Genomic DNA, 66,882 nt, shown 5'->3' with positions numbered 1-66,882 from the left:
ATTGAGATGTGCTGAGCAAGCAAGAAATATCTACTATAGGTCAAATGATGAACAAAAGCAAGACGGGTTTAGAAGCATGAGGAGGCAAGGACCTAGTGCAATAAGGGATGCTTAGAAATGTGATTTTTGTAATAAGCCATCTCATCCCAAAGATAGATGCCCAGCAAGAAATTCAACTTGTTATATGTGCAAAGAATAAGGACATTGGGCCAAAAGCAAAGTAGTTAAGGCAAGAAATAGATCAAAAACTGATGAGGTGGCTCCGGAAGAAGACCTTGAAGGTTTGCTTCTAGGCTCCTCAGAGTCAGATTGACTAGATGGAGTGGCTGAATCGATCACTGAAACATCAAAAGCATGGATGGTCAACTTGGAAGTCAATTTACGCACTATGATATTTAAAGTAGACACCGGAGCTGCAGTCACAGCAATTCCGTCTAGATTAATGAAGATTGTGGACAAAGCTCAACACTCACAGAAAAATTACGGGGAGCTGGCAGGCAATCATGAGCTGAAAGCAGCGAGCCAGGTAGTGGTAAAATTATTTTTTTGAACAAGACATCTATGAAAGACTGTATATTTTGTGGATAACTTAATATCAACTTGGTTGGGCAAGCCAGCAATTTCAAAATTAGGTTTGATACAGTTTGTAGGAACTGCGGAGGTGCAGAGGAAGCACGACTGAAGAGAGCGATGATCAAAGTTGTTTCAAGGACTAGGATCAATGAACTCTCACCTCACTATTTCTATAGACAAAGAAGTGAGTCCATTTGTTCAAAGTACTCCCAAAAGAATAGTGGCTGCTAAAAAACAGCCGTTGAAGAAGGAGTTACGGCGAATGGAGGAACTTGGGGTTATCGGAAAAATTGAGGAGCCAACGCAGTGGTGCTTTCCATGCATAATGGTCCCAAAAAAGAATGGGAGGCGTAGAGTTTGCATTAATTTCACAAACTTTAATAAAACTGAATGAAGAGAATAACATCTGTTGCCAACATCCGATGAAACCTTAACTGAATTAGGAAATTTAAGAGTATTTACTAAGTTGGACAGAAACTGCGGATATTGGCAGATGAGGTTACACCCGGAATTGCAGAGATTAACAACGCTCATAACCCCATTTGAGAGGTACTTCTGTAAGAGGCTACTATTTGGTATTAGTTCAGCGCCTAACATTTTTTGGAAGAAAATTAAAAAAGTTTTGGTAGATCTTGAAGGAGTAACTTGTCAGATGGATGATATTTTAGTTCATGAAGTTTCAAAGGAAGAACATGAAAAAAGGTTGGAAACAGTTTTAAATCGGCTAGAGCAAGCTGGAATCACTCTAAATGCAGAGAAGTGTGAGTTTGAGGTGACAGAAACTATGTTCATAGGACATATAATTGATGGTAATGGAATTAGGGCAGGTCCGGAAGAAACTCGAACTATTATAGTGTTTCCAGTTTCCACCAATAAAAAAGAACTTGAACATTTTTTTTGGAATTGTAAATTATCTAGGTAAATTTACACCTTTGCTGGCTGACAGAACACATCATTTAAGACAACTGCTTAGAAAATATAGTGATTGGGTGTGGAATGAACAGCACAATTGTCAGTTTAGGCTGGTAAAAAGAATCTTGTCAGATACACCTGTATTGTCACCCTAACTGTAGATACTATAATCAGTGCTGATTCATCATCTTACGGTTTAGGAGCAGTCATACTACAGAAATTACATGATGAATGGAAGGAAGCCTGTGGCATATGCGTCACAATCTTTACATCTGCAGAGAAACATTGTGCTCAGATAGAGAAGGAAGCGTCGGCGATAGCATGGGCTTGTGATAAATTCAACTACTATATAGCTGGCAGGCACTTCACAGTGGAGACAGATCATCAGCCACTATTAGCTGTGTTGGATACTAAGGAGCTAGCTAAATTGCCTATCAGGGTACAATGATTTAGACTTAAAATGATGGAGCATACAGCTATTCTATTGTTTACACTCCCAGAATGAATTTGGTGCTGGCAGATGCTCTGTCGCGAGCTCCTGTAAGAGGCAAGTTGGTAACCGTTACCGAGTTGAAGGACTCAAAGATGATATTTGAGATGGTAGCATCATTACCAATTGTCACTAATAGACTGACCAGAATTAGAGCAGCACTCCAGGAGAATGAACTAGGGCTGCTGCTGTACAAGTTCATTACACAGGGTTGACCGGAAATAAAGGATGTACTAAATATAGCAAACTCATGTTATTCGTTCAGAGGCTATCTAACTTAGGTTGATGGAATTTTTTGGTATCACAGTAAAGTCTTTATTCCGTTGTTAGAAAGGGGAATAGTATTGCAAGACATTCATCAAGGTCATCAAGGAGAAACCAAGTGTATTCGTCAAGCTATGGAAATAGTATGGTGGCCTGGGATGACAGCAGATATACGGAACATGGTAAAGCAGTGTGATCAATGTGAACAATTCTGAAGTAAACCAAGGGAGCCTTTGGTTGTAACACCAATACCAGAAATACCTTAGTGGAGAGTGACTATGGATATGTTCGAAAAGGATCAGAGGACTTATCTGATTGTTGTTGATTATTTCAGCCGCTTCATTACGATGCATGAGTTGCAGGGCTCATTTGATACTCTGGCTGTAATAAAAATATTAGAAGAATTGTATTGTACTCTGAGAGTTCCTAATACTGTGATTAGTGATAATGGACCTCACTTTGCATCAGAAGAAATAAAAATTTTTTTTAGAAAATGGGATATAAAGCAAATAATAAGTACACCTCGCTTTCCTAGTAGCAACGGTGAAGCTGAAAGAGGGGTTAGGACAGTCAAAGGACTTATGAATAAAAATGTCAACCTACGGTTAGCGTTATGTATGTATAGGGATACCCCGTTGGCAAATGGATATTCTCCGGCTGAGCTATTGTTTGAAAGATCCATGAACTCAATGGGAATTATGCCAGAAGGAAGAATTGACTTGAATAAAGTTAAAGCTAAAGAAGAGATGGTTAAAGAAACAAAAAACATGGTATAACCGACGATATGTGAAGAAGAATAGAAAGGAATTGACAGTCAACCAACTAATAGTTATAAATAACTTGTATGGTCACCAGATTCCTGACACAGTGGTAGCTACTAGTGGCCGTGACGTAGTAGCAAGAAGTGAAAGTGATAGGCTGCTCAGAAGAAACAGAGCTCAAGTGCGGGGCAGGAGAAATATCAGTACAGAGTCAAAAGAAGTGCAGGCTTTTTCAGGTGATAAAAGTGCAGAGTCGGAAAAAATGCAAACATCTCCGAGAGGGTTAGAAAACCAGGGTACAGGACATCTTTCACCACAAATAATAACAACCAGAGAGAAGGAAGAATCAACAACTGAGACAGAAAGCTAGGTTGGAAACCGAAGACAAGAAATGGACACTAGAAGTCCGGTAGTTAGACAGAGCAGGAAATCACCTCAGATGATCTCTACACAGCTTTCAGTACCTAAACCAATATATGTTACAAGGACGAGGAGACAATTGAAACCCCCTAAGAAATTTGATTTTTGATATTTATATATGTATTGTAGTACTATTGAGTTGCTGTTGTAGGATTAAGGACAATGATCTATAGTACAAGTAAATCATAATTATTGCATTATTGTAGTATGAACGCGTTTCTACTGGACAATTCAATTGTGAGAGAGTTGCATGACTCCTCGTTAACTAAAATATCGGTGCCTGGGTTGACACAGATTGCGGCCTTAAAATTAATAGCATCTGATCTCAACAGGTTTAGTAACTCTATAATATATATACATATTGAACCTGCGAGGTTTAGCCGCTTAAATCAACCTAGGTCTCACAGGCGTTTTAGCCTCAATATGACAGATAATAGCAATCCTAGTAATATAATTAAACCATACAGTCAAAGGTTACAGGATAATAACATCAATCTAGTCTTGTGCACAATCTACCTGATGGATTTCCCAATATATAATGACTAATTGTCATCTATGGGTGGAATTAGCAATAATAATGCTGAATACGATAGAGGAGGGGAAACCAGAAAGATTTGGAGTATGGTGGTAGTAGAAAATAGGCATATTGTGGATTATAATATGGCTAATGACATGGCTACACCATATATGCACAGATGTATATACACCAGAAGAAACCATACTTATTGGTTTATGGTTCAGCAGTTAAGAGATTGACTCCACCCAACTAGAGCCATTGTACGAGATTGGGCTCGTGAGATTGATTACAAATTTCAAAAAAATAAATATATAAATTTAAAAAAAATTTTTGTTATATTATTGCTACCAACATTTTTATCGAGATACGTTTGATACATCAGGATTATTTGTATTGTCATATTAACACATTAGATAGAGCCGCGTTAAGGAAATGGATTGTGCTGGCTGTTTTATTGTGTGTTGTAGAGAGGGTGTGATGGCACCCAGGGAAATATGGTCTTAAGGGGAGATGCAGGAGAGTGACTTTGACATTCGGGTGACCTCGACCTGCAAAGGATATGCTAAAAGCTACGGAAGATTCAAGGTCATTCTTGTACCGGATGCCGGCTGATCAAGAAGTTCTCCAGGATACTTCTAAGCTTATTAACATACAGGTATTACATCTACGTTGAGATTATACTACAATAAGCATGTGCGAAGAAGGTCTTATGGTCTCTCTCTTTTCTGGGTTCGGTGTAAATCCCTGTGTACACCCAGCCTTTCAATCTAGACTTTGTGCAAGGTAATATATTTGAGTAATGTACGCTGAGCATATAACAATCACACTAAAGACTGTAAAAGACTGATTCTCTCTAGTTAAAAATGTCTCTTTTATACAAAAACAAGCTATGGCAACAGGATCAATGTGAAAGCATAAACTTCGCCAAGCATAACTTGATATATGTAAAGCAAAACATTAGCAAAATATATTTTTTATGTTTTAGACACTGAGGGCGCACCTAAAGCTCACATAAAATGTGCCATTGCGTGAGGTGAGCTGTATGGAGAATAATCCTTGCAGGCTGATGCATGTTGACTTTGTTATTTTAAACATAGGTTTAAGCATTTAAGTGTTTAAACAATATTTAAAACATTTAAGTAACAAATGTCAGCAATCATTGCTAACATAAATAAAACAGTAAACATCGCATGACTTGTGTAAATTAAGGGCTTTCCTAGAGGTGTTACAGCAATGTTGTTAAAACAAGATCATGTCAAACAAATGTCTAGCCGGCAACAATCACTAAAGCCTGGTTCCCATATCGATTGCGAGACTTTGGCGGTAACTTGCGCAGCAAAACGCTTGCGATGCTAGGCTCGGCGGCATATGTTCACATAAAAGCTGCGTCGCTAAACATAATCGTGTAATCAAATAAAATGTTCGCTCACCATGCTGTTTCTATAATGGTGCCCTTCACCTGTAAAGTGCATTTCGGGAAGATTTTGCCTGCAGCCTTTTGCAAAATTTGAACAGCGCTAAACTGTTGCGTTGCCGTCGGCAACTACCAGCGGTCCTCGGCGGTACCCGCCGCGTAGGTTCCCATTTCATCGCTATAATGCGGTGCTGTCGCCGGGGCTTTGCAACGTATATGGGAACCAAGCTTAAGGCTGGCATATGCAGGTCAATACCAGTGTATCATATGGATACACTGGTATATGTTCTTCTTTGAAACATGTGGATATCTTACAAATGCATATTCATGTTTTGAGAGTATAATGCTTTACCGTGATATGAAGTTGTTTGTAACAACCTTTTGGCCAAATCTATAGGTTTTCAGTGAATTTTTAAAACTTTAGTAGGTTTTATCAAAAAATATTGGTATTTTCTATCATTTGTGATTATTTTTGATGTTTGAGGTCATCTGACTGGCAGGATTATTTCTTCTTCTTTTCTTCCTATACAAAGTTTATATGTATGTCTGTATGTTTGCATGTTTGTATGGTTGTCTGTTTGTTTGTGTATATGTATCCATTCTATATTATGTCTGCATGAATGCATGTTTGTAAGTCTGTATGAATGTATGTTTGTATGTTTGTATGAATGCATGTTTATATGTTTGTATGTTTTTGTTTATATTTATCCATTCCATATTATGTATGTATGAATGTATGTTGGTATTCCTGTATGTCTGTATGTCTGAATGTCTGAATGTCTGTATGAATGCATGTCTTTATGTCTGTATGAATGCATGTTGGTATGTCTGCCTGAATATATGTCTGTGTGAATGTGTGTATGTCTGTATTTTTGCATGTAGCTGATTGTCACAAACTGAATAATAGTCATAGAATAACAAAATTATAAATTACAAGCAAGGCCTGTTGTTAAAACTATCACCATATCTTGGTGACATATAAATTGGTTAAAAATAGATGAAGAAGTTGGGGTTGTTGTTATAATTATGACTATTAATTAAGATTTTAAAATGTTCACCGGATTAGCTTTACAAGTTATTATTTGCCTGTCAAAAATTTGCACCAAGTAATAGGAAAGTTCTTTGCTTCTAGCCTTATTAAACTGAGCATACAGGAAGTGCTAAACAGTGTCAATATACACAGAAGCTATGACAATCATTAATTAATGTTGCGCTATAAATATATACTTGGTTAGATTGTTATTATCAGAAAAATTTAAATAAACTTTAATGGGTTTCAAGTTACTATTGCTAAAGTATTGCTATGGACTAATAATATTGCTTATTAATGCGTATTAATAATAAATGACGCATACCAGCGCATGCAACCGACTTTAACAATGCATATCAAAATAGTTAAGCATATATAACACAAAAACCAATGTCATATTACTAATAGCTTTGGTTTTCCTAACAAGTTTTCTCAGCTCTCCCAGACAACAGGGAGTGACACAGTCATAATGATTTGCACAGAGCATTAAATGTGTTTATTGAGAAGATAAGTGGTTACATGAGCATAAAAACAAAACCTTGTGTTTATCATTGACGTGTACCTACTGTTTGTATGAGTGCTTGTTGATCAATTTTGAATTGCACCTCTAAAGAATTATTTACTACAATAAGAGCCAGAATTTATGTAAAGATAAAAGGTTGCTCTGAACAGAATTTGCACTCAGGATATTCAGGTGGGTAGACCAGTACACCAACACCTGTGATTTATCATCCATTATTTTAAAATAATTGTGTACATAGTTATTCTCTGCGCTTAAGCGGCACACCTGATGATCTCTTACGTCACACTAGACTGCCAAAGGGCTAGTTACTCATACTGCAAACTCCGGCATATAAGTCGGCACGAGGTATTAGTTGATGTCTGCAAGTTTAATTTTAAAAAACCCTTGTTTTGTCATGTACCTGCCATATAAGTCATGTACCTGCCATATAAGTCAACCCTCTTTTGCTGGCTCAAATCGCCTGGCTGGAATAGTTCAGTTGGCATCAGAGACGGGTGATGCATAGCTGAGGAAACATCATTCAAAAATATCATCATTAAAAACACCTATGTTTTCTGGGGTGTCTGCAATACTACAGCAAGAAACAAAAAAATGAAAGACGACAGTTATAGTGAAGACCACAGGGCACAAAAAACAATTCTTCACCGTCGTATTGGCCTGCCTCGTCAAGAGAACAAAACTGCTACCTTTGATAATCTGTATTAAACAGAAAAGTCATGCCGCAAGACAGATTTCTGCCAGGAATTGTGATTCATGTACAAAAAAGGTTGAATGGATGATAATGGATACCAAAGAGATTACCAAAGTGTGGGCTTCTAGGCAGATACTATGAAAAAACATTAAATTGGAAAAAACACATTCCAGAAGATAATCCTTGTGATGGCAATTTGAATGGGAAAGAATGAGACTGTGTTTGATACATCTCATGTTGAATAGGATAGTAGTATTTACTATTTTATAAGTAAATCCTTATATGTCAAATCATGTAATTTTGATTTGTGATGAGTTTAAATTTGATTTTCAATAGAATTAGCGTTATTAAAAACTTCACCACCATATAAGTCAAAAATGGATTTTTCAGCTTGAAATTTTAAATCAAATCTTTGATTTACCATATACACCAAATTGCGGTGATTATAGGAAAGCTTTCTACACCATAACTTTATTTTCAGACTGCTACTGTCATACCTTTATTACCATAAGCTGAATAGCAAGGAGGCTCTATTCACTATTTTCACATGACTAAAATAGTTTCATAAAAAGTCTTCTGGCCTTCAGTTAGGTAATTCTTCGTCAAAAGGTTACTAACTCAATTGTTAGCCGACCATTAAACTTTGTGATGCCTGACCTTTAGTTACACCTTGACCTTTAGTCAGACTAGCTTTAAACTTCATAAACAGAGCAAAAGTCTAGACTTTCTGTCTGGTTGCTATTTAAAGGTTAACTGACAGCACAAAGTGCTATTGCATTGGCAGTAGCAGATAGCAAATACGTATTGGGATTTGAATAATATTGTTTGGGTAATTTTGATCAAATACCAGGTTATATTACCAATAATACCCTAGCAGCTTTCAACCCTAAATTGTTGGGTCTTTCAGATGTAGACCATAACTTGGAGGCCCCATTTGCCATATTGACAACGTGGGTAAGTGACAAATTGGGCAAGTGAAATGGCTACTTGGCTCTGTCAAACTAGAAATATTGCAAATGCATCTCTTCAGGTTAATCTGACAGTTCCGGAAGTGGTAGATACTGAGAACTGGGTCACCTCTTCTCTACCATACTGCTCGACCCAAGCATGCATCGTTAAGATCCAAGTCATTGTCGATTTCCGACAGACAGCAAACCAGTACCCTGGCAGTCTAGTGTGCAGATAAAGCACAGATAATAACTAACTGCACAATTATTCTGAAAGGTTGATTGGTGCCAGTGGTAGCATGTCAGTCTGCCAATCTGAATGTCAAGAGTTCCCTCTATAATGTATAATCCTTTTATCACAGCGTGTCGGACAGACGGATTGACATGGCTCTTATCATAGTCAAGATTTTCAAATCATGAAAATAGACAGAAATATTCATAATCTTTGCAAAATATCGATTGTGTCCCTTGAAGATTGTCTGTTGCTTCAAACTTGTCAGGCTAGATTATCCCTGTGTTTATAACTTTACATTCCTTTACAGCGATGTTTGCATTGCTTCATTGCAGACTTCATGGTGTGATCATTTTAAACCAATCAAGGTTTCAAATTTCTATTGTATTTCAAATTCTGAAATGCCATTTACAGATCGTGTGTAACACCGAAGTCTATTCCAGGAAATGTAAGGTAATTCCAATTATATCTGCATGATTGCAACTGTTGCCCAATTGGTGGTCATTTACATTCTATCAAGCAGTAGCATTGCAAAAACTGTGCAATAAGCCATAACATGCGTTGTAAAGAGATGGCACAGTGATCCACAGGAGTGTTTGTAACTACGCCACCTGTTGAAATAGGTTATTACCTGTGCCACCTGTTATATGTTAACTGTTTATTAAATGGATGATGACTGCACATCCTTCTAAAAAGGATATACACACATGAATAGAATGCTAAGAATGTTTTACGCAAAAACATAAAATAGCAACTGATATTTGCTTTTTTATTCTAGTTTTGGTGTAACATGGTGTTAACTACACATTATGACAAAAAAATGCTTTCAAAACTATTTTTATGTTCATCAACAAAGTTGGCCAAATTTACATGGTCTGAACAATGTATAAATGTAGCCATATGAAATTAAATTTGTGGCCTTTTGGGTATTAGTAACATTTGATAATTAATTGACCAGTCCCTCATTCTGGATCACTGCTTTACAGTATTTTAGCATGCCAGCAACCAGGTTGGAAAGTAACTCTTGGGATACCGAACAAAATCATAACTGGATGATGAGCTCGATCGTCCTTCTCTTTGTTGTTAGTATTTGACAATCAACCAGCCAATTTCACACCATACATTCTCAATAATATATGATACATCCGATTTAGAGCCTGTGCAAGTCACCTGGAGAATCTCACATGGTGATCTTCTATTCATTTCTTTACTTTCTCAGTAGTATAGTCATTGTCCAGGTGTCTGGATGAAGAACAGCTGTGTATAACACGATTCCTTCAAAAGCATGGATAAAATAATTGTTGAATTTACTCTGTCATCTTAATCTATTTGAACTAAATTTAGTTAGTGTGTTTTTTCTTAGTTTGTGTGAACTAAATTGCTAGTTATTGGTTTAGAAACTAGTCAAGTGTTAAGCTGTAAGTAATACAAATACATGTACTTATGAGTAAAAGTACATTGTTACATATTTCTACAGCTACATCTTAACCCTTAACTTCATTTTTTTACGAATTAATTCCTCCGTGGTAGCCCATAATAGCTTCAAAAACTTACCTATAAAAATGTTAAACTAACAAAATTTTCAAACAATAATAATAGTTTAAACTGAAGGTTAAAAACAGCCAATGAATGTAACACCCTTACATTAACAACTGGACACACTTTTAAGCTCAGTCTATTGCGTCTATGTGACCACACAGACTAAAGAAAGCCATGACTGTTTAAAGAGAGAGAGATTATTTTAAAAATGTTAGCCTGTGAGACCGTATCTAGGAATTCTGGTTCTGTTCTTAATCTTGTAGGGAGTCAGTATCTGAGTGACATCCTTTCAACTACGTCATGGAAATGTACGAGTTGGAAAGAGCAGTAAGTTCTTGTTACGCTGTCATGTCTGATAATGTTGGCAGAGTTGTGTATGTGCAATAGCTTTTAATGTCTTAGGCAGTTGTCTTTTCCATCGGTTAATAAATAAGTTTTTTTGGATAATCTGGCTAAAAATTCTCTTAATCGAGGTAAAAGTTGATCGTTGTGCACTTGTCATTGCCTCTAATTTCTTTTGGCGGTTTTTTGGCCTGCCATGAACTTTGTTTGATTGATTTTTCCTTTTGGAATTTTCCTTATACCCTAGTTTATGAATCTTCTTTGATTGATTTTTCCTTTTGGCATTTTCCATATCCACTGATTAATGTATTTTTTAATTGATTTTTCTGAAGATCCTTTGGTACACCAAATTTTTTGATGATTGAAGTAACTTGGTACATTTTTTGTGACCTAGGAGGCTCTCCTCTTTAATGGTATCTGGTTTCACTGATATCTCCGTATAACATAATTACATTATTAAAGTCAGACAATTCTAAATTTTGTGACAGCAAATCAAAGAAAACACGAGAAAAGTGTTACTTTATAAAGTTTATAAAACTTGTTGTGTAACACTTGGTATCTCAGTTGTGGCTGCTAAACAAAATTTATTCAAAATTTATAGTGAAATATCTTGTATTGTATCCTTTACATGAAAAAAATGGCTAGATTGAAAAATATACATAGTTGTACTTGAGTGCAGCTACAGTCCCTCTGTTTGTGTACAGAAAAAATCCTGTTTTGACGTTTATAACTATTTAGAAACTTGTGTAAAGGAAGTCTACCAACTCCTTTACAGCACCACAACACTCTCAGAGTAACTCAGAATTGCAGTTAGTTTATATATATAAAGCTTGGTGTTTTTCATTTGTCTGTTTTCTGTTGTTCATTTGTCGTTTGTGTGTCCAGTTACCGCAATAAAATTTTTAAAACAAAAATGTGCATTCTACTACAATTAAACTCGGAACTTTCATGTTTGCTGGCAGACATTTTATCCTCTAGGCCAAGCAGCTGCACAGAGAAATAATTGTGGCAATACTCATTAAATCGATTGATATACACCTGCTTGAAGTCCTAGGGAAAATACTATTAGTCACTACTAGCACACCTGAAGATCATGATTGTGTGAAAGATGATTACGCATAACGCAAAACCGGCTTCAGACATGGCTCTTATTATAGTAGAGATTTAAACTAGCTTAAACTACTAGTTTAAGTTATTAAAATTCATTGGGTAATCATTTTACTACTCAACACCAGGCATTTAGCTAGTAACTGCATATTTGCAAACATAGAAATCACCATCAAATATAATTTGATTGGCCAATCAAATAAAATTTAATTTGATTAGTGCAGAGGGCCAATCAAATTATATTTGATTGGCCTTGTGCGCCAATCAAATGCAAATTGATCGACACAAAGGGGCTTCTGTCTTTTTTTCTTTGCTGGTCCTCCATTTATAGGTACTGTAACAAGTAGTCGAAGGAGTAGGCTCACCCTTTTAGCCGAGTTTATCCTTCATTGGTTCATCCTGGGAACTGGGTCACCCTTTGGCCTAGTAGCCTAGTAGAGCTGACCTGGCCACAGGCCAACTAATTTCCACCACACTTTTTTGCAATAATATTTTTATAGTTGTAAGCAGTTTTATAGTTGTCATAATGTTTCTTACTAAATGTATATTTTTCAGGGTGGCTGCCGAAGTCAGCTTTTGATATACTTGAGGGTTTAGTTACCATTTTCTTGACTGAAAAGCATTTTTTATGCTATTACCTTTTGTAACTATAGGAAATTACAAACAAAGGCTAATAATTGTGGGAAGTTGTTAAACTACTGACTTGTACAAGTGATATGGCCATGCAAAGTTGATTTTGTGACAACTCTTGCAGGTGGCCGAGGTAGATGATGCAAATGAATTGATGACGCTCAACGACAGCTGGAATGGTTTTGTGTTCATATGCAGGATCTTTAGCAACAATAGTTACGTTTGAAAAGAACATCGCTACAGACCACCATCGACTGGTTATATTACTTAAAATCAGTCTACTCAATATCCAGCAATTTGTGTCTCTGGCTGAGTTTGTATTTTATACCTCATGTCAAAGAATAGGATACAAACACATTAACTTTTCAGATCAGTATTTATCTATTTTTAACAACAAAATATCCTCCACCAAATATCAATTCTCTTAACAGGGAAAAATATTTTAAACGCTATATGTTTAACGATATATTTAATTTGACTGACAAACTATTGCCCTTTTTAGGGTTTTTGTATGGCATAATTTGGAAAATGGTATTGGGGGAAATTACAGCCATCAATGTATTAAAAATATGTCTTTCACTATGAATAACCAATAAAAAAATTTTCTGACAAAGGATTTAAGGAACTATAACTTTCCAGAGGTACAAAGTAGAGTCTTTGGACATAAAATTGGAGTGAGTCATTATGTTGTCACATGTTTATGAACATAGCTTGTTTTCACCAAATTGGAAATACCAGCAAAGCATTCTAAACAACATTGAGCTTTGCACAGACCTGCCAACCTCATCATCAGACCTGCCAACCCAAGAGTGGGGCAATGTGTGAGATTTGGTTCTGGGGCAATTGATGTATCAATGATAGTACATATAAAATTGTGGAAATTGGGGCAAAAATCTCCCGCATTTTCATTTTTTCTTTGGGGTGTTTGCGTGACTCTCACGCCCAATGCGTGAGAGTTGGCAGGTATGGCTTTGCATTCCAAAAGGATGGACTCTGTGCACCAGGAATTAGAAACTCTTCATTATGTTGATCGAAAGGTCAGGCCTGTATTCACTGGTTGCAAGTTGGAGCGGCTAATGTTAGGCGACTGTTATGAACACCTGGGGGTGTGGAGGGGGTGGGGGGCGGTGTAAGCCCCCAACAGGTTTCTCTTATGTAGGGCCTCAGCCGGGCCTCTTATGTGAAGTTTTAAAAAAAATTTATCGGAAAGTGTCAACATTTTTCTATTTTTTGAGATTTGTTTTGTTTTAGGTGATGTGACTGACGAGACGTTTTTAAATTAAAATAGGCAAAACTTGACTGCAGTTAAAACGCTCAGAAAAAGACATCTTTTTCTTTTGAGCGTTTTAACAACGATCAATTTTGCCGATTTTATTTTAAGTTGATACAGAAGTTTCCCCGCTTTCGATGGGACATGGCCAAGCGGATGTTTGGTAAAACTTAATATTTTGCAAACTTTTATAAAGGTCGTTAACAAGAATATTTTGCCACTGATGATAATAATAATGATGCCTAAGAACTACTAAAAGTTGATGTTTGTCTCTATGGCTTGGAATAAAGTGATATTCTACAACGATAAAACCGTCTCCATAGCCGTTGGACAAATAGCTTTTCGAATAAATGACGTTGAGGTCGAGTTATCTGAAGCAATTTATCAATGCGTGGGAACGGACCAAACAAATCCATTCGAGTTAACCTTGTGTTTGAGATGAAATGTTACATTTTATCCGTGGGCGAGTTATCCAGTTTGACTGTACATAACCGCGGAAAGTTCCTAAAAAGTTGGAGCGGCTCAGCCAGCCAGCCGCCCTAGGGAATACGGGCCTGCGGAAGGTTACTCATGGATGACGGCTAGTGCTTTCTCTGATGTATCATTATCTTCTGCTACTCATCAATCACACTGTACATCTCATGTTACTAATGTCTGTCAAAATGGAGTTATAAGCAAGCCTGTGACTTACACACATGTCATTATAGAAATATTTTGAGATAGCGGAGAGTAGCCAAATACCGACGTTTAGTAATAGCGTTACTCCAATATGGAAAGCTGGTTTGAGTTTTTGAGTTTAATCAGTTAGCTGATTGAGTTAAATTGAGTTGTTCATGCGATTTCCATAAAACCTCTATTTGAATGACATGGTGCTGTATTTTTAAATCTTCTCCTATAGTAGTGATTTATTAGAAGTTATGTTCAAATAAAGGGTGGAGCTGCACTTTTTGACTAGCTCATAAGAATTTTATGAAAACAAATTGAACTATTTTACATGAGTAATGATGCTAATGTCGCCATATTTTGCATTCTTCTCTAAACGAAGTGACATTAATGCTGTCGGCCTCAACAATTTTGCTACACTGCTTTTCATATTCATCAAAGTATCAAACCGAGTTGAAAAAGAACTATTTTGAGTTAAACATTAACTAGATACAGTTATTGATTCTATTAATTCAGAACTCTATTGGTCAGAATTTCTATGGAGTTGTTTTTAAAGTTTTAGCAAAAATACCATAAAGCTTTGGAGTTAGAAACAAACTTCAATCCGCCATAACAATGGCTATTATTGCATCGTCCAATGTTCCTGAAGAGTATTTTCATTGTTCATCAAAACGATTTAGTCTTCAGGTCAAAGTGTAAATCACATTATGGACGAGTTTGACAACACTGGATTGTATTCAGACCTTAGTGACTTTGAATCAGAATGTCGTTTTGATAATTGTGACGATCGGTTTTCTTAGGTACACTGCCACTAAAACCATGGTCGCCACTACAGCAACACAAAAGAATTAATTGTTATTGATGAAACCGAGTCACTATGAGTGCCACTTTGTGGACACGCTTTTTCTGCTGATCATCTCTTATCATCTTTAATATGTATACCTCTCAAAGTTCTTGTGTGGATATGTGGATATGTGTATAGTTGTAGCCGTAGCTATTAAAATCTTAGAATAAAGAATTTGTATCGGAGAAGATCCAACAGCTTACCAATTCAGCCACTAGCTTGATGGATTCATTGGGCGATATATGTCATTACAAAGGAGCAAATACGCTAACAGCTCTCCATCATAACTCAAAGTTGTGATGCTACGTCATGAGAAAGGTAGCTCTTATTAGTAAGTGTACTCAAATTATCCATTGGAAATGTGCCAGACTAATAGCAAGTGGCAAGCAACTCTCATTACCTCTCATTGTTTATAAGCTTATTTTTAATACCCGGACAAGGCTGGGTAGCACAGTTAGTGGGTTCATAAAGGTCAAAGAATGTCAAGGTGGTTGTCAAATAGACGTTTTATAGTATATAAGTAGCAATGCTTGTACACAGAGGAGCATCCAAAATATCCTTATTTGTATCAAATATGAATCATAAAAAAGTTCAGGGTGTCAGAGTAATAAACAGGAAGTCAAAGCAGACAGATAAGCAAATCCATGGTCTAAAGAGAGTTCAAGTAAAACAAACAAGGCCAAATATGTTGAAGTCATGAAAGAACATGCTTTAGGTTCTAGACAAACATATCTAGTATTTTTTATAATTTAATTTTTAAAAAGATTTTATATATAAAGCAAAAACTCTAATAACAATTACAACACAATTAGCTAATGAGGGTAGTGGGTCAGTATTTGAATAAGACAAGGAAACAGAGAGAGTCAAAAAATATAGGGAAAGGCTTCACAAAGCCGTACAAAGAATATGTCAACAAAGAAATCATGGATCTATCCAAAAAGTAGAAGAAGGCTAAAAAGGGTATATTGCTAGTAAGGAACATAAGCTATTAGTGTTAGAAATTACACATTTTTCGAATTGATGTCGGCATTTCAGTAGAGATTATGTTTTCGAAAGAGACACAGTTATGTAGATTATTCTAGCGACATCAGAAGTGTTGCCTAGAATTGTGTTATCTTTGTTTTGACTTGAAAAATCTTTGTGAAGTATTTTTGTAGATGTTGTTGGGAGATAGCTTGAATGAAACATCATGAACAACCTATTGACTGTGTGTGTGTCGTTGTTCTCTGCAACCCATATAGACCAAATATTTCCGGCATGATCCCCACCCTCTTCTAACAAACAGATACATAAGTTGATAAGTTTATAAGAGTTGTGGTCAAAATAGGCTCTAGTTTGGAAAGAGACTAATACATGTTGTAATAGAGTTTTGTTTTTTGCTAGGAGTTGTCTCCTCTCTAAAACTGGTTAAATGCATTGTGGCGGAGTTCGAAGTCTCATTCACTTGATTTCATTGTATAATGGCTTGCTTCATGGCAGCACTAAAAATAGTTTTCAACCACAGCTTTTCATAGAGGTACAGTAGCATAATTTCATGAATGATATAAAACTGTGGCCAGAGTGCCACTACAATAATAATAGCCTATAGCTAGCTAGCTGGCCAACTCTAGGCTATTATTATTATAGTGGGAGTAAGCCTACAATAAGCCTACAGGAATTACAGGCCTAGCCTATAAACTTATAATTGTTATGGGCTAGTAGCTATTATAAGCTTATAACAGTAAGCTTATTGTGATAAGCCTAATTTTTCATAGCTCACAGCTTGGGCAGAGAACCCTACGGTATTATTAATTAACTCTGTTACGCTAAAGATCAAGACCCATTAATGTCTTGTTCTTAGTCTGCCGCCAAAATTTTGTAGCATCGTCGTATTTCTTTAGTGTGCTGTCATGATTTACAGCATTTTCCTCACTATACTCTCGCTCTCTGCTGATACAGTCTACTGTATAGCAGAGCATGAGTGTACAAACTAGTACATGTGACTCTCTCTCTATGTCACATGTACTATATTTTCATCAGCACTCACTATTATCTTTATCTGCTCCATTAGCTTGAATGCTCTTCTACCACAGGGATTATTATTATTGTCCTTGTTGATTTCCTCAGATCTTCAGTCAGTGATACATTGGTATCAGGCCCCTAATCTGGGATATCCGACACTTTTCTCAGTATCCTCGCCATTATTATTATTATTACTGTTGGAGTTTTTCTTCACAGCCGTGTGGTGGTTGGTGACTGGTTTTAGTCCATGTTGAGTTCGGGCCTTAACAAAAGGCCAAAGGATCCAACATCTTCCTCAACTCCACTAAGAGAGGGCCTTCCTCAATATGTGAGCTGTTCCTAAGATGGCTGTCTTCTGTATAGTCTCAAAAGACATGTTCACTCCCACCTCCGCCAAGTATGCTATATGCCTCATTGATATTGTTCTGAGTGCACCAATTACTATTGGTATCACTTCAGTCGTCACTATCTACAGTCTGTTTATCTCGAACCCAAGCTCTTTGTATTAACCAATCTTCTCATCTTCCTTCTGTACTACCCTTGTGTCTCCAGATATTGCTATTTCTATGACCTGACATTGTTTGGTTTCTTTGTTTATTAGTATCAGGTCTGGTCTTCTAGCTTCAATAACCTTGTCTGTCTGCACATTAAAGTCCCATAGCAACTTCACTTTCTCATTCTCCAATACAGCCTCTGCACGGTGGTCGTACAATTTTTCTGTGTGGGGCAACTCATGTTTCTTGCATATGCTCCAGTGCACTGCACTCGCCACTTTATCATGCCCCTCTTTATATTCTGTCTGTGCGATCTTACTGCATTCGCTGACTATGTGGGACACTTTTTCATCTTTCTGCTTGCACAATCTGCATTTCAGATCGTTTGTTGGTTTGTCTATCTTGGCCTTCCTATAGTTGGTTCTTAATGCTTGATCCTGGGCAGCAATGATCAGGCTTTCAGTCTCTCATTTGAGACATCCCCTCCTCACCCATTGCCATGTCTCCTTTGATGCTTGATCCTCGGTCTGTCTTAGATGTTGTCCGTTCATTGGCTCATCATGCCAGTTTTGCTTTCGTTCAATTTTCTGACGGTTTCTATACTCTTGTCTTCCATTTTCACTGTTGGTATTTATGATCTTACCCGCTGTTCTTATGAATTCAACTCGGCTGCCTTCTGTGTACTTTTTCAGACTGTGACTTTCGTAATTTACAGTTTCCTCAACACTCATTAATCCTCTTCCTCCCTGGTCCCTTTCAACATATACTCTATCTACATCAGATCTTGGATGAAGACATTTATGCATTGTCATCGGGTTCCGCGTCCTTCTGCACAGTTGCTGTAACTCAGCCTTCGTCCACTGATTAATCCCTATCTTATCCTGAATAATCAGTATCATTATTATTATAAGTATTATTATTATTATTAGTTTATTATTATTACTATTCATTATTAGTATTATTATTATTATTGTCATTATTATTATCATTATTATTACTATTATTACTACTATTATTATTAGTTTATTATTATTACTATTCATTATTAGTATTATTATTATTATTGTCATTATTATTATCATTATTATTACTATTATTACTACTATTATTATTAGTTTATTATTATTACTATTCATTATTAGTATTATTATTATTATTGTCATTATTATTATCATTATTATTACTATTATTACTACTATTATTATTAGTTTATTATTATTACTATTCATTATTAGTATTATTATTATTATTGTCATTATTATTATCATTATTATTACTATTATTACTACTATTATTATTAGTTTATTATTATTACTATTCATTATTAGTATTATTATTATTATTGTCATTATTATTATCATTATTATTACTATTATTACTACTATTATTATTAGTTTATTATTATTACTATTCATTATTAGTATTATTATTATTATTGTCATTATTATTATCATTATTATTACTATTATTACTACTATTATTATTAGTTTATTATTATTACTATTCATTATTAGTATTATTATTATTATTGTCATTATTATTATCATTATTATTACTATTATTACTACTATTATTATTAGTTTATTATTATTACTATTCATTATTAGTATTATTATTATTATTATTGTCATTATTATTATCATTATTATTACTATTATTACTACTATTATTATTAGTTTATTATTATTACTATTCATTATTAGTATTATTATTATTATTGTCATTATTATTATCATTATTATTACTATTATTACTACTATTATTATTAGTTTATTATTATTACTATTCATTATTAGTATTATTATTATTATTGTCATTATTATTATCATTATTATTACTATTATTACTACTATTATTATTAGTTTATTATTATTACTATTCATTATTAGTATTATTATTATTATTGTCATTATTATTATCATTATTATTACTATTATTACTACTATTATTATTAGTTTATTATTATTACTATTCATTATTAGTATTATTATTATTATTGTCATTATTATTATCATTATTATTACTATTATTACTACTATTATTATTAGTTTATTATTATTACTATTCATTATTAGTATTATTATTATTGAAATTATTGTTGTTCACTATTGTTGTTATTATTGTTATTGCTTTGATTGGTCAGCCACATAGGTTGGTGGAGAAGCAATTTAATAGCTTTCACTTATTGGATTCCAAGAAGTTTGGCAAACATGTGATCAGAGTAAGGAGTTTTACCAGTATTAAGTTCTTTGTAGTATGTATTATATATGAGACAGGTGAGAGTTCAGGATGTGTATATGTGTATATTTGACTAATTTGACTGAGTTGACTATTTGACTAAACCACAACTGAACACAAAATAGTAACTGCTATGCAGGATAATGACAGGATTATAGACCATAGCTATACAGGATAATACAGGATAATGACTTTAGCAGTATTAGTCACACGAATATGTAAAATATAGTTCCCCCGGATTACAACAGGTGACGACTTTATAACAACTAGCAAAGCTTTGTGAGTCATGTAAATCTAAGGTCAGCAGCATAACAATGCAATCTCGTTAAATTGTTGTAAGATAACACACTTTACAATAGCATGAGTCACTATGATGTCAGAGCTTTGTGCATTATCTCTAGTAATCATTTGTTACGAGTTGTAGCTGAGTCAGGTTCACTTGACTTAGACACTGCACATTGAGCTGGTATTGTTACCCAGGGACTTGCGTTTAAACTTTGGTGTGTTTCTGTGTCTGCTATTAAAACAACGACTTTCTGGTTGCACACAAAATGTATAAAAGCGTTGTGACGGGTTTTGTTATTGGTTGATAAAGGAAACCTCCTTAGCATTCTTTTACACACATTTCAAGGGTTTTTCTAGAGAATAGACAGCTATTAACTGTATTTACACTGTTCAAGGCCATTCAGAGCAAATTAGACCATAAAATTAAAAAAATTATGACTTGCATTGATGTCCGTTGCGTTTTAGCCAGAATATCCCTGTAACGGTATTCTCCTTAATTGAGTTTACAGCTTGTTGGTGTCATACCTCATCCCTAACGTCTTAATGGTTACACAGGTTGATCATTATCATGATGTGTACTTTTTAATACTTTATACTCCCCTGTTGTCTGCTTTTAATAATACCCTCTCTTGCAGCTGAATAGCCAATGAACATGCATTCAAGACTTATTAGGAGTATTTGAGTTATTGAAAAATACTATTATATCAGCGAATCATGGTTTATGATGAAATGCCAAAAGCGGTTTCATTGTCAGCTGAATTACAAATTACCGACAAGTGCTGTCAAAAGTGCTGCCAAAATGAGAAGTTCTGTCAAAACTGTCCTCCAACCAATACTTTCAAAAAGTCACATGTCTTTAATTTTTTTTTCCAAAAACTGACAGGATGGCATGGTAGATCATGACTGACAGCAGCCTTGACTTATATAATACCAAGCTCACCTAAGCAGCCTCCTCCCATTGGCTACAAGAAACGAGCTGGTTTAAATTTGGCCAAATACAGTGAACATATATAGCGAACATATATAGCGAACATATATAGCGAACATATATAGCGAACATATATAGCGAACATATATAGCGAACATGTATAGCGAACATATATAGCGAACATATATAGCGAATATATATAGCGAACATATATAGCGAACATATACAGCGAACATATATAGTGAACATATACAGCGAACATATATAGCGAACATATATAACGAACATATATAGCGAACATTTATACCAAACATATATAGTGAGCATATATAGTGAACATATATAGTGAACATATATTATTAGTGAACATATGTAGTGAACATATATAGTGAACGTATATAGCGAACATATATCGTGAACATATATAGTGAGCATATATAGTGAACATATATAGTGAACATATATAGTGAACATATATAGCGAACATTTATACCAAACATATATAGTGAGCATATATAGTGAACATCTATAGTGAACATATATTATTAGTGAACATATGTAGTGAACATATATAGTGAACGTATATAGCGAACATATATCGTGAACATATATAGTGAGCATATATAGTGAACATATATAGTGAACATATATAGTGAACATATATAGCGAACATTTATACCAAACATATATAGTGAGCATATATAGTGAACATCTATAGTGAACATATATTATTAGTGAACATATGTAGTGAACATATATAGTGAACGTATATAGCGAACATATATCGTGAACATATATAGTTAACATACATAGTGAACATATATAGTGAACATATATAGTGAACATATATAGTGAACATATATAGTGAATATATATAGTGAACATATATAGTTAACATACATAGTGAACGTATATAGTGAACGTATATAGTGAACATATATAGTAAGCGTATATAGGGAATGTATATAGTGAACGTATATAGTGAACGTATATAGTGAACGTATATAGTGAACGTATATAGTGAACATATATAGTGAACGTATATAGTGAACATATATAGTGAACGTATATGGTGAAAACAAATAAACAACCCCATAGGTTTGTTAAAAGTCAAAGATATATGCATGTAATACCACGGTGATATATAACATAGCGAGAATCACTTTGTCCAATGAACAAATTTCTCCAACTTATTGAATATTTGTTGTTCCCGTTTTTGTTATGAGTAATGAATATAAACATAACTTGTCGAGATTGAGAATATTCCATCAAACAATGGGTTGATTTTGGCTGCACAAAAGTCAGACTAGATACAGCTTCTCAAATTACTGTAATAAAAATGATCACCAAATGTTATTGAATGATTTCTTGTTTCTAAAGTTTATACACACAAGCTCTATGTTTCCAGAATCTAATTTTAGAGGCAAATCTAGTCTTGAAATAAGCACATAAAAATGTATGCAGTGTGATCATATATGTAGAGATTGTTGTTTTCAACCGTCAAAAAGATAACGTGTTTAGAATTTAGCCTACATAATCATATTAGATATAATTTTACAGATGTTTGGTTTATGTATTTGAAATGAGGACAAAATGAGGGTTTATATGATATATAATTTAAGGCTATAGATTAAATCCACATTGAATAACAATGGCGTAAATAAGAGTCTTAGTTTTCCAGCAAAGAGGTCCAGTTTATTTCGCACACCACTTTATATGATTCGCAGACTTTCTCATGTGTCACTCCTCAAACAGATTCTTTCAGGAGAATATCATCAAATAAATATGCCAAGTTTTTCCTGTTGTACTATTTGGCACTAGTTGGTATGCGAGTGTTTCAACACAACCTGCATTTTTTCAGTTGTAGTGTTTTAACATCTTTGCCTGCGGTGTACAATCAACTAAACCTTCAACCAAAGTACATGTTTAGCTAACGCCAACAAGGAACTATGTTTTTTTAGTGTAATGTTGGGAAATCCTGTTCGTGACTGTTACTAATATGTGTACATATGTTTATAGTACTTGAAAGTCTTTCATTATCCGTGTTGTTGCAAATGTCCTACTCAGTGACTTGATCTTACCGTTCATCCGGGAAATGCACGCATTGAAACGGTTTCCTTTATATTCAATCGTTAAACCTTTATATTCATTACTCCGACTTGCTTCTTTAGTAAACACGGCTGTTTACAGGACTGATTTCCTACAGAGACCGTACATAGCCTATACAACTGTGATTGCTTTTCAACCTGTACAATCACACTGCAGTAACTATAAGGACAGTGCAGGTAAGGGTAAGGTCTCTGCAGGTAACGATAAGGTCACACTGCAGGTAAGGATAAGGACGCAGCATATAATGATAAGGGCACTGTATGCAGCATAAGGACACTGTAAGTAACATTAAATAATGATAAGGGTACTGAAGGTAGCGATAAGGGCACTATGGGTAACGATAAAAAAATTAAATTAGTGGTTCGCAATAAATTGTTTATCCTTCAGCACACAGCAGCGCATCAATGTGCTCATAGTCTTGAGTTTTTTTTGCTAATTAATCATTTTGGTACACCTGTTCATGGGAATATTTACTTTATGGGGAATGGAAGATAACTACTACCAAGAATAGTAATTAACAACTATCATGGATGCGAGGGGATACCTCTATAATAGTCTTTGTTAATATTATTATGTTATGGTTTATCTATTAAATTAAGCGTTTTGTGTCAGAGTGTGCCATTGATTGCCAAGTGTTCGTGAAATAAGTAATAAGATTATTACTCGTAACCTGGCAGTCAATTGTGGCATAAAAGATCATCAGGTGTAATAACTGTAAGTCCAATTATTCTGGAATGCTTCAAGATAGTTGATTTGTGCAGGGATGAGATTGTCCATCTACCAAGCTGAATGTCATGAAGTCAAATCCTGTGTGGTGTAGTCTCTTTCTTAAACTCAACCCGTGGCTATGGACAGACAGATGGACCGATGGACAGACGGACAGACTTGACTCTTATTATAGTAAAGATCGTAGTAAATATTATCATATAATAACTATTATCACTAGTACCTTGGCAGTCTGTGAGAGATAGTCAGGTAAAGTGCACATAAAGTGCAAAGACTAACTATGCGTATAATTCTTCAGAAGTATGGGAAGGTGATTTATTGGTGTAGGTGGTAGCACGCTAGGATACCAAGCTGAATGTCATGGGTTTGAATCCTGTACACTGCCATACTTTTTCCAACTTCTAACTGTGGCATGAGACAGACACAGGTCTCATTATAGTAAAGACTAGTGGGATGACTGGCGTTGCACGGTATTACAAACTAGCTTATATTGTAGTTATAAGCTTTTAATATCCTGGCACATTGTCAATAGCTATTTTAAGTAAGCTAGTTTTCTGCTGCTCTTACTATACATAAAATGATGTTGCACCATAACGGAGAGCGGTAGCGTATTTTCACTCAAGTAGTGACATATATCGCCCACAGGATTCACCAATCGTGCGTAGCTAAATTGGTGAGGCATTTGCCTGGTGAGTGAGAGGTTTTAAGATCAAACCAATTCTGTGATACAGATTCTTTTTCCAATATTTGAATAGCTATAGCTGGACAAACTAAATTACAGATTTCGAGATTTATTTATATAAATTATTGTAGTCACTCAGTTTGATTCCGTTTTTAGATAGCGTATATTTAGCCTTCACACAGTCTCAAGATCAATCTATGCTTGAATGAGGCTAAATTTAGTTAGAGTTTCTGTATATTTTTAGAACTCTTCTCTGCTCAGCAGATTCACCACTTTTAACAGACAATAGAGAGCTTTTAGCCATGGCTGCTGATACCATAGAGTACTGCGCAGTTCAGAAGCACCATCTCTTAACTGGCGATCAGGTATTCTCTAACTAACCCAACTTTTGTGTTGTAAAGTAATTTATCATGCTTTTCTACTTATTACGAAGTTGTTTTCATTTCCCAGAATATTGCATCATTTGGTAATCAGTAACAAGCATTTCATAAAGTACTTGCAAGCCATGTCAAGGCTTAGCTACTCAGGCTACACCAATGTGGACTCCCGATCATATTGGAATGAGGTTCAACATGTTGCACTATTTGCATTGCATACTTTTTGCATTTTGAAAAATTGTTAGAAATGTTGAAATGAATTAATGACTTGTCATTGCAGTATATTTCAGTGTGTTTTATGATAATAATAACAATAAAAAGATATAGTTGAAAATAACTTCGTCAACCACTGTACATTCATTAATGTTATTGAAGACTGATGAGTCATCTCTTACAGGTTTGTTAGAGTTTGATATAAAATTTGAGTGAAGGTTTATCTCAACAAATGAAGTTATTTTTATTCAATTATGACATGCTTTAAAGCTTGATAAACTGATATAAAACACTGACACTGGTAAAAGTTAAAAAAGAAACATGAAAATAATAAAAACATTTAAATCAAGTGTACGCAACTTATATCTGGTGTAAGTTACAGTAAATTGTGCGTAATGTATGTTAGAGTAAGTTATACTTGGTGTAAGTTAAAGTATACTGTACTTCAATCACTCTACATATGCATTGCCGAGTCTACATGTTCATTCTCATCCCTTTACGGTAAATAACAGTTAAAACGTTTTTTAATAATATTATCAATTTCATTTTATTGATTTTCGATATTGTTTATTTTGCAGGAAGTGCAACACGTTTCTTTAAAAATGGAAGAATATAATTATGAAGTAATCAAAGTAGGGTCTGCCTCTTACACAATCAACAGACACAAAGGTTAGTGTATCACTTTTGATTACTTCTCTGCTGCCGCTTTGTTAAAACCTTGATTACAGATTTGTAAGTATAACACAAGATCTAATTGTACAATCAAGCTGAACTTCAGGGTGTGAGTGCAAACACTAAACTGATGAGTGTTTGCATTGGCAGACAACTCCAATTGAAGCAGGTGAGTCATTATCACACTCGTTTTAAGACTAGAAAAATGAAAAATTTAAATGTTTGATTCAGTACTTTTAATTTCACGATGAATTTCAAACATCAAAAGAGGCTTAATATGCGTAATAAGCTGGAAGTATTTTATCTCATTGGGATTCCGAGTCCTCATTTGGTAGCAAAAGTAGCAATGAATCTTATGGTTCAGAGGGTGCCTGTAATTGTGTTGTACTTAAAATTTCTGAAAAAGGTAAAGTGGGGAAAAATATTTCCCGACCAACTCTCCATTTTTTGTACCTCAAACTTTAAAAGCAGAAAAATATTATTACTATCATTTACACTTGCTAGAATTTCCTATTTTGCGGAGAAAATGTACTGATTACTCTAACTTTTATTTCATGAAAATCAGATCAATACTTTTCTAATTATGGTACAAAAATGTTGGGCTGTATTCGAAGTAGCCAAGTTTCTGAAAGTTAATTGTCTTAGCTAAAATAATACGTAAAGAAAAGTTAAGCAGGACATATTTCAGGAATTTACTATAATATCCAAGTTCATCTAGAACCCATTATAAGGCAGTATCCTGAAGCAACAACATGTTCATGCTTGTTGAAAAAATCACAATTTGAGTATTGCAGCGATAAACTGTATGAGACGATCGATCATCTGCACATCTACACTTGGTAAGATTAATGGTTGAATTTAAGTAAAAACCGTTAGAGACTTTCCTTATTTTATGCTGATCACAAGGACTGTGTTCTCACTGTAAATCCAACGCTAGCCAGTTAAAGACACTAGTGAGCCTTTTTATCACTTGTGCTTTGTATATTATTTTTTATTATTTTCAGAATGTACAGGATGTAGATGCTCTAGAAAAGGTGCTATGACAGGCAGAGCCATAGTAATACTGTCCATCCTTACATCTGTAGGCGTGGCTGCATATCTAAGTAAGATATTGTACTTCTCACCTTAAAAGTACAATATTCTGTAAAGTACTTAAGTAATTAAAACCTTATTTAGTTAATTATCGTTAATTTTTAATGATAGTTAAAACTTAATTAATTAAAAGATTTAATTAATTTTTTTATCATTTGCGATCATTTTTATGTTTGAAATGATCCGATTGATCAGTTTCAAAATTTAAATCAATAAAACTTGATTGCAATTAAATTACTTAAAAGAAAAATACAAAATGACGTCATGAGTAGTTATCGTTGCTATAGTTGATATCGGCTATTGCGTTCAAGCGGAAACGTTACGTGTCTATTTTATTGGTCTCTTAAAATTATAGACATAATCACACTTTTATTTAATATCAAAGTTTTAATCGCCATCAAGTTTTATCAATTTTAATAGTGAAACATCCTGAGAATAAAGTCAAACAAAAAAGTTTGCAAAAATAGAAAAATACCGAAACATCTCATAAAATTAACTAAAAGTTTTGTGCAAGTTTATCTTGAAGTGAAAAGCTGGTAGTTTAAAGTATAGCTCTGACACTACAGGAGTCTGAATAAACCTTAAGTAAAAGTGATGAAAAAACACGGAACTTCTCTAATTTAACATGAAAATAATATGACTTATTTATACTTATTTATACTCTTACTTTCCTCACAATCACTGTTTTGCAAATGTTAAAAAAATGGTTTATTTTATAATGTTTTGCTTTGATGTTTAGAAGAGCATTTTCTGCTTTTTCTGGCCAACATCTTTTGCACTATTCTTTTTGTGATGAATGATTTTCGTAAGTAAAAAGGGAAGAGATGAAGTTGTTGAATTATTGCAGTTCATTTATTACTCAAACCAAACTATCTAAAAAACTGTGTACATACATACGTACTGATCTACTGACTGCAGTGTTTTGAGAAGTTAATGACGTCATATATTAAGAAATAATTTTTTTAAACACATATTTGCTGAAAATTTATGCCATAAAGGTTAAAATTTGCATGTGAAGGCTTTACTGTATTAGCATTTGTATGTCAAGGCTTTACTGTATTAGCATTTGTATGTCAAGGTTTCAATGTATTAGCATTTGTATGTCAAGGCTTTACTGTATTAGCATTTTTATGTCAAGGTTTCAATGTATTAGCCTTTGTATGTCAAGGCTTTACTGTATTAGCATTTGTATGTCAAGGCTTTACTGTATTAGCATTTGCATGTCAAGGCTTTACTGTATTAGCATTTGTATGTGAAGGCTTTACTGTGTTAGCATTTGTATGTCAAGGTTTCAATGTATTAGCATTTTATGTTGCCATGGTTCAAAACCCTCATCAACACATGCTTTTGATTCTTGTAGTAACCAAACACACAACACCTTTCGAGACAGACCACTCCACTAAAAATTTGACTGTAAATATATCCCACAACTCCGGCTTGACACCCTTTTTAACTAATTTAACACTTGAAGCTTGTGAAAATGCAACGATACTGGCAGACTCATGGAGATTAGAGCATCAAGGAAAGGATTTGAAAGGAGGTGGACTGAACTCAAATTATAGGAGAGCATGTGACTTACGCGAAAGTCTGGGATGGTTTAGATTTGCAGACGAAGCAGGTAAATCTATATATATGCTACCTCTGAGGTCTGGATGAAAGTTCTGAGGTTCTGAAAGGATGAGCTCTGGTTTGGTTTCATATCTACTTGTACTAGTTGAGTGGCTGCATTGCACGGGTAATAAGAAGAAATCTTGCATAAAAAGTTTATTTTTAATAGGCTAAGTTTATTACCCAATGAACTTGAGTAACTTAAGCTGGTCTAGATCTATACTATAATAAGATCTGTGTACACCCCTCTGAAGCCAGTTGTGGGATTAAATATTGCGTAATGATTTCTCACACAGTCATGATCCTCAAGTGTGCTAGCTGAAACATGGAAGGTGAGTATTTCAACCAGTCAGCATTAAAGGTTGGCAGGTGTAATAAGGATGATGTATAAAATTATTACATAGTATGGCCATAATGAAAGTGGCCATACAAAGTAATGGTCATTACTTTGTATGGCCACTGTAATGGCCATACAAAGTAATGACCATTATAGTGGTCAGCCATATGGCCATATAGCTGACCACTGTAATGAATAGTACGCCTGCAGAATGGAAGGTTCCGAGTGCAGTTCCTATGCGGGGGGGGGGGGGGGGGGGGGTGAATTTTTCATTTCTATAGCTTTATGTTCAATCCCTGGACACATGAATGACAGACAGATGAAAAACAAACAAACACTGAGGTTTATATATCTAATTATATATATATAGATTTGTGCAAAGATCATGCAGTTTTTTCTAGGCTCATGTACAATATAAACTATTTGTGTATTCTTATACATATGAGTGCATGTGTGCAAAACTGAGTCTCTCAATAGATGAGTGGGTGGGTGAGTAAATGGGTGAGTGAGGCGGTGGGTGAGTGACCCCCTACATTATTCTACTGACTCGGCTCAGCTCACACCCACTTGTTTAAACAGACTGAACAGGGCTGTCTCCTTTTAAGGTTATTAGCTAAGAATTTTGCACAACAAATATAGCAATAAAATCACTTTTGTTCACATCCTTGTTTCTCTAGTTGATAGCAGACATGGATGACTCCTTGTGTGTTAAACAACCTTCCACAAGCGACTATACCGACTTGACTGTTTGCATAAAATAATATTGCCGAAGTCTTTCTCGGTTTTTGTTTGTCCAAGCTTGTACCTTTTTTGGGTGTATATACACTGTTGGGCGTCGGGGAGGCCTAGTGGTAGCGCCTTTGATTGTCAACCACGGGGTTGGTGATTCGAGCCCTGCTTAATGCCGATCTGACAAAAAGCTCTCGGCAAGTTTTCAACCCTAAAATGCTGGATCTTTCTAGACCATAAGTTGGAGGTCTCGTGGACCGCACTGACAACACGGGCACATAAAAGATCCACCCCAGTCCTTTGCACTTTGGGCGAGTGAAATGGCAACCTAGTTCTGTCAGACGACGTGTTGCATAGGCATTCCTTTAGGTTAATCTGAAAGTTCCGGAAGTGGTAGATACTAAGAACAGGGTCACCTTTTCTCTACCATACTGCTTCACCTAAGCATGCATTGCTAAGATGCAAGTCATTGTCGAGGACAGGCAGCCATATTATTATTATTATTATTATTATTATTATACCTTTGTTGACACACTAAACTATCAAGATTTCATAACCCATTAAGCGCTCTATTGGTCACATTTATTCCCTAACAAAGGCAATATTCAAATCTCAATTGTTGCACTAATAATTATATCATCAACTGAAAAAGATTAACCAAGCATAGCATAGATAAAGACAAAAACAAATAGTCGAACATAAAATATAAATAAACTCCAAAAAGAACTACCATTTTAAATCTATTTGAAAAAATTTGTCTCAGCTGTGTTCAATAATGTTATTTAGCCTGTTAAAATGTCTTTGCTACTCAAATCATGTCTATATTAAGAACCTTAGGCTACAATCTATTTTTGATAGCATAAAAAGTATTACTTCCATGAAATAACAACTCCAAAATTGTTGCAGGTGATCAAATGCTGAACACCTGCCCAAAGTGGAAGAGTTGTGGTACTAGCTGGCCATACTGGACAGACGCGCCGCTGCCATCTGATACGGATATCGGTGTCATCAAACAAGCCTATGCATTTAGAGTAAACAGAGATGACTGTAAATCATACTCCATAGCCTTGGAGATACTTCGCTGCTCACCCAAAGATGTTATCTACAGATACACCGGCGAGCACAAGACGTTATGCGCTGATGCATTCTGTGGCATGTCCTCTACTAGTTTATGATCATGAATATATTATTTGTATGTAATATTTATTCACAAAATTAAAACTTCTAGCCAATTCAAATGACAAATGTTTTCAGCAATTTATTAGTGAGTAATGGAGTCGTCTTCTCTGTGCCAATATATATCTATACCTAATTGTGTTAGGTGTAAGAAGTTGGTACAAGACAAAAAGTTAAACCAGACCATATTCTAGCGTTGACCTGTGACAATAATTTTGGTTTTATTACATAATTGAGATTAATCCTTTTTAATAAAGAATCTGTAATAAAAACATTAAAAATATAGTACATTAATCCTTCAAATTTCACAGTTAATTGCGAGGGTCAACCCCTGTGATAATAAATATTGTTCTGATGCTGCCACTGATGGAAGCAATATTGGCATCAGCATGCTCTAGCATGCTGCTGTTTGGTCATCAGAGAGCATGTACTGTTCGCATTCTAGAGGTAAAAAAGAACTATTGTCTTTGGTAAAAAAAAAATTAAAAAGCCATTGAAAACAACCGGAGAATATAAATAGTTATTTTATACTAAATGTTAAAAAGAAAAAAAAGAATTTATGTTGTATAATATTATTGAGTAATTTGCAGTTTCTGTTTGTTTTTTTATTTTTTTGTAGCATAATTTAGAAAACATTTCTGTTTAAAAAAAAAAAATTTTTGAGAGACCTCAAACGTTTTAAAAAAAGCTACTTTTTAGCAGAATGTCATAACACAGATTAGTACAAGCTTGTCTGTTCTCATAGTGACTTATATTGATGTAAATAATAATATGTATGATGAATTTTCAAGCAAATTTCTATCAATATTTGATAATGTAATGCAAAGTCTTCATATTTTAAAATTTTTCTAGAGTCAAACGGGTAATACAAAAATATACTGGCAAATTTTTAATCAGCAATTAGGGAAATCAACAATGTGTAGCGGTGCTCCAAAATCAATTATTCACATTGATGCAGAAATTATGAAATCACAAGAGATAGCCAATTGTTTTAACCAATATTTCCCATCCATAGAAGCTACATTAGCCAGGCCTTTAGCAACATTCCAGACCTTCGGGACAATGTAAAAAATGTTTATCCGTTGCTAACAGACCTACAGTTTCACTTTAGGGTGGTGAGGATTTGTTGCTTAAGCTGAATGCAAATAAAGTTACAGAATTAGATTAAATTCCAGCAAAGTTATTGAAAATTGCAGCACCTGTTTTAGCTTATCCTCTAGCTTACATTATAAATACTAGCTTACAATTAGGTATGCTCTCTGATAGCCTTAAAATAGCAAAATTTAAAATTTTGTTTAAAAAGGTTTCACCAAAGCTTTTATCAAATTATAAACGAATATCTATATTGCCAGTTTTAGTAAACTTTTGGAGAAAGTATATGCAAGTATTCAGATAATAACAGCATTCTTATGTCACAACAATTTGGTTTTAAAAAATCAAAGTACTAGTCAAGCATTAATTGAGCTCATGAATAACGTGTTATCTGCAATGAACCATGGCGGAGCAGTACTAGGGATATTTTTTAATTTTAATGAGGTGTTTGCCACTATTAACTACAATGTATCCATTCACAAATTAAAAGATATGCACTTTCCATCGTCTTCTATTCACTGGATAAAAAAACTACTTGGAATATAGAAAATGGGTAACCTCTATAGAAAACTATAAATCTAGCTTTTGAAGTACAAATTGCGGAATTCCTCAAGGTTCTATCCTGGGTCCAACCTTATTCCTAATATATATTAATGATCTTATGTCATCTACTAATCATTTAAAACTGATTCTATATACTGATGATAAAATTTTATTTTTTGAGTAACAATTTGAATAATGGCATTGATATAGTCAATAATGAATTTTAAAAATTGAACAATGGTGTACCACAAATAAATTAACTGCAAACGTGGACAAAACAATGCACATTGTAATGAGAAATCATCAAAAGAAAACTAAATTATAAAAATCAATAAAATAATTTGACTCAGAGTTAAAAGAGACATCTTCAATCAAATTCTTAAAAACTCATTTGGACAGTCACCTGGTATGGGATACATACATCAATAAGCTAAATAAGCAGATAGGATCTATGTTAGACCTGATTAGCAGATGTTCTAAATTTTTACCCAGAAATGTTATGAAACTAATATGCAACGCGTTTATTCACTCTAAAATTAGTTATTCTCTGGAGTCATAGGGAAATGCTTCATTTTGTTATTTTATAAAAATATTAATAATTATCACAAATATGTCTAATGCGCATAATCTTTAATGAACCACCACTGACTTCATATCCACTTATGCATTCTGTGGGATGTCCTCTAGGAGTTTATGATCATGAATATATTATCTGTATGTAATATTTATTTACAAAATTAAAACCTTTTAGCTTATTCAAAAGACAAATGTCTTGAGGACTTCATTAGTAAGCAATAGAGTTCTCTTCTCTTAGCCAATATCTGTGCCACCTAGAATGTTGTGTTGTGTACAAGACAAAATATTAAACCAGACCAAATTCTAAAGTTGATTTGCAACAATAAGGTTTTTTTTAATACATAACTATAATTAATTCTTTTTAATATGAAATCTGTAATAAAAACATTAAAAATATAGTACATTAATCCTTCAAATTTCACAGTTAATCATGACCGGCAACCGCTGTGATAGCAAAAATCCTGCTGATGCTGTCAGTGATGCAAGCTGATACTCGCAGAGTATCACTTTATGAGTACCAGAGTATGAAAGAGAGATTTATGTATTTTTTTAATTATTATTTATTGCCTTTAGTTTTTAATTTTCTAATGATTGTTTTTACTCCTAACAGTACTGAAGCCGTAAAAGTTAAATTGTGAACTAGTGAAGGATCATTGTATTTGGTAAATAGACTGCTTCATTGAACCATCTTATCGTTATAGTTGGCTTGTCCAGACTTGTGAAAAAAGATAATTAAATGCCATGTAATTATTACTAAATGTAGGTACTAGTTCCTCATATGCCCCAAATAGATGGTCTAAATAGATGGTGGCACAGGCAGATGCTTCCTGCTGGTGCTGTTACAAATGAATGCTATGTTGGCATTAGTATGACTTCTAGAATGCTGCTAGTTGGTCAGAGTGCATGTACCTTTTGCATTCTGAAGTTAAAAAAGGAACTAGTTTCTTTGATAACAAAAATTGAAGGAACATTGAAAACAACGAGCGAATACAAACAGTGAGTTTATACTAAAAGTTAAAAAGGAAGAGCGAAAATTTATTGTACTTGATATTATCGACTAACTTGCAGTTTTTTGTTTTATGATTCTTGACTGACATAATTTTGAAATGAAATTTCTGTTTGAATTAAAATTATTGCTAATAAAGTAATGTACATATAAAGAATTGCCAGGTTTGCTTGGATTATTTATAGTATGTTTGCTTGACTCGTTATATTTTTAGTGAAACACATTCATGCAATCTACAAATGCTAGTAAGAGCTTTTAACATGAGAATGATTAGAGTAGTTGCTGCTCATAGTTGTAGAAGTTAACTTGTATGGCGGCCGTCCATTGCACTGAGAGAGATTTGTCATGGGTAATAACTAATCCAGAATTGTATATTCTCCATTTTGTATTAAAAACTAATAAAAAATTTAGAATGCTTTCAAAAATTATGCTTCAGGGTTATGCTATCTGATATGGACAGCTATGACTAGCGTCTAAATGTCCTTAAGGCTGAGGACCTAAGTGTATTTTTAGATATTTGCTGTTTAAAATATTCAAATCGTATTTCCAATCTGACTGACCATTCATTACACTCCTAGTTTTCTAAAAAACCACAACACCTTATACTGGACACCAACACATTGCCGATTTACATTATAGAACAGTGTTATACAAAAAGAGCTTTCAATACACATAATTTACTTTACTGTTTTTTGTTTTAGTCTCGTAATCTAATTAGTTCTAAACAGCATTGGCTGAAGTAAATTAAGTTTATATATATGTGCACAATTATTCCAAAACTTATTGATGGTGGTTGTTTGATGCGTTGTCAGAGTGTCGGTTCACTAAGCTGAATGATGTAAGTTCAAATCCTGCATGATGCACTCTTTTTACCTCCAACCTTTGCTTCAAACAGACACAATTCCATCTTAACAAAGACTTTTTTCTCCTACTACTAATCCACTGCATGCAGCTCAGTTAACCTTCGTTGATATGCTATGCCAGCAAAATATGTTCAAAGTATTATATTTATTCAACTGCGATGTCTATTGTGTCTATGACTACAATGTCTATGTAGGAGATTAGTCTAACATGGCTGAAAGTGATGACAGTTACTCGGATAAATGATGAGTATTCATAAACGTTGTGGATGTCCAGGCTATAGACACGGGGCTGAGAAGCAGAGCATGTCACCAACAGCTGAGGTATTAGAGTTTTGATTTGATAGGACAGAGCAGGTGAGAGCAGGACAGAGCAGGTGAGATCAACGAGGAGTTGCCGTTTTCAGTTAATATTTTTCACATGTTGTAATTCTTCCCATCCATTTTTGTGATTTTGAAATGTTGCTAAAAAGTAGAATTTAGTTGAAATTACCTTAAAAAAACTCGAATTTGTAATGTTATCTCTCAGAGATGGGCACTCGAGTTAACATGCTTGCTCAAGCAAGCTTTAAGGCTCACTTCACAAATGAATTGAAAAGAATCAATTCTCTGGTATCTTTTATTTGCTGTAGAGTTGTACTGACTCGCAGCATTCTACTGGTAAGAAATCAATTTAATCGAGGCTTTAACGCCACTATAGAGGAATTGACTTGGCTCTCTATTTTCAAAAAGCAAAATGACTCGAGTCAAAATGCTCCAAACCTTCTCTTTATAACTACTGCATTCACAGAAAATCATGCAGAGTGATGTCATAAGTAACATAATTTGTTACTTGATGTGTGCCAAAGTGAAGATGTCAGTGCACTCCTATGTTGCCACTCACACACGTTTTTAAATTATTTCAACATCATTGTGTATATTTTATTGGTCATAATATGTACTACACACTAGCTTTATGGTTTGTCTGTCCACTGACAATAAGCTTATTTATAAACTTTACAGCTTCTTGGGAATATGGTTCATCCTACCGGAAAGCTCTCATAGCGACTCGCCTTTGTACCTATATGAAAACAACGATCACTGATCGCAGTGTTATCAGATCTACCCCAAAACTTTGCCCAAATAATTGAGAAAGTTAGGTTATCATTGTGCCAAAAATGAACCAGTCGCATAGTTTTTACTCAAAAGACACACCAGAAAATCGTGGTTTCATTTTTTTTATTACCGGTTTAAAATGAATGAAAGAAATATTGTATACAGCTAAACCTAAATGTATTTCTCCTAATAAAATCATGCAGCACTGAACCAGTTATATCTTTGGCTGATTTTTATATTAGATGTGTGCCTGCATTTTGGTCAAACTGCAAAGATGATAGCGTATTTATTTTGCAGCCGGTTTCACTAAATTACAAAATATGAAACATTCCTTTTGTCTTTCAGAAACATTGATTCTGGTACAAAAATTCTTTGCTGATTTTAAGATTCTGAATTAACGTTCCATGACAAGAATACTGAGTGTATGCCAGCAAAAAAAGTCGGTAAGACTAAATTCCATCCGAAGCGATGAAATACGTAGTGAAATAGTTTATATTTGCTATACAGTCAATAGACTGAGCTAATGCGTGTAGCTAAATTAGCAATTATTAGTTTTTGTTATTTTGATATATTGTCATAGGTCAATTTTTGTATTGATAGAGAATTTATTTTGCTTACTTGGAAGAAATGAATTGAATCGAGTCACTGAAGTTAAGATAGCTAAAGAATTGAGAATTGAATTATGTTTTTGGAATGAATTGTGAATCGTATCGATTCTTACACGACATACGATGCCAAATAATTGGAAATTAAATTGTTAATTCTTTGATGAGAATTGAAATAAATCGAGTCATTTTTCAAAGCCCTATAAACATCTCTGTTATCTCCTACTAATAGTACATTTATTATGACTGTAAGTTGACTTTATAAGAAATTATGGCTGGAGTGGAAAATGGTTGGTACGATGAGAAGTGGTGGGGGAACTACAGCGGGAGAACATAAAGTGGGTTCCTGTAAGAGAGGTCAGGTTAGTAAGTTATGTATGGGCAACCTTTGTAGATCGAGTGTGATCTATGCTTATGCAATCAGAAGCTGTGGATGTTTTTAAAAGACATGTTACACAAACTAATGGCTCTATGATCTTGACTGGACATGTCTGAGTCTAGTGGCAAGGAAATCTCAACGACTAAAGTGCAACATGCCCAGTTGCAATGTGCAATGTTCAGGTTAAATGTCATTTGTGTCACCAACAGAGGTCTTTTTTTGGGAACTGAACCCTAACCTGTTTGCAGTTTGTGTATTATAGTGGGTGGGGTACAGTATGTGTGTATTATACTAGACTGTGGTACATTGTGTGTGTATTAAAGTGGGTGGGGTACAGTATGTGTGTATTATACTAGACTGCGGTACATTGTGTGTGTATTACAGTGGGTGGGGTACAGTATGTGTGTATTATACTAGACTGCGGTACATTGTGTGTGTATTACAGTGGGTGGGGTACAGTATGTGTGTATTATACTAGACTGCGGTACATTGTGTGTGTATTACAGCGAGTGTGGTACAGCATGTGTATTACAGTGGATGTAATACACCGCATGTGTATTACGTTATGTTAGGTGTGAACAGCAACAAGATATTATCAGTTGTTTCACATTTAAGAAATAAATGAATTCCTGATGCTGAAGCCATTGTAAAAGGCTAATCATCTGAGTTAGTTAATCAATAGAATAAGATGGTTCCTAAGCTATGGATCTTTAGAGGTCATTGCTCATTTAACATTGGATACAGTCAAGCGTATCCAAGGCAACTAGTAGGGCAGCTCTACTAGTTGGTGTCCTCTTCTTTGAAAGCTCGGTTCAGTACACTCAGGTTGGCTGAGGGTCTGTTCTTTGAATCCTTACCTAGCTAGCTGTCTGTCTTGTTTGTTGTCTTTGTTGTTCGATTACTAGTATATTCTACTAGCATAATCTACTAGCATAATCTACTAGCGTAATCTACTAGCGTATTATACTAATATAATCTACTAGTATAAACTACTAGCATAATCTAGTAGTTGTGATTAAATTCTATATGGCTGTTACCCTCAAAATTCAGTCTCTCTTCATTAATTATTGTAGTAGCCCATCTACATGTGTAGGGTTGATGAATTTTAGGTGCTTTATTTCTAGCATTAGATGGTTACAGTGGAGAAAAGAACGCAAAGTGAGATTGCTAATAGTCTTTATTTTATCCAAATAATAAATTACCCAGATAATGGAGACCCAAAAGAAGCATGGACATGCCATTGCTTCAAGTATGTTTAATCATCATAACTGAATTGTTTATGTGTATGAGAACTTGCAGGTAATGAGAGACTTACTGCATCCATAAGTTCACTTGTTCATAATATTTTTTTGCTTTTTAGTATATTTAATATAACATGCCACATAATAATTTTCTATCTTTAAAAAAGACAACTTTGACATATTCACACCATGAAAATTACAGCTTTTGTCTCTGTATCACTCAACGATTTTGTTCTAAACTTTCTTATTTAATGCATTTAAATATATTTATGATAATAAAAAGCAAATATTAACAGGCACCAAATATTTCACCTATTGGCTTAGTTTAAAATATACAACTGAGTGTGGTAAAAACATAAATCTCATATCCGCTCCAGAAGGGTTCCAGCCTCAAGCTGTTTCTAATGTCCAGATACACTTTTGATTATTCAGATACGCTTTTCTGCTATTCAGATATATGTTAGTTTTTTATCAGTTCAATTTGAGTTTAGTAAAAAGTAACTATCATTATTGTTTCTTTATTGCAACTATCTAACTTTCACGGCTTGTAATGCATTAAACTATTCAAACACTAATCACAATGAAAGAGTAGAAAAATACCATAAGTGCAAAAAAATTATAAAACAAATAAAAATGTTTTTTGAACCATCACATGACTAGTTGCTATTTTGATAATTTTTTTACCAACTCACCATTCTGGTTTATGGCAAAGTCATTTCGAGTTACATTACACTTTTTCACATGAAGTTGGCACTTATTCCTTTAGAGTTGTTACTCTTTTTCACTACCAAATGCATACTTCTATAGTTGCTACTACTCGTCAGTCTAATCTATCTGTTTATAGTTAGTCTATCTAGTAAAAGACTTTTATTAAGTAAAAGTAACCCTTAGTAGTTAATAATAATAAAATTAACTGAAATTATCTGTCTATTTGATTAGGGATGTTTTAGAGACAGCAACTTAAACTGCTGCTGCGGGTCTTAGATTCCATATTTACGCACAAAATCCACTTTAAATTTAATTTAGCTGAAAGTAAAATATTTTATAATTGAAATCAAAGTTTACTCATCTATATATAGTAGGCTGCCTTTTATATTAGTACCACATAGATACCTTTTCTTGGCCGAGTCCTGACGTAGTCTCCATGCACACTATTTGTAAGGCTTCATAGTTGTTATTCATGTAAATGCAATTGTTGTTAATCTCAACTTTAAATAGACTACAGTCATACTTCAACTTACGAGCTTAATGCGTTCCGAGACTGAGCTCGTATGTCAATTTACTCGCATGTTGATGCAATTCATTTATATATAGAACAATTAAATATATATTGATTGGTTTCCATACTCTAAAAAAGTGAATAAAACACTCAAAACAAGATATTGTAACAGAAAGAACATGTTGGTTATTGTCATTACGTACTACATGCTTTCAGAAGCAACAAATAAAAAATAATGCAAGGAAATGTGATTAATTAAAATGTAAAATTAAATACACACAATAGCAGTTAACACTCGCATTTGCCAGGGAGGGAGATATAAGTTATCCTTCGTTACAACAGTTGACTTTGATAAATTTGGATTTTATTAAAGTGTTAAAAGACAAACTTAGAAGCAAACCTAAAAGCAAACTTTCATTTTCAACTAAACGTAATTAAAATTTCTTCGGCGTTCATAGTTTGAAATTTCTCGCTGGTTAGCGAGAAATTTGTCCTTTTTTTCGCTTTCACGACTAGCCGGCCGTTTTAAGATAAACCTATCTAAGGACGTTTGCCTTTGTCGCCCTTGCAACATGTTGCGATTAGGACGAACACAGGTGTCGTCACAAATGGTTAACGCACGACCACTAACCAACTTGTCCGAATGTCTATTAAACAGTTTGGATAGATAGCGCCGGCCTTTTCACGTAGCATCGTTTCAGTTACGCTGTCACCGGCCAATTGTTTGTCCAATGCCATCAGCGGTCATGAAGACCGCTGCACCGTTTAGAAACTATGGTTAGTCCTTTTGCGAACTAAATGCCCTGAATATAATCCTTCTGTTTGATAATTATGAATGTATTTCTGTCATATTGCCGAGCTAGCTGAATCACGCATACACATTTCGCATATTTTTCAATATTTTTCCGTTTAATATCGACTGTTATCATTTGCTTTTTCTTTGTATTATCTTTCATTTTACTGGCAAACTTTCGGTCTACGCACAGTACTTTTAATTCACATAATTCTGCACAGAAAATCGTGCACAAAAAACACGGTACAACAGTATAACCTGAGCAGTTGAAAAATACAGAGTGATGCTGTTCTCATAAAACACCTCCGGCATACTTGGCAACTGACTCAAGTGCTCGTATCTCAAACATGGCTCGTATGTTAGTGCTAAAACTTGTTTGAAAGCTGGCTCGTATCTCAAGTTTCTCGTACGTTGGAGCACTCGTAAGTTGAAGTATTACTGTAGTACCCTGGCTGTCTAGGGTGCAGTGAGTCATCATCATGTGTCATCGGGTACACCACAAAGAATAACCATTTGCACTTATTTGATTATTTTGAGCTGCTTTTGAAAGGCAGTTGATTGGCTGAAGTAGTATAATGCTGTCCAAGCTGAAGGTAACGAGCTTGAGTCCTTTTAAGCAATATTTTATCTCAACCACAACCAAGGTTTTTGGACAAACAGACAGACACTGCTATTATTATAGATAGAATGAGTAAATAACAAGTTGATATTTCTGAACGCATGTACACACCTTCACCAGCATGCATCATTTGATTGCTTCTCTTTGCTCCCTATACTGTAATCTTTGCTTGCATTTTGCAGATGACAAGAAAATGGATACAAGTTCGACCAACCAGCCAATCGCAACATTCGTTCCAAATCATTTAACCCTGGCAGAGACTGTACGCCTGCCTGCTTTTCCTCATGCTCTCTACAGCTATGAAGGCAGCACATATGTGGGAATGAATAACTGTTGCATTGCTAGGGTGAATAACTCTCAATTGGCTGAATCATTTATCAAATGCACAAACCCTGTGCAGTCCGTGGCCATGTATAAAGATAGAGTGTACGCGCTATTAGCGAGTAGATCTATTAAAAATGATGATCAAGTGTGTGTTTATGACATGTTAGGACAACTCCAGGCTACTTGGAATCATCCTGTATCCAGTTTCAACTGCAACGCCTTAACTATAGTGTCAGATCAGTTAATTCTACCAGACCTCTTTCACCAAAAGCTAACAGTTTACTCTCTTTTAGGGAAGGTAATAAAGAACATCCCTTGTTCGGCAATAGGTAACAGTAGACTAGCTATGTGTGCTGCAGGAAGTGATTCTGTTATTATATCTGATTCCAGCTCTAATACTGTGTTTAAAATGAGTATTAATAGTGGGGAAATTATCTGGAAGTGTGAAGAGATAATTGAGCCTCAGTGTATCACATGTGACGAGAGAGGACAGGTGCTTGTGGTCAGTGAAGAGAAGCTACTAAGAGTGCTGGATGCTGGAAAAGGTAAGGTTGTTAGATTCAATATTTTGTTGCTCAGTATTATGATATTATTAAACAATATTATGATGATATTGTTAAACAATATTATTATGACATCATCATTCAATATTATTATCATGTTATTAAATAATATTATTATGATATTATTACACAAAATACCATTTTTCTTTTTTACAGTTATTGCAGTATCATTATCGATTATTGTTATATTATTAAGCAATATTATTATGATATAATTATACAATATTATTATATCATTAAACAACGTAATAGTACTACATGAAGTATCATTTCTCTTTTTTTCAGTTATTAAAAAAATTAATAGTGATTTATGAGTAGCTCAATTTTGATACCCAATGAAAACATTAAAAAATAATACAACATGGTTATGCCTGAGCATCTGCTGAAATATATATACGTAATTATATATCGATTAAATCATTATATACGTTATAATATCAATTCGCTATTTAAGGACAAAACAGGTTGTACAACTTTCTCACTTATTAAGTTTTACAAACAATTAAAGCTATGTTTAGATCCTTAGTAAACCTTTTCAAATATGCATTGTCAAGTTTACTAGGTTATCAATCGTGAATTACTATTAAAATAATTAGGAATTCTTTTCACTATGCCATAATGGACTCGTTTCAGGAAATGTCATACGAAAAGTAACTGGTCTGGTAGATGGTTTTAAAGCCGGTCTCTATGTCTATGAAAACCAACTCCTTGCTATTTCTCATGAGAGGAAAGAGTTGCTAACCTACCAATGGAATAACTAGATGAAATCATTTACCATTTCCTCCTAAGTAATCATAGTGTATTCATAAATGTTCTATTGTGTATTACATTGTGTTTTACATTGTGTATTACATTGTGAACTGCATTGTGTGCAACATTGTGTGTTACATTGTGTATTGCATTGTATGTCACATTTTGTATTGCATAGTGTGTTACGTTGTGCAATGCATTGTGTGTTACGTTGTGCAATGCATTGTGTGTTACGTTCTGCAATGCATTATGTGTTACGTTGTGCATTGCATAGTTTAGTTTGTCACACTGTGTATTATATCATTCAAAGATTTATACAAGAACTTTAATATGTAAAATATAAATTATAGGTTGAAAATAATAGAGTTACTGATTAGTTGTAAAATTTTGGTTTTCCATTCTAATGTCCTTAGTCTGTTGTATTTGCAGTGTTTTGTGTCAACATCAGCAAACAAGTGTGTTAAAAAAATGTCTTGTTTTTAATTATTTCAAGCAGTTTTTTTAACTTCGGATTAGCGGTGTTTTTTATATTAAGCTGTAAGTAATTTGTAGTAAATATTTTTCATATTTCATATTTTTTGAGGTAAAATATTGTTAACATAATAAATGCAATCTTTAATGGAAATGGAATTCTTTGATTTGAACTATAATATAAATAGGAAACAATTGACTCCATGCTCAAGAATGGTTGGCTAAAAATAATATTTTCTAGACTTAAAGCAGTCTCAACTTGAATAAGCAGTTCTGATTCAGTTAAACAAGATTCTGATCGTACAAGTCCATATGTTTAGGAATTTTCCTCTTTTTAATATTGGTAGGATAACTTCAGTTTACTTTATTGAGCATGTGTACTATGAAGTCAACATGTAAAATAACAACCTTGAAGCTCCTTTTATGTAAACTGTACAATGGCAAAGACAGCTGTCTAGCACAGAAATAAAGGAAAAACTGAATACTTCTCCTTAGACCAATCAATTATGTGCAGCTAATTGAAAGCCCCCACTAAAACACATTAACTCACACACACGCACGCACGCACACACGCACACACATGCAGAGCAAAACTTTTACGCGCTGTATTTAGCACAAAAATTTTGCTCACTAAACGTAACCTTTGGCCTAAAACTTATACAAACCACTTTTTATATGCATGTATTTCGAAGTATTAAAACCATGTTAAACAAGGATCTACTATTAGCCTGAGAAAGTCAGTAATTATTTCTTTGACATTGTTTTTAAAGTTCATCTACCATCAGGAACTCAAAGCGCTTTTTTATATATGTACACGTACTTTGAAGTATCAGGATCGTGTTAAACGAAGAACTACTACTATTAGCCTGAGACCGCTATTGATTATTTCTATTGTGTTGCTTTCAATGTTTTGACAAAAAAAAGCAAAAAGCTTTTGAGTTGGACAACAAGAAACCTTATTGTTATTAATGTAAACAATTCATTATTAATACAACTTTGTGGACACTTTTTTACTGATCACTTGGTATTATGGGTTCATAAAGATCAAAGATAGTCAAAGTGGTGGTCAAACGGAAGTGACGCACAAATAGAGGGTGGCGCTCTATTTTTCAACCCTGATCTTGTAGTGGCGGTCAAATAGAGGTGGTGTTCAAATAGAAGTGACATTCAAATAGAGGTTTTACGGTATTTTAGCTACTCGGCGGGAAGGCATGGTGCATATGCAAGTGAGGTTTGAATAAAATCAGCCAAAAAATATGGAAATGTTTACACGGACTAACAGACAGACATGCAATGATAAAATAGGATTTTTTAATATAGGCAATGTCGGTTGTCGGTGGTTTTACAAACCAAGCGGTCTCAACTCAGTTGCATGATTGTACAGAAGACTATTATAATATTAGATTTAAAAATACATCACTACATGCTGACACTATCATGTACAGCAAGCATTCCAGTTTCAATCTACTTTACAAGACAGCATAGGTCTAGGCCACAAACTAATACCTCAGTTCTTAACACGCGCCAAGCGAGTTCATACCTGCTGCGTACTAAATTGGATTAAACTGCCTAATTGGAAAATTTTCTTGCTGTTTTGTACAACCGGATAGATTTCTTTGTCGGAGCAACAGAATCTAACACATAAGCTGACTTAAACTTGACGGAGTTAATTGTGAAGAAGCAGGTAACTAATTACAAGGCAGCAGTCGTAAATAAGCCAATTGTGTGCGACTTTCAAAAACTCTCATGATGTTTCAAGAGCCGAGTGCAATAACGCCGCATCAGCTGGTAACAGGTAGGCAGCAGTATTGAGACTATCATAGTTTATTTACTGAAGCACTTGGTACACGTACTGGGGTACATGAGGTAAAATTGTTAAACTTCATAGCCTTTGCTCACACAGCATTGTAACTATAGTATTCATTCAGTCATATTGATTATTAAACCGAGTTAATTTTTGTGCCTAAGGCTATTCACTCTGTAGCTTTTCTCTTTTAAATCTCATTAAAACTGTTGCACAGCTTCTGAAGTTTCTTCAATATTAATAGCAGCAAAAATTGTTGACTGCCCAGATTTATATATCTGCAGCCATGAAAACTACTATGCTTGACAGTCCCAAGCACTATGAAAGATTGTAATGAGCAATCAGTAGTATATATGCATAATTAATCAATGCCGTGATTGAAGTGGTTGCATGGTGTAGTGGTTGGAGTGCGGGACTGTAAATCGGAGTAGTTGAGTTTAATTCTTGTCGAGGTGATCATTTTTAATAATCCTCTTTGCATAGCTTCGGACAGCCACACACTGATCTTATTATAGTAAAAATTGTTACATTAACACAAGTTTCTTGTCAGTAAACAATCCTTACTTGGAGGTCGTGTGGTCACTAGGGTTGAGAGCTGCTACAAGGGATTGCATCGTAGAAGATTTGAACTCATGACTCATGACACTATTCTCTTTGCGTTATTAACACCCCTGACTATCTCTTACAACACTTGAGACTGCTCAGGCACTAGTATATATCAAGTTTATTGCATCATCGAAGTTTCCTTTTTGAAATACAAATTTGAATCTACAATAGTTGGCTTGGTAAATTATCACTTTGTTACTCAATATTATTGTTGCAATGCTGCTTTAAATTATTGCCCAATGCTCCCAGCTACTTACTAGCAGCAGTAACTAAACATAAACATTCTCTCAGCTACTCACTAGCAGAGTAGAACATACTAAACACAAACTCTCAAACATACTACGTATGTTTATGTTTAGTTACTGCTGCATCATGACGGTTGGTGCTGTGCCGGGCTCGATGTACGAGAATTTCACAGTTTCCTAAGTTAGCTGTGGGTTCCGCGATGACATCTAAGTTATCCCATGAAAATATCATAGCTCAGTTCAAACAATGTATTCTATGGGTTCTCAATCTCACCTACTCAACTCACGTATATGAGCGACTTACGCGCTGTTACCATTAGACTAAATAGTTTATAACAAAACATTAATTTGTTAGGCAATTTCAACTTGTTTGCTCCTGAGCACCTGAGCACCTGAGCACCTGAGTGCAATCACTGGTACATCTATAATAATAAATCTCACGTTGTCATTGTGTGTGTCTGTGCATGCCAGCATGTCTGTGTGTGTGCGCGTGTGCCTGTGTGCATTCGTGCAGGTCTGCATGTGTGCGCATGTGTGGGTGTGCATGCATGCATGCATGCATGCATGCATGCATTTCTGCGTGTGTGTGTACGTGCGTGTGTGCGCGTGCACGCGTGCACGCGTGCGCGCGTGCGTGCGTGTGTGTGTGTGCATGCGTGTGTTTGTGTTTGTGTGTGCGTGTGTGTGCTTGTTTGTGTGTTTGTGCATGCGTGTGTGTGCGTGTGTGTGGGCGTGTGTGTGTGTGCATGCGTGCCTGTGTGTGTGCGCGTGTGCGTGTGTGTGTATGTGTGCGTGTGTGTGCGTGTGTATGTTTGCGTGTGTGTGGATGTGTGTGCAGGTGTGTTTGTGCGTATGTGCGTGTGTGTGAGCATGAGTGCAAGTCGGTATCTGCGGGTGTGCATGCATGCATGTGTGCATTTCTGCATGTGTGCGTGTGTGCATGTGTGCGTGTGTGCGTGTGTGCGTGTGTGTTTGATCATGTGTGTGTGTGTGTGTGTGTTAGTCTGTGTAAATATTATGTGTTTTCACAATTTTGGTCGATTCCATCTAAACTTCACATACATATGCTCCATGCCTTCCGCCAGGTAGCTAAACATATTTAGGTTCTAAACTCCATCTGATGTCTGAGAACCAGCCAGACATCTTCTTATGAAAAATAAAAAGTCTTCGACAGTCTTGCTGCTGGTCTAAGATAAGCCGCCAGATTTAAGGCGATGTTTTTGTCATTTCCCAATACTCTTGTATGACAATTGTTAATAAAGATTTTTCTTTGTATTCAAGTTGATGTATCGAGATGAAGACTTGAAGTATTTTCTATTTTAAGTCGATTGCAAAGCTTTTCATATTATTGGTAATATACTAAGTTCCATGCAGTGGTAGGAACACCTGGGTGTGCCAATACCTAAGCGCTACGCTAGGCCGACAAGCAGATCATGTTTTCATAAGGCACTATTGTAGAGCGATGGTTGTACGACATCTTATGTCAAGGTTGTATCTTCAAGAGGCCATCGACTAAACAAACCATAGATGACCTGTTTTTATGCTACAAGGATGGCGTATTGAACACATGTTTCGCTTTCAATCAGCAATACTGAATTATGAGAGCAACACGGCTGTTTCTATGATGGTATTATTGTGTCATACAGGAATGTCACTATGCCATCACGGTATGGAAACTTAGTGATACGCATGTTTTCAGTGGCTGACGCCGTCACTCTCTCTCACCCTTTTAACAGCAGCCTTTGGCCGCTCTGTTTGTTGCTTTCTTCGCACACTTAGTATTTTGAGATCAAACCACAAGAGACTCTCAATCAGTCCTTTCAGCTTTCTAGTCAGCGATTATTAGACTCGCGTCAGCTCATTAATTATTTTTTAATAAACAGACTCGAGGGTATTTAGCTTCTCTCATATTGATTATAATTCTCAGCTCATTTCCATGTCTGTGCGGCTACTCCATCTCTTCACTCTTGCTAAATAGGGGTTCACCACAGAAGGTAAGCTGTACCTTATCTCTGAAGTGTTTGTGACCCGCACGGTAGACACAGAGACTAGCTTAGAACTTATGATAGGACTTTTTGCAGCAAATTAATTCTCGTAATACTACAGAAATTTTTGAAATAACTTTAGTTTCCATCTATTTAGTTGTTAGTTTTAAAAATTACCATATTAAAATTAGCTGCCGATCTGAAACTGATTGACTCATAGAGTTTTGTTCTCTTTACCTAAATTATTCGTATGAGTTGGTAGCCATGTCAGCATAGTGTCCTTTGTTTATCACTATTCTTATACGTAGTTATTGGAAATATTTGAATCTCATTTTTTGCTTGAGCTGAACCTTCTCTAAGCTCTTAGGTCAAGGACATAGAATTAGCAGAACATTTCTTTGTTATTTCCTTTGCCACAAATTTAGTATTAAAATAATTATTTTCGTTTCTGTAAATATATTTTTTGTATTAGATTTGTCAAATGCTGTTAAATTATGTCATAGAATGTTTTGATCTTATTGACTACCAGCAATTACGTTCATCAACAGGATAAACAGAGGGGGATATTGGAAATTGAAATTATCTCCTATGGCGTGCTCATAATTTTGACTTATCATTTTCCTACAGCGATGAACCTTGTTTGCGAAAGCCAACTTTACGTTGTGTAATGTAAAAATTTCAGATGCAATAGTAAAGCATTTCGTTTTTCTTTTTAGGGTTTGAGCAGCTGTTATAGGAACTAGAAGTTTTTTTATCGATGAATTTCGACTGAAGCTTTGAAATGTACTTACGTGTAAAAAATGTAATACAGTTAGATTAAAAAAGTCAACTTTACAGGAAGTGCATTATAAGGGTGAAGCTAATACGTCTATTGCCCTCAACAGCGTCTTTATTTTCTACTTTTTACTCAAGACTAAAGAAGAGTTTAAGAACTGAAACTTTACCCCCATATAAAGAAACACCAAATAGTCAGGACCTTAGGCTATATTACATAAATTATGTAAAAACGTTAATACAGAAAGGTTCTTTGTATATTGTAAGACTTATTACCTTAGCTAATCAACATAGATTATAACAACAGAGACAGAGCAAATTTTAGAATTTGACCTTGACACTAAAAAAAAGCATCGGTTTCTATCACCGTCTTAAATTCGAAGGCAACCACGCAAATGTGAAGACAATTACATGAAGCAATTTTCACTGTAAATATTGAGAGTTGAGGTCAAAATGTGTTTGTTTGAAAACTGGAAATTTTGTGTTCAGTTATGATTACAATACAAACATCAAGTAGCAATAATACTGCTGAATAAAATAAATTTTTTGATAGTATAAATATGAAAAGCAAAAGTGCAGGTGATCCTCCCTTACAGGTTCACACATGCAGTCATCCGGTAATTGTTACTTATATTCGTACTCTGGCAGCCTAAGAGACCATCAGGAGTGCCAATAAAACACAGAGAATATTTATTTGCACAACTATTCTAAAGTATTAAGAATGGCACTAATTTAGTGGCAATAATCTAAATATTGGTTTCAAAATTACTTAATTTTTGAAGTTGGTCTCCACAATGACTAATAAGACCTCCATTGTCTTGTTTACTTGGCATGGCAGATTTGATAGCCAATCACATTTGTGAGTCAAAAAAGCCTTTTTTATTTAGATGCCAATGTTGTTTGGCTAACCAACCTTGTGCATGTTGAGTTCCTTATCAGGTAATTCATGCTGACTACTCTAACAAAATTAGTGGTTTTAGCCTTAGAGCCTTTTTAGAGTGAGGGCTTTCATATACATGCATTTATCTCACTCCTCTACAGTCTATTGGTTTATCATTGATAACCTAAACTGGGTTCTCAATTCCTCAAAATCAAGTTATTCTAAAGTATTGGCTGCAAAGCTGAACGTCAAGAGTTTGAATTCCACATGGCGCAATCTTTTATCTCAACCTTTAAAGGTTGACTTGCAACAAAATTCACATTACAGTTATTTTGTGTCAAAAGATTCACCATATCTTACTCTGCTGTGTGGTAGGTGCCAAATATGTGGGAATGTGATTACAAGCTCTTAAAAGCTCTAAAATGAACAGTTAATCGCCGCCATCAATCTACGGCAGTTTCGTGATGGCGACGATTAACTGTTCGTTTTTGAGCTTTTAAGAGCTTGTAATCACATTTCCATATATTTTGCACCTACAACACAACAGAGTAAGACATGGTGAATCTTTTGATACCAAACAACAGTGACGTGAAGTTTTTTGCAAGCCAATCTTTAACTATGGCTTAAGACAATAGATGGAATCCAGATTGTTAGTTGTAATAACTATTTGCATAAATAAGCCGAAATGCCATGGCAGTTGATTGGTGCTAGTGTTGTTCTGCCAAGCTGAATGTTGCGAGTTCAAACCCGGTCTGGTGCAATATTTTTTCTAACATCCAATCATAGTTTTGAACAGACGGATGGAGAGGACGGATGGACAGGTAAACACAACTCTTATATATGTAGTAAAGATTTTGATATGGCGTTGCTTACGGTACTCTGAAAAGTCATCCGACTCACTTTATAATCCCCAATTATATACTTACATATGATAGGATTACTATCAGCGGTGAAAGCCAACTGCTCAGGCATTTGATACAGCTGTAGATTTAGTCTCACTTACTGTACACAAACTATTACTCAACTCTACAGGTGTCAGTCATCATTCACAGTTTTCTAAAAACGCTTACGGAGGCAAAGCAGGATGGTTCCCGTAGCTACGATTCTGCTGGGGGTCGTGTCAGCAGCAAGCGTTCTGGGATTTCCTCCTCCTGAACCAAAACGGGCAATTCCAGTGTACACAAGCCAGCTTGTTGGTCAAATTTACCACGAGAATGCGTTAGAACTTTCCAAACAGCCTGAGGTGCTACGTGATGTCTTGGATATGCTTGTGCAGGTAAGAAGTGAGACAGTTGACATAGAGTAGTTGAACGTGTGGTAAAAAGCACTGGCCAGAGTGTGTGATTAGAGAAGCCCTTTAGCTAAAATATTAAACCTTTGTTATTGTTCATTCTCTTTTAACTTTGGATATTCCTTTCCTAGCTTTCGATATTGTTATTCTTCTCTTAGCCTTAGCTTTTGTTATTCCTCTCTTAGCCTTAGCTTTTATTATTTCTCTCTTAGCCTTAGCTTTTATTATTCCTTTCTTAGCCTTAGCTTTTGTTATTACTCTCGCAGCCTTAGCTTTAGTTATTCCTCTTTTAGCTTTAGCTTTTATTATCTCTCTCTTAGCCTTAGCTATTGTTATTCTTCTCTTAGCCTTAGCTTTTATTATTTCTCTCTTAGCCTTAGCTTTTGTTACTTCTCCCTTAGCCTTAGCTTTTGTTATTCCTCTCTTAGCCTTAGCTTTTGTTATTCCTCTCTTAGCCTTAGCTTTTGTTATCTTTCTCTTAGCCTTAGCTTTTATTATTCCTCTTTTAGCCTTAGCTTTTGTTATTTCTCTCTTAACCTTAGCTTTTGTTATTTCTCTCTTAGCCTTAGCTTTTATTATTTCTCTCTTAGCCTTAGCTTTTGTTATTCCTCTCTTAGCTTTAGCTTTTGTTATTCTTCTCTTAGCCTTAGCTTTTGTTATTCCTTACTTAGCCTTAGCTTTCATTATTCCTCTCTTAGCCTTAACTTTTGTTATTCCTCTTGTAGCTTTAGCTTTTGTTATTCTTCTCTTAGCCTTAGCTTTTGTTATTCCTTACTTAGCCTTAGCTTTCATTATTCCTCTCTTAGCCTTAACTTTTGTTATTCCTCTTGTAGCCTTAGCTTTTGTTATTCCTCTCTTAGCTTTAGCTTTTGTTATTCCTATTATAGCCTTAGATTTTGTTATCACTCCATAAGTGTAAACACCACGCATTTAGCAATCAAGTTTGATGAAATGTTAAAGATTACCATGAGCAACAATAGTAAAACAATTAAGTTTTGTCCCTCTTGGTAAAAAAGAGTTTAACCATGAGGCCAATGTCAACAGTCCCATGACGCAGCTGTAACACTCTTGGGATACACGATCATTCACGACATTTCGTAGTATTTTCTATTATTTATGAGGGAAAACATGTTTGTTCCATGGTTGAAGCTAGTTAGCTATAATATAATATTAGTCCCTGTAAAAATTTGTAATAGTTAGAAGCATTCATGTCATTGACAATCTTATAACAACATATACCAAGCATCACATCGACTGATGTTGAGGCATGAAAAAAAGTACCAAGATGTATTTTAACATTTTGTTGGCCAAGTCTTTCCACTCAATCCTTGAAAGAGATTACCTTTAGTAAGTTAAAAGAGAGACTTTGTATCAACAATATATACAATGTACATATGCACTGATCAAAGGATGTTCAAAGAGACACCCTTGTATGTGTGTATAACCTTTCATTGGCGTTGGTAATCGACAACAAAATTATCTTTTTCGTCAAATGCCAAAAAGAACAAAAATCACAAATTATTAAGTGAGTTGAACAAACGAGTTTTGAAAGTTAGTAATCTAATAGTATTGTGGCAAAGTTGGGATAGGGAATTGTAGGCTGTAGTAACAGAAAGTTCATAAACTGAATGATACGATGGTGGTTGGAGTATGTTGAAATCATGTTGCTTGTGTTATATAACTGCACACAGCTACGTATGTAATGGGCTGATAGCTATCAATTACGGAAATGAAAAATGCCTCCAGCATACGCCATAGCGGAATGATTATTAGTTATGGTTGCCGAAGCCTTCTGAGCAATAGAAGCATATAAAAGCTTTGCTAATGACATATTTCTATGCTAACATTGCAACACAATGGTAAAACAAGTCTTGGCTCAATAAAAACCTGGCAGCACGAAAATCATCAGGAAGATAAATGAAACCCTGAATAGTAAATGTATACAGCAAGATGTACCATCAACACAGAGAATAGGTACATGCATAACTTCTAAAGCATCATAAATGACACTATTATAGGGTCAATAGTCAAAATATTGGCTTGGAAGTTTATCAAATTTTTCAAGTTTAGTCTCTACTATGAGTGATAAAAGCTCCATTGTACCATTGTCTTGTTTATTTGGCAGCATGGCAGCCTTGATAGCCAATCACATTTGCGAGTCAAAAAAACCTTTTTTATGGCTTTTTTGACTCGCGAATGAAACCGTGAATGGCGAATGTATATAGCAAGATTTACCATCAACAACAGTCACAGCCTTCTGTACATGACCTTCAGAACACTTCACTTGTCTTGATCATATGTTGTTATAAAAACAAAGGGAGACAACTTTCATTATTCTGTAAACCTTTTATATTTAGTATTTATTTGAAAGTTTTGACAAATAACAGCTTATTAAAAATAAATGGAAGGTGATGCTCACATCATGTTGTGTTGCCAACACTTACAGACATTACCGATCAGACCAATTACCAGTAGTAACATTGTTATAGTATCTAGAATTGTGTTAGCTCTCCTTCTGTTTTCTGACAACTAGCAGATTTAGTTTAACTGGCCATTATAACCATTTGGGAAATTTAAAAAGTGCAATCGGTATTTTAACCTGCAGCACTGGTTCTTACAGTCTTCAGCACTAGCCTTTCATAGAGTGGTTACTCTAGCACTAGGCTTTCATAGAGTGGATACTCTAGCACTAGGCTTTCATAGAGTGGTTACTCTAGCACTAGGCTTTCATAGAGTGGTTACTCTAGCACTAGTTTTTCATAGAGTGGTTACTCTAGCACTAGGTTTTCATAGAGTGGTTACTCCGGCACTAGCCTTTCATAGAGTAGTTACTCCGGCACTAGCCTTTCATAGAGTGGTTACTCCGGCACTAGCCTTTCATAGAGTGGTTACTCCGGCACTAGCCTTTCATAGAGTGGTTACTCCGGCGCTAGGCTTTCATAGAGTGGCTACTCTAGCACTAGTTTTTCATAGAGTTGTTACTCCGGCACTAGGTTTTTATAGAGTTATTACTCTGGCACTAGGCTTTCATAGAGTGGTTATTCCAGTTTAGTGTAATTTTAATAGAATAGGCTGGTTTCTGCTTGTCTGGCTTTTCGTAAAATGAAAACTTCTCAGAATGAGCCTAATTAAACATTGGGCACACAATGTTTCCCATTCAAAAAAATTTTACTTTTATTTCAATTGATTTTCTAAAATAAAAAAATGTAGAGTATTGTAATAGAGAGTCTAATAAATCCCTTTTCTTACTTTGAATATTTTTTTATTATGTTTCAGACAACTCTTAAACATATTTTTGAGGCCTTTCACTAGAACACTTAGAGTGACAGGTTGTTACAGGTAGTTCTTCAACAACAGAGTAAACTGGAGTTTATTGAGAGAAGTCAAATCTCTCTCCGCACAGAACTGTCTGAGGTTTCTATGGACAACACTTTTGTTAAGAAGTTCGTCATAGACCAGCTAAGATCACACCACAGTGACTCAAATGTGAAGCCGCAGAATGTACTTCAAAAAACCTCTGACATGTTTCTGCCTTGGGACAACTACTTCAAGGTGAGTGGAAAAAAGAAAGTACATCACTGAACCTAGCAGCAATTGCCTTTTTGTTTTTCAGTTATTGGGGACTCTAGATGTTTGAAGACACTATAATGTAGCAGTGGTTATTAACTTGGGTTTGGTCAAACCCTAGGGGTATAGTGTGTCAGCCTAAGGGTCGGGTAGAGGTCACTCAAAGGCAACAGCAAAAGTCACACTGATTTGCAAGGTAACATTTTTATGAAAATATACGTAATTTGTTGTGAGTTCATGTATTGTATTGGTTTTTCTCTTTGAGCACAGTGATGTTAATGCAGTTCATTTGTGCACCAGTAAAACATGAACTTATCTTGATACTAGAAAAACTGTACTGCAGTTTTAATAAAAAATATTCTGTGAACGCGCTTGTGAAACCGTCGCAAGGGGTTCAGTACCTCCAACAAAGGTAAAAATCACTGTTGTAAATCATAGGCTAATATTCATAATACTCTATGTATTGTAGCCTTTGTACCTTTCAGATAAAAGATATACTTTCCTCTGAGATGCAATTACAATATTGAAACAGTTACAAAAGAAAAACATGTTTGGTTTTGGTATGAGAAATATAAAGGTAGATTCAAAAACCTTCTTAATGGTTATAACCCTGTCTGGACGATTATCTCCACCTGACCATATAATCAACAACTATGTCGTCATAATGGTTATATTTTTGTTCTGTTAAATGTTTTGTAACACTTTGATTTTACTTTACGTAAATCATATATCTATTTCATTTTGTGCTGCTCGGTAAGCATGATAACAATTTTGTGAAATCGGAAATAAGGTCGACAGAGCTAATATCATGCTGCTGGTGGGCGTAATTAATAGGAAAGCTAATAGCAATGGTGGCTGGCTGCCTTGTAATTTATAATAACGGATATTAACAAACACAGAATTTATCAATAATCTTACCCAAGTTTCACAATCTCTGGTATTTAGTACTCCACGCGACATATCAAAACACTGCATCTAGTTATAGCTTTCCAAAGAAGAGGCATAACTCCTCTGTCAGTTGTTCATTGGCCATGCTACTGAAGAGTATGACTCAGTAATGGCCATACTACTGAGGCACTGGCCCCTTACTGAGAAGACTACATTCAACTAACTTACAGTGCATATTCTACTGCTGAGGTATTACAATAATAATAAAATGCATTCAGACGGAGTAATTAGCAGTAATATATATGTGCAATTAAAAAACAAAATTTACTAAACTTACAAAACAATGGTAATTTCAAAAAAGCATATATTTTAAAAAAAAACTGTATAATTTAAAAACAACATTACTATATTTACAAAACAATGGCAACTTCAAAAAAGCTCTTTTTTTCAAAAGAGCAAACTTCAAAAAACCCTGCGCAGATATACCACTGAAATGTTTTGTGCATAATGCAAGCAAAAGATCTTCATGCCAAAAATTGATTGTTTTTGAAGTATTCAGGAACTAAGACTGGTTTGCTGTTCTCGACTTGCTGTGCAATTCTTTGTACATCATCTAATGACTGGTTTAGACCGTAGTTGTTTTTCAAGCCGTGGCTAAATATGCATGTATACAGTGTATGTTTCAGTTACCGTAGTTACTAGAAAACCAATTTTTCAAGTGACCTGAAACTATATGATTCCACATAAAAGACTGTTTACAAGGTGATGTTTGCAGGCTGCTTTGTCTGAACATAGCCCAACAGGAGGACCTTTACTATGATCTCGTGACAAGAATCTATTTTTTGTCAAAGTGCACGCTTTTTTCAGTAATTTGACCTTATTGTATACAACACTCCACATGTTATTGAGCACACAGTAATATCTATATTCTGTAGTTAACTGAGCACTACTATAGGTCCGAGTTTTAATTTCTTTATTCAGATGATATCTGACAAGAAATATGCTAAATATATATTTTTGAACCAGAGATCCATTTGGATGAAACGAGAAAAAAATTAGTTTCTTCTGAGAACATTCTGTTTTCTAAACAAGATAAAACCTACCAAAAGTTATCTTAGAGAATTTGAAGATTTCTGACAAACTATTTAAAAACTGTTGCCCTCTATATCTATATCCATATAGATATCTATCTATAGAAATATATTTATCCATAAAGATATGTATCTATAGAGATATATATCTATAGAGATATATATATATAGAGATATATATCTCTATAGGTATATATCTCTATAGGTATATATCTCTATAGATATATATCTCTATAGAGATATATATATATCTATAGAGATATATATATCTGTAGAATTATGTATCTATAGAGATATATATCTAGAGAGATATATATCTATAGAGGTATATATTTATAGAGGTATATATTTATAGAGGTATATATTTATAGAGGTATATATTTATAGAGATATATATTTTTAGAGATGTATATTTATAGAGATATATATATATAGAAATATATATTTATAGAGATATATATCTATAGAAATATATATATATAGAAATATATAATCGTAGAGATATATAATCGAAGAGATATATAATCGAAGAGATATATATCCCTAGAGATATATATATATACTTACCCTGATAATAAGACTGAAAGGTTAAGCCATTGACAAAAGCATTAGCAAAGTTTTGAAACTTTTGTTATAATTAGTAAAACCATAAAATAAATTTAATTACAAATATTCTATGATATGGTATCATAGATGTAGTCTATGTATATATAGTAACCTATGCGTGCATGTATTATTTTATAAGCCTATGTCATGTACTCTTATGTACTGCATGTAATACTATTACTCATTTCTGTGTACAAGTATTGCTGTTTCATGGATTGCTGTTTCTGCGTTTATTACCTAGTGGTTATGTCATTCCTTATGTCATACCTATTGTTGTGTCATTTGAATACAAGCGGTCTTGGTGTCAAGTTAGCTGGTGGACTATACAAGGATAAAAGTACTTATTACAATAAATATTTGACAATATTGAGAAATAAATGACAAATATTATATCAACATTAAAACCCTTTGGCATCTTTAAACAAGACAATTGTCAATTCGCACCATCACTATTATATGTCATATTATTTCATGTCTCTTATAAAACTATTTGTATATTATATATTGTATGGTGTCTATTGTATCACGACTATTATATCACAACTCTTATATCACAATTATAGCATTACAACTATTATATTATGGTAAATGTATGTTATTATTCGTTATTACAGAGCCAGACCAAGTTGAAAGTAGATGATATCGTTGCAATGAATGACACTATTGTTAGTCTTAGCATGAGAGTGAACGCACTGGATGATCATCTTGAAGAAGTAGAAGTCTTGGCTCGTGATGTTAAGGAGAAAACTGTAGACCAATTTTCTAGTATTATAAATAACGTACTGCCTGAGCTGGAGAAGAGAGTTGAACGCAAGTAAGTCTTGTTCAGCTGGAACATTGAGTTTTCTGGTTATAGTTTTATCTTGTTTTGTGATCACCTCTATATACAGTTCAATACAGCCTTTACTTATAATCGTCTATCTAAATTTTTGCAAGCAAACATTTGACATGCAAAGTAATTTTCATTGTAAAATTTTACAATTTCTAGAAACATTACAGTTTTGTTTGTAAAAGACAGTAAATAGGTAAAAGTTTAAAATAATACGTAGGAGTAATACAGAAAAACATATAAAGTAATTTAATTCAATTTATCAAAAACAAAGGTTCATTTTTATCAGTGTAGTGTCTGTTTTAAAGGTTGCATTTCCGTTTTAATAGTTTAGTTTCATCTTGAAGTTAATCAAGTCTCAGTCTTAGAAGTTAAGTTCAAAGTTATAAAAGTTTATTGTTAGTTTTAAAAGTTTAGTTTCAAGTTTTATATATGTTGACTATCTGAACTTGGAGAAAGTTGTTTTGTATTAATGCTGACGTTAGATATACAAGGGAGCATGGCATTCAGTCTGAGCAAGCTAGCAGTGCAGGGGTAGAAAACTCCATTGTTGAAGAGCTGTCTCTAGGAGATGAAAGCTTTATGAAAGATTCATGTGATGAATACTGCAACCAGACAAGTATTCAATTGCCAGGTAAAGTAATGCAAACAACCATTTCACTGGCTATGTAGTAATTAGTGATGAGGAAATACTTGAGGTACCTACAACAACTTCAAATTGTATGCATTTTTCAACAACTAAACTGTTCCATGTTATTTTAGTAAAACACAAGGATATTTTAGTAAAACACGACATAACTTTTGATTTTTGAAATAGCAACTCTTTTTTAGTAAAGGATAAACAGGAAAAATTCCACTTCATGCAAAATATTTCTTTTAGAGAATAGAATCTTGTTGTAGTTATTTTATCAGAAAGTATCGGTAATTTTCTATCATGTGCGATTTTGGTTTTTGGTCTTTTTTGGTTTTCATTCTCAAAGTGATCTGACTGATAAGATGCATTAACATCGACAAAGCATGATCTTAGTTACAACACTCAGATCAAGCAATGGTGTGATTATGATGTAAATAGTTGTAAAAAGATGGACAAAATAGAGACATGTGACGCTACAGCTTAAATTCAGGAGCCGATATCAGCTATCACAACGGTTACAACTATAAACATTGTTTTGCACATATTTTTTCTTTGAGCATTTAGCTGTTTATTCATAACCATGGTAACTAATAACTGTTTCTTCATAACCATGGTAACTAATAACTGTTTATTCATAGCCATGGTAACTAATAACTGTTTCTTCATAACCATGGTAACTAATAACTGTTTATTCATAACCATGGTAACTAATAACTGTTTATTCACAACCATGGTAACTAATAACTGTTTATTCATAGCCATGGTAACTAATAACTGTTTCTTCATAACCATGGTAACTAATAACTGTTTATTCATAACCATCGTAACTAATAACTGTTTATTAACTGCACTGATTTCAGTGTTATAATTGATGATAGAGAGCAGAGCTTAGTTTTATTCCTGCTGGCCATATGGAGAGTAACAGCAGTGGCTGGAGACAGAGTAAGATTTGCTTTAATCGAAGCCCTGTTCTACTTCCCAAGATCTAACAAGAGCTTGCTGAATAGAACTTAAAGAAAATGTGTTCACATAACAATCATAGCTCAAATACTTTGTCAGAAATGCCTAGTACTCTAGTATAATCAAGGATAGGTAAGTTGGTCAAGCTCCAGTTAATTACACGCTAATAACTTGTTAAAATTTTAATTTTTTCATCAACAATAAACTGCCATAAAGATACTAAAAAAAGCTTTTATTTAGTTACTATACATTAATCATTATATTCTTTGGAACATTTTGGTTTGAAGTTTTATATAAACATATACATGTATATATTATATATATTTTATATAAACATGATTGAGTAAAATCAGAAGCTAAAAAGGAACTCTATACTAGTAGCGATGAGTGGAGCAGTTGTACTAGTAGCGATGAGTGGAGCAGTTGTACTAGTAGCGATGAGTGGAGCAGTTGTACTAGTAGCGACGAGTGGATCAGTTGTACTAGTAGCGACGAGTGGAGCAGTTGTACTAGTAGCGACGAGTGGAGCAGTTGTACTAGTAGCGATGAGTGGATCAGTTGTACTAGTAGCGACGAGTGGAGCAGTTGTACTAGTAGCGATGAGTGGAGCAATTGTACTAGTAGCGACGAGTGGAGCAGTTGTACTAGTAGCGACGAGTGGAGCAGTTGTACTAGTAGCGACGAGTGGAGCAGTTGTACTAGAAGCGATAAGTGGAGCAGTTGTACTAGTAGCGATGAGTGGAGTAGTTGTTTAAACTAAAACTTATCTGTCTCGCTGTGTCGTTCATCAGCTGTCTTTGATTTGGAATAAACACCTGACAAGGGACGCCACGGAACAGAAATTGTAGTGAAAAAAGATTTGACTTTCCAAAAATTGTTGATCTAAACAAATACACCGCTTATTATTAATAATTTAAAGCTCTTGTGTAGCTTTGAATGTTATTTTGTTTTATTTATGTTTAGTCATAGGATAGCCTGCTAGTTATACATGTAAATAAAATAAAGTTCTTCTATCACAATTTTTATTGCAAAGTTTTTGTGGAATTTCCAGCAGCAGTGTTTGTTTGTTTGTTGTTTGTTTATTTTTATCTATAATATAACTAAAAAAAATAATATGAAGAGTGTTTCTCACAGTATAAAAGGACAAGAGAAATATAAAAAAAGTGTCTTGCAGAAGTTTGAAAAACTGAAAACCTTTAGCCTTGTATACGGTTAGTTAGCAGGCTGGTGGTTGCTTGCCCGAACTGATTGGCAGAGAATTTATTAAAACAAGTTACATATACTTTGTTGACTGATCTATTGATTGTTGCCTTTATTCTTTGCTTATGAATAGTTTTGCTAATTCAAATTTTTTTCTTTTGCTCGCAAGTTGTGCAACATTATAACCCTGCAGTGGCCCCCAACAGGGAGTCCATGTAAATTGTGGTAAACATTTGGGTTTTATCTTGTAGAAGCTTCCGAGTTAGTGGATGGTAGTCTTGGAGTCAAAATAGCTGAGAAAAACTTTACTGTGGACCAGCGTATTGCAGGTAGAATAAGATTATTTTGTTACAGAAAAACAGAGGGACCTGTTACCTGCCTGCCTTATGCACTCAATCATGGGTATCTCCAAATTTTTATGCTTCACATAAACCACGCTAAAAGAAGAATTTGCTTTCTTTTGTCTGTTCTTGACTTGTAGAGCAATACCAAGAGGCTCCTTCTCAAATACAGAAGGTCAAGTTGAATCGCAAGGTTAAGGAAGTTTCCGGAAATCGACGTAAAGTCTTAGGCGCCTGGATGCAAGATGGTTACCTCTTATCTGATACAGTGTTTATAATGGAAGGCTACAGGTAAGCTGATGGACATTCCTATTAATCTAATACTGTCACCTGTCTTTATAAGGGTTAGCCTCTGCTTCTGCATTCTATGCTTTAAAATACAAGCCAATTCAATAAAACAGCGTCACTTTAGAGCGTTTATGTTATTATAACGATACCAAATTATTGAAGTTCTGTTTGCTTTGTGGCATATGTGTGCATTTCTGCAGCTCACAAGGAAAATCACACTTATAAATAGTAGCCTATCAATCGCACTTTTCGTATTCAAGGAGAAATTTTTTCTCTTTTTTTAAATTTAAAGGTGCTTTAAACAGCACTACACTTTAGTAACAGAATCTGAACAAAAATCTTGCTGGACAGATGTATTTAAGATGTAGTAATCTTTATACATGTGTATTGGTTGGCGCTCGGTACTGACAGGCAGTAGGTTAGCGGTTTGAGCCCCGCAACAGGAGGTCAGGGCATTTAGTCTAAACTTGCTCTTGTGCTAGAGGAGGCAACCCTAACAGAAACAAAAAACCATCTCGGTACCATCCCAAGAAACTTATGAAATATCTAATTTAAGCAATCGGAGAATATGATGACACGAGGGCGCTGCCTAAGGCAAAATACTGCTAACTAAATATTTTTGGTACAGAACTGTGATATTTAAAACTGGATAGCTGAGTGTACCAACCTCTAGCAGTTATCTTTGAAGCCCTATAGGGTTGTTTTTATATCATATTAATGTTGGCAAATACTTCTCAAATATCCTTCATTTGCATTCAGCATAAACTTGCAATAGCTAGTATCTTTATGGAGGCCAAAGGTGAGGAACCCTCAGCATCCTCTAAGACTGCAAGTTTTTAATATTTTTTTAGACTTATGACGAATAAAGATTTTGCGACATTGAATTATTTATTATTGTGCTTTTTAAATAAAATGACCATATTTTTGTAACTTATTTTGTATCAGTATCATGTTCATGAAATAAATGCTTTTTTGGAATGCCATTAAAAAATATAACATAAATAAAAGAGAAAAATAACCACAATTTCTACATATTACTTATTATTATATTACTGTTATATATATTATTATAACAACACAATGATATATAATAATTAGTGTATCTTCTCTGTTATTACATGTATTATATATTTTATATTAAAATTCTAACTTTATTAGATATCAAAGATCATGGTATCATCTCTCAAAAGAAATTTTGAGATATTTATATATATATATATATATATATATATATATATATATATATATATATATATATATATATATATATATATATTATTCATGCTTAGTTGGTAAGCCAAGATATGAAACCTGATTTGAAAGACTGAGGGTACCTTGCAGGAATCTTACTGTGCTGTCGGAATATCCAAATCTATCGCTATTTATAAATGACTCGAGACAAAAAGAGCACAAGCTACCTTTCTCGTGCGGCGGAACAGGCCATGTAGTTTATAACAGCAGCATCTACTGCAGTGGCTTCAAGTCTAACAAAGTTTACAAGCAGAACCTTAGGACACTTGTCAGCAATGTGACACGTCTGCCAGGTAAGAACACAAACTTCTCCACCTTTGCAACAATGCACAGTGATGTTTCGCGATATGGGTATTTACTTGTTGTTTGGCGATTTTGAATGGAAATGAATTGAGAATCACCAGTACTAAGATAGGTATCGCCATCATATGAATGATGTAATCATGCAATGCCAATTTATCTCACACCTGACGATTTTCAGAGTGAGCGATAGAGTGGAACTAAAACCTACGAGCTTTCTAGTTTTATAAAAAACTTATTCCATGACCTCCCAAACACCCAGGCATTTATGAAATAAATGTTTCTAATTTTCATGAACACAAAACAGTTTCTTTCAAGTAAACTATACAAATATATTTAAAAAAAATTAATTGCCAATGTTTGTTACATAATAACAATATCGGGAACTGTCTGTAAATAAACGATTCACGATATATCACGATTCAGTAGGACAAATTTTCATTATCGAAACATTTGGGGATTATGGAAGTAGCAGTTAAGCTCTAAGTGTGTCTCTCAACTATATCTTTATGTTGTAGGTGAAAGTGTACGTAACTACACTTACTCTATAAGAGGTTTCAACTCAATAGACCTTATGACAGACAGTGAAGGAATATGGGCGGTTTACTCCAACACCCGCGCCTCTGGAAATATCATACTTGTTAAGCTAGATCCTATTACCCTGCACCGTGTATACGCTTCCCATACAAAAACTAGCCTAAGTTCTGTGATGAATTGTTTCATGGTGAGGGCTTATACATACCTATACCTTACCATACATAATTGGTCCAGTGTTAATTCAACCTACTTTGGAGTTATCATTCCACGCGCTCAGTTAAACATGATTGTGAAATGTTTATATTTCAGATGTTTATAAATACAATGTGCATAAATCAGTGTATGTTGTTTTACTGCAGGCAATTTTTAATGATGTTTACTATAAATTTTAATATTAATTTAATTTAATTTGTATGAATGATAATTTGTATCATTCGTACAAAAAGTATCCTTATTTTATAGTCTAAGAAATACTTTTTTATTTAGGTAAATGGAAACTTGTTTGCCATACAAAAAGATAATAGTGAATCACCTGTGCAAATTCAGAAAGTCTGGTCTGTCCACGACCCAAATTATGGTAAGTTCCTGAAATGTTTATATCTGTAGTCAATAGTTATCATTGGTCAAAACCCACTTAGCGTACACCGTTGTCTGCTCAATCTTTTACTCAAATACATTTATTCAGTTTATTCAGGTGCATTTATTTAGATACATTTATTCAGATGCATTTATTCAGATACATTTATTCAGATACATTTATTCAGATGCATTGATTCAGATGCATTTATTTAGATGCATTTATTCAGATACATTTATTGAGGTATATTTATTCAGATTCATTGACTGAAATAAAGCAAACATAAGTTTTTCTTGTTGAGGAACAAACGTGGACAAAAGTTTTTTGGTTTTTATTTTCTTTGTCAGTTTTACTTGCTTTTACTTTCAAGCAAAAGTGTGACAATAAAAGACATTATTCCAACGGCGTAATGGAATCACTTTAAAATCACGTCTCAACTACAGTTTGCAGCTGATGAGACCAATGAAATGTAAAAAGCAATTTGTTCTGTTTTCATCTGCATTCTGCTTTCATCTGCATTCTGCTTATTTTGTGAATTTTGATTATCTCAAACCAATAAACTATCAGTTTTATTTTATTTTTTCATTTTATTTGATATATTGTATTTTATTTAGCTCATGCTGATTGCTGATAAATCTATTATTGAAATCAGTTTTAGAAAATAAAAGGAGACACAAGAAGACAACTCTCTCTGATGTCAATACGATCGTTAGTGCCGATTTCAATCCCAAGTCGCTCAGGCTGTTCTTTTGGAACTGGAAGAGTTTTTCAACAGCTTCTCTGGGATGGTATGAGTTTAGCTTGGTGTGATATATGACCAACACCTGTTGACAAGTTTAAAGAGGTGATATATATATACACGAGACTTTTACAAGCAAAGATAACTCCATCGTTTTAAATAAGTCTATGGTTTTTATTGATTTTAGCTGCGATCATTAATACAGTGTAGTTCTGTTCAGGCTCTTAATTAGCGCTGACCTTCTATACAAACATTTGTAGATAATATTATTGTTTCACATTGTATATTATAAATGGTAAAATTATACGTTATCTTCATTTTATTCCCTAAACCATTTAAATAATAATGATAGTAAGTATTATTTAACAATAATGAATAGTAAAATAGATAAACTTTAGCATATGACACTTTAAAGTCAATTCTACATTATATTAGTAAACTTCCTTTTTATGCTGTCCACAGTCATTCTTAGGTTTTATTTCAAGTTTTGCGTCTGTATTTTAATATTATGCATATTTATCTGTAATAAAATAATGGTTGGTCATAAATATATATAATTCGTAGTTTTTATGTTTTCAAACATTTTTTGTAGCTGAAATAATTCAACGGTTAAAGTTACAAATGGTAAAGACCGTTTAACTATAGCTTTGTAAGCTTTACTATAACAAGAGCTGTGTCTGTTCATCCCTCTGAAATTATGCTGAAAACGTTAGAAAAAAGTCCATTCCCCAAGAGTTGAACTCAGATGTTAGGCTTAGTAGACCAACATACTAACCTCTGCACCACTCAACCACCTGGCATGATCATGGAATACTTGTGCACATACCCATTATCCACAATGATATCTTACTGTCATAAGACCGCCATTATAATAACAAGTTAGCAGTGCATTGACTTAACTCTATCTGTAGTGGCTGAAGTAACTTGTAAAAGTGCGTAGAGTTGTTTTTCTACGTTAAAAGTATGCTACTAAAAGTAAATGATACAAGTTTATTGGCTGAGCTGCAAAAGTAAAAAGAGTAAAAAACCCTCATCTTGTGTCATCACAGTTAGTATTATCATTTCTTATGTCAGCTGATCAACCTGTAAGAGCCTGATTGTGCCCAGACCAAATTTTACCTGCAGTCTAAAGTGATGTTTCCATTATTTATAAAGCGTTGACCAATAAATGATTCTTTATCTAAAAAAAAAATTTAAATATTCAAATTTATATATATTTAAAATTCTTCATTTAAAAATAGGATATTAATAAAGTGCTTTGATACACAAGCATTATATTTCATATCTTACATCATTAGTAGGGTTATGCTGGCTATTAATCTCATGATTGTTACATAGTGACTAGAGTTATCAGCACTTATCGGGAGGCAACAACCCTAACTTTCAAATGCTGCTGCATCATCAAGAAAGAGCCTGCTTTTGCAGCAATATATAGCTGAGGCTAACGTTAGGATAACATCTGCACTTGCAGCAAGACACTTGTAGCTTACAGAAGCTAATACATTAACACAATTGTTATAATAATCACCTAGTAGCCTATTTAACCTAATTTAGTTAGATCGAGCTTTTAGGGCATTAATTCGTTCAATGCCCTGAAAGCTCCAAAAACAGCTACTAAAATGATACACTATAGCTATTTTCAACATGTGAGCCAAATGTAACTTATACAATTAATAAATATACCAAACATCAAACATAGTTTATTAGCCAGGAAAAAAGACAAACAAAAACCTAAGTTGCTAATTCTAGGCTGTCAAGTAGACTAGTCAGGCTGTTTCCAAATAGCCTACCGTTACAAAACTTTAAAGAGAATTTAATAGCTCAAAAGACTACAAGAAAATCATTAGAATTCCAGAAGAGGCAATGAAGAAGAGTTAAGCACTTGCTAATAATTGATGCAAACAGATGTCAGTATTATATAAGATGAAACAATTTTACTTCAGATAAATTCATGCTCTTTAGTTATAGTTAAGGAGATAACAGTTGCCCTGTTTCAACATTTACTATTGCATAATTAACAAACTTAGTAATATTTATTTTCACTTTTCTCTTATTATAGCAACTTTTAAAACACTTTTAAGTCTTTTCATCTGTGATTAGTGTATTTAGACACAAGTTAGATAGTGGAGCATTTTGCGATCATGTTCAACCTGCTGCTGATACCACCCATCCCGTAAACACTTCATGTAATTTGTTTTTTATTATGTCAAGATCGCTTCGGTACCCACTTCAAACAGATTAACTATTTTATCGCCAAATAGTTTTTCAGTTGTGACACCTAATCCCCAGTCTAGAAAAATTTTTAGGTGCCCGTGCTACGCTACAACAATATATAAAATGTGAAATTTAAGCTACAATTAGGAGTTTTCGTGTTTATAATATTTAAGAAGACAACTCTACAGATGAGAGTTTTGCTAGCAGTGGTTTCTACAATCAGATTGGAACTGATCTATGTATTAAAATACACATTTTACTCTTTCAAAAATATTTTTAAAAATGTTATTTATATGCAAAACA

At 34.3% G+C, this 66,882-nt stretch overlaps 3 protein-coding genes across 3 annotated transcripts; 2 read left to right on the top strand and 1 right to left on the bottom strand.

Moving 5' to 3' along the window:
• Positions 1–17,675: 17,675 nt before the first annotated feature.
• LOC137408682 (uncharacterized) lies at positions 17,676–18,563 on the bottom strand. The gene is made up of 2 exons (XM_068095264.1): positions 18,156–18,563; positions 17,676–18,101 (listed from the first exon to the last, which is right to left on the bottom strand). The coding sequence occupies exons 1-2, from the start codon at positions 18,561–18,563 to the stop codon at positions 17,676–17,678; spliced, it is 834 nt and encodes a 277-aa protein (XP_067951365.1).
• Positions 18,564–23,364: 4,801 nt separating this feature from the next.
• LOC137408681 (pancreatic secretory granule membrane major glycoprotein GP2-like) lies at positions 23,365–30,835 on the top strand. Its single transcript, XM_068095263.1, has 6 exons — positions 23,365–23,400; positions 24,877–24,997; positions 25,801–25,891; positions 26,899–26,997; positions 28,347–28,604; positions 30,567–30,835. The coding sequence occupies exons 2-6, from the start codon at positions 24,935–24,937 to the stop codon at positions 30,833–30,835; spliced, it is 780 nt and encodes a 259-aa protein (XP_067951364.1). The 5' UTR covers positions 23,365–23,400; positions 24,877–24,934.
• Positions 30,836–37,807: 6,972 nt separating this feature from the next.
• On the top strand, positions 37,808–43,100 carry LOC137408599 (uncharacterized). Its single transcript, XM_068095180.1, has 4 exons — positions 37,808–37,828; positions 38,117–38,241; positions 41,047–41,733; positions 42,385–43,100. The coding sequence occupies exons 2-4, from the start codon at positions 38,202–38,204 to the stop codon at positions 42,510–42,512; spliced, it is 855 nt and encodes a 284-aa protein (XP_067951281.1). The 5' UTR covers positions 37,808–37,828; positions 38,117–38,201; the 3' UTR covers positions 42,513–43,100.
• Positions 43,101–66,882: the final 23,782 nt, after the last annotated feature.

The sequence above is a fragment of the Watersipora subatra genome, chromosome 11 (assembly GCF_963576615.1).
Source record: "Watersipora subatra chromosome 11, tzWatSuba1.1, whole genome shotgun sequence".
NCBI lineage: Eukaryota > Metazoa > Bryozoa > Gymnolaemata > Cheilostomatida > Watersiporidae > Watersipora > Watersipora subatra.
Note: the sequence above shows the minus strand (reverse complement) of the source record. Positions and strands in the feature narration are given on the sequence as shown.

What these genes read in the sequence shown, in the direction of transcription:
- LOC137408682 (XM_068095264.1), bottom strand. Translation starts at nt 18,563, where the DNA reads ATGATACTGATTATTCAGGATAAGATAGGGATTAATCAGTGGACGAAG. An exon ending in CAAAGGAGACATGGCAATGG is followed by an intron (nt 18,102 to 18,155) that starts GTGAGGAGGGGA and finishes ATTGCTGCCCAG; the next exon opens with GATCAAGCATTAAGAACCAA.
- LOC137408681 (XM_068095263.1), top strand. Translation starts at nt 24,935, where the DNA reads ATGGCTGCTGATACCATAGAGTACTGCGCAGTTCAGAAGCACCATCTC. An exon ending in AGGCGTGGCTGCATATCTAA is followed by an intron (nt 26,998 to 28,346) that starts GTAAGATATTGT and finishes TGATTCTTGTAG; the next exon opens with TAACCAAACACACAACACCT. An exon ending in TAGATTTGCAGACGAAGCAG is followed by an intron (nt 28,605 to 30,566) that starts GTAAATCTATAT and finishes AAATTGTTGCAG; the next exon opens with GTGATCAAATGCTGAACACC.
- LOC137408599 (XM_068095180.1), top strand. Translation starts at nt 38,202, where the DNA reads ATGGAGACCCAAAAGAAGCATGGACATGCCATTGCTTCAA. An exon ending in TGGACATGCCATTGCTTCAA is followed by an intron (nt 38,242 to 41,046) that starts GTATGTTTAATC and finishes TGCATTTTGCAG; the next exon opens with ATGACAAGAAAATGGATACA. An exon ending in AGTGCTGGATGCTGGAAAAG is followed by an intron (nt 41,734 to 42,384) that starts GTAAGGTTGTTA and finishes GACTCGTTTCAG; the next exon opens with GAAATGTCATACGAAAAGTA.